At 31.2% G+C, this 58,792-nt stretch overlaps 4 protein-coding genes and 1 long non-coding RNA gene across 5 annotated transcripts; 4 read left to right on the forward strand and 1 right to left on the reverse strand.

The window, feature by feature from the left end:
* The first annotated feature begins 17,217 nt into the window (after window positions 1-17,217).
* LOC7453556 (GDSL esterase/lipase LTL1-like) lies at window positions 17,218-20,512 on the forward strand. The gene is made up of 5 exons (XM_052449343.1): window positions 17,218-17,531; window positions 17,653-17,780; window positions 17,982-18,224; window positions 19,354-19,606; window positions 20,066-20,512. The coding sequence occupies exons 1-5, from the start codon at window positions 17,285-17,287 to the stop codon at window positions 20,296-20,298; spliced, it is 1,104 nt and encodes a 367-aa protein (XP_052305303.1). The 5' UTR covers window positions 17,218-17,284; the 3' UTR covers window positions 20,299-20,512.
* A 2,906-nt stretch (window positions 20,513-23,418) lies between these two features.
* LOC112325273 (uncharacterized) lies at window positions 23,419-24,832 on the reverse strand. Its single transcript, XR_002979330.2, has 2 exons — window positions 24,477-24,832; window positions 23,419-23,666 (listed from the first exon to the last, which is right to left on the reverse strand). It is a non-coding gene; the product is annotated as an uncharacterized LOC112325273 (long non-coding RNA).
* Window positions 24,833-40,259: 15,427 nt separating this feature from the next.
* Window positions 40,260-42,686, forward strand: LOC7487210 (GDSL esterase/lipase At5g33370). The gene is made up of 5 exons (XM_002325324.4): window positions 40,260-40,589; window positions 40,697-40,824; window positions 41,089-41,331; window positions 41,536-41,788; window positions 42,193-42,686. Exons 1-5 carry the CDS (start codon window positions 40,343-40,345, stop codon window positions 42,423-42,425), a joined length of 1,104 nt encoding a protein of 367 aa, XP_002325360.2. The 5' UTR covers window positions 40,260-40,342; the 3' UTR covers window positions 42,426-42,686.
* Window positions 42,687-46,684: 3,998 nt separating this feature from the next.
* On the forward strand, window positions 46,685-48,529 carry LOC7487211 (GDSL esterase/lipase At5g33370). The gene is made up of 5 exons (XM_002325325.4): window positions 46,685-46,994; window positions 47,071-47,198; window positions 47,398-47,640; window positions 47,739-47,991; window positions 48,125-48,529. Exons 1-5 carry the CDS (start codon window positions 46,757-46,759, stop codon window positions 48,355-48,357), a joined length of 1,095 nt encoding a protein of 364 aa, XP_002325361.2. The 5' UTR covers window positions 46,685-46,756; the 3' UTR covers window positions 48,358-48,529.
* Window positions 48,530-51,118: 2,589 nt separating this feature from the next.
* On the forward strand, window positions 51,119-53,093 carry LOC18108194 (GDSL esterase/lipase At5g33370). Its single transcript, XM_006371052.3, has 5 exons — window positions 51,119-51,525; window positions 51,682-51,809; window positions 51,917-52,159; window positions 52,272-52,524; window positions 52,627-53,093. The coding sequence occupies exons 1-5, from the start codon at window positions 51,195-51,197 to the stop codon at window positions 52,857-52,859; spliced, it is 1,188 nt and encodes a 395-aa protein (XP_006371114.2). The 5' UTR covers window positions 51,119-51,194; the 3' UTR covers window positions 52,860-53,093.
* Window positions 53,094-58,792: the final 5,699 nt, after the last annotated feature.

A 58,792-nucleotide genomic window follows, 5' to 3' on the forward strand; every position in this document is an offset into this window, starting at 1 on the left:
TAAACAACCTATTTATGAACCCAACATATTAAGCATCAATATTAATATTATGATTTCTTCATATATTTAGTTTGATATAATAAAAACTCTTTGTAATGTACTCATGATCTATTACCTCCATATAGACTACTCCACCCTAGACCTCTACCTCCTCATTCCTTCAACCTAACGTACTCATGATCTTTGCAACATCGTCATCCTATATGGAACTTGGATGATAATATTATTATTTTTCCATATTCACTTTAGCCTTAAGTGATTATGATCGTGATTACTATCATAACCAAATTTTAGATTTTTCCCATAAATTTTTCCAATCATGACAGAAAACACAAAAGGGTTTTAACCCTTTATGAATGGCCAATTTTGGATCCACTCTAGTGTTTGTCTCCTACCCTTTATGCACAAAAAAACATGCTTGACACTTCCCCTAACATCTCACCTGTAAATTTAGCTAAAACATTTTGCAACCTTAAAGATGTTTTCTAATCATGCCAAAACGACTTGCTAAAAAGAGAAACCAAACCTGGAACCTTAATATTAATACAATTAAAGGGTAGGCTTGGGGGAAGGACTTTTGCATAAAATAATGTGGAAAGTGGGGTAAAAAAAGAGATAAATCGTGTGTGTGTGTGCAAAATGTTAAGGGGGAATTATTTTGTTTGAACAAAAGAAAATCATAGCTTCAATATAACAAAACACCACACTTCACAGTGTCGGTCCTTTATCGTAAAACCCATCTCCAGGCTGCATTCTTCTCTCTATAACAACTTTTTTTCCTCTCTCTCATTGTCACCATTTATCTCCTACTCTTACCCATAATTTCATCACCATCGGTCACTGCTATCATAGGCTGTAGCAGAGGAGTAGTAATGCTCATTTCCTAGTAGCAACATACTTTTGCCGCCACCTACACAAAAAAAGACGAGACTCCCTTTTCTCTTTTTCTTTTTTATTGGTAAATGTTAAGAATTCCCTGTCTTTTCCACCCATATCTATCCTGATAACCCTGATTCGAAAGGATGATCGCTGCGACACCACACACGCGTGACAAAATGACGACTCCACTATGGAATTCTTGTGGGCTAAGCTTTGTTTACTTGTCTGATTGTTGTGTTTTATTTTTGTTAGTTTGTATGTTTTTTTCTTTTTATGCTTTAAATTTTACTGCATTTTGTCCATCATTTTATTAACATGCATTCTTTTATACATATGGCACATGTATTTGTATATTGGATATGGACTAATGCCTCATGCATCACTTACCTTAATTTTTGGAAGCACACACAAACTTTTAGGTTAGGTGGGGGATTATCAATTTGTCTTATGATTATTGGTCTGGGTTCAAATGCACAAAACACCCAACTTATATTTGAATGCCTTTTTTATAATGGTAGGTATATGTGTGTTAACCATTCCCCATAATGACCCAACATTGTCTTTACGAAGACCATCACTGGCAGATTTAAGACCTTTTTGAGACTATGTGGAAAACCTTCTTATGCTCACTTAATGAATAGAACATGTGTTTAGGTTGGATGTGCTATCTTTATTTTGCATCAAGGCATACCTGATCAATAATCCTAAACCCCACAGGATTTACTAAGACCATGATTTTTTTAATATGAGTAAAAATCTGAGACGATGCAACTAGAAAAGATCTTCTCAAATTCGTCAAACTACAAATTTTGCTTGTATTCAAGGAAGTCATGGATTAGATCTTTGAACAAGTTAATCCATATTCGATGTATGTGTATGTACACTTGCATTCATAAGCATACATGTATTAATTCTTTAAAGTTTAAATGTCATGCATACCCAGGTTGAAATATAGGTCCCCATAAAGCTTTAATTCACAAAGTTTACAACAATAAATTGCGACAAAGAAATATAGAAGATAAAGAATGTGCTCACCATGATGCTCACTTCCAAAAAGAGTTAGACTCCATTAGGTTAGCATGGCTAGCATTGCTAGCTTACTCGAGCAGACGCAGAAATACCTCTAGTGAAGGCTCATCTAATCAAGCCGTCATTTTTACTCAAACTCAAACAACAGTTCAACCCGAGAAAAGGATGAGCGAACAAACTCAAAAACCTTTGTGTAACACAGCTTTTCTGTAGTCAACTATACTTGTATCAGCCCTAGCAGCCACTAATACATTCACTAGCAAATCCTAGAAACACAAAGTCTCCTAAGGACATTGACTATAACAAGCAGCATCAGAAGCAAGAGTGAAGGCTATTAAGGGATTAAACTTATATGACCCTGTACAAGCTGTAGAAATGTGTCTAGTCCCAAATGTGATTGTACCAAAGAATTTCCATGTACCTGAGCTCATAAAGTACACCAAAACTCTATGCCCTATCACTCATTTCAAGTCCTATTGCAACAAGATGGTAAAAGTTATGCATGTTGAAAAATTGTTAATACACTTCTTCCAAGATAGCCTTAGTGGGGTAACACTAAACTAATACATGAGGTTAGAAAACACTAAGATCCAAAATTGAAAAAACCAAGTAGATTCTTTTATCAAGTAGTATAAATACAACATAAACATGGCTTCAGATTGATCCAGTTTATTAGCGTGAGAGAAAGGAACTCATGAATAAGTGTGAAAATATGCTCGACCCTTTTTTTTTTGTTCTCCTAATTTCTGCTTCTCCAATCAATTCTTTCTTTGTCTCTTCTATATTTTTTACTTTGGTTTTCTCTTCTTTTTTTTGCTTTATTTTTTTCTTTGCCCTATCTTTGCTCTTTCTTTTCTCCGTCCCCTATTTTTCCTTCTCTCCCCCTTTTATAGAGCAAAACCTTGAGAGGGATTCTTATTCTTATCTTTCTAGGATCGTCATCTTGTATAGAGAGAATTGGCTCTGTGTTTGGGTAGAATGGAAACACCAAAAGTCCTGCCATTGTTGGATTGTTGGTGGTGTTTATCCTCACGTTAAGGGAGAATTTGAGGGTGAGGGAAACCAAACTAAATCCCATGGGTTCCATGGATAGACAATATGGCCTTGAATTTGGCTCAAGTGCAGCGATTGATATTTTCCTTTGCAAGGGATCTCCTCTGCTTCCAGAGGAAGAAGACGATGAATGAAATTGAAAAATGGCGTCGTTTCTAGACTAGAGCAGTCATTTTTCAATTTAGTCCTTAAAGTTTTATCATTTTTTAAACGGGCCTCTTGACTAAATTGTAACTAGACCCCTACATTGCGGTGCCTTTTACACAACGATCATTGGGCTTTAATTTTTGGCAATTTAGACCTAAATCAGCTCTGAATTTTAATATTTCTTTAATTAAGCCTTTGATTTCATTAATTAAACTAATTCTAAGCTTAATTAAATCTCCAAACTTATCAATTCTTTAATTAAACTCCAGATATCATTGATTCAACCAAATCAAATTTAAATTAAGTCCCCAGACTTGTGAATTCTTTCAATTTCTACCAAAATTAACTTTCAAAGTCATATTTCCACCATGATTAATCCCTCAACAGTTTCAATTGGTGTTGTCTTAATCCGATTCTCAAAAAAAAATTCATTCTTTTAATTTTTTTAATTTTATTTTCTTTTTATTTATGAAAAATAAAAATAAAAGAAAAAATAGAAATTTTGGTTATGACACCTACATTTTAGGAAGTAATGGGGAACTTAGTTGGTTGTTTTGACCCATGATCTCATGATCTTACTGTCTTGAGAAGCAACTTCAGTCATGCCCCTATGAAGCCATCATCATAATTACTATAACAATTCACTACATTGTTGTGTAATTGTTATTCTATGTTGCCGAATCTACTGCGTTTGCTACCTGCTTCGGAGTATCCATCATCTAAGTCCAGAGTTGCATCAACCCACTACTCGTATAGGCCAATGTTGTCAATTTTGCCACTGCTGCCAAATTTGCCATTGTACCATAGATTCCCATTATCGTAATCCAATTTTTGACAACATAAATTCACCAAATAAATGAAACTAGTGAAGAAAAATTGAGATTTGGGTTAAGACAACATAAATTGGAAGTCTTAAGGATTTAATCCGGGTGAAATTATAAGTTTGGGAGCCAATTTTGGTAGAAAAGGAAAGATTTGATAAGATTGGGGACTTAATTAAACCTCGAATTAGTTTAATTAATGCAATCATAAGCTTAATTAAAGATTTGAGAAGAATTAGTTTGAGAACTTAGTTTAATTCAAACCTCAAACTTTAAATTAGTTTAATTAATGAAATTATGAGCTTAATTGAAAGAATTGACAAGTCTGAAGTTTCAATTAAACTTTAAATTGGTTTAATTAATGATATCGAGAGTTTAATTAAAAAATTAATAAGTTTGAGGACTTAATTGAGCTTAGAAATAGTTTAATTAATGAAATCAGGGGTACAATTAAAGAAATATTAAATTTATCAACTAATTTAGCTCTAATTTACAAGAGATTAAAGTCCAAGGACCGTTTTGTAAACGGCGCCGCAATACAGGGGTTAAAATACAATTTTGCCCAGGGGCACAATTAAAAAAATGTCAAAACTTGAAGGACCAGAAACGACGTCGTTTTTCATTTATGTTCATCGTCTTCTCCCTCTGAAAACAGAGGAAACTCCCTGTAAAAAAAGGAAAAAACGTCGATCAGACCACCCACACGTGCAATACGATCTCCACGACTACCATCACCACCTTCCCAGACCGTTCCCACCATTGGCAGGTCATGAGGAGAGGAAGAAACCACCATCAAGACCCCTGCAATGGCAGGACTCCAGGGATTCGAGTCCTTGTCAAATACCTACGCCCAACAAAGCCTTATCCTCGTCCTAGGAAAGAAGAGGCGGGCTAAAATACTACCACACAGAGTCCCGCATAAAAAGCCACGAAGCAACCATCAGGGGGGAGGAGAAAAAAGAGAGTGGAATATCATAGACAGAACAAGGGAATAAAAGAACACAGACAGGAGGAAAAGAAAAAAAAACAGAGGACACAATAGAGGAGAGACAAGAAAAATGAACTGCCAAAAGAAAAACATAGAGAACATTGAGGAAGAAAAACTGGAAAAAAAAAAGAACCTAGAAGAGAGGTGCAGAAAAAGAAAGAGAAAAAAAACAGGGAAAAAGTCCAGAGGAGGAGAGAGAGATAGAGAGATAAGGAAACACAGAAAGCCAAACGAACAAGAAAAGGAAAGACAGAGAGCAGAAAAGGGGAACCCAGAACAGAAACTTCATCCAGGTCACGGCTAAACGAAAATCGTCGTCCCAAAGCACTTGTAAACCAAAGTAAGTTTCCTATTTCCCTCCTATAATTCAATTCAACCTTTACTGTAACAGGCGTGTGTGAACAGTTCACGCACGCTTGCAGAGAAAAGTATTCGGCCGTGTTACTAGTCTGACAACTCTTTGACCTAGTGACCGGGCCAGGTTGGCTGGATCTACGCCAAACTGTACGATTGGGCAAGATCCAACCAAGTGTTTAAAAAAAAAGAGTGGGTCGGGTCTGGGCCTCGGGTCCAGCCAGCCCAAATTGTGTTGGCTAAGGGTGTGTTTGGCAAAACACATATTTATGCCTTGTCCATGTGCTTAACTCCCTTTCTATTTTAATATCTAGCCAAACAAGCTCTTTTTTATATCATAAAATTCCCTAAATATTTAGAAATCTTCGCAGATTTATTTGTGGGTCATTCGCGCTTTGTTTTACTTTTTTCTTTTCATTTTGTTTTTTTTCTGATAGATGCTCAATCCATAGACCATTATTGTTAAATGCAAATATCTTACGCAATGTTTTCTTTTATTCTCGTCTAAAATGAGAGAATAAAAAAAAGGTAAACAAAAAAAAAAAGTATAGAAAAATTATTTCCTTTCTATTAAAAATTCAAAATTTTGCGAACTTATTCATTGACGCCAGAGTTAGGAATATCTTTTTTTTTTGTTATATTTACCAACACTAGGGTTCAAAATATTTTTAGGTATTGTTCACTGATGCCAGAGTCAGGAACATGATAGGAAGAACAAAAAAAAAAGAGGGAGAACAAGTTCTTAGCAATTTTAGACAAAACTAGCAATGCAGTCTGCCTCAGGTAGGACGCTTAAGGGGTTATAAATCTTCCATTTCGCGTAACCAGTCTTGTACCATAAAATCTCTGTTGACCAGTTAGGGGTTCTGGTGACCATAATACTAGGTGGCGACTACTTAAACTAGACATTTTCCCCAAAGAACAAGATGTCAGATATCTTTTTTTTCTCCAAGCAAATTTTTACTCGGTTGTCGCGATATCCAGGTGTGACAACCACTGTCCACACTATGTCATTCCAACAATATTTTTTGTTAGCATATTCATGCTGGATTTTGATTTTGTTACAAACCTCCCCCACTAAAAGAAACTAACACCCTTATTAGACATACTTATTATACCCCTACATCATATTTGCCTACTGTCATGAATCTTTGTTCGACACATAAAGCCTCTAGTTTCTTCCCACATTCTATTAGAATTCTGTATATCCAATCTGCGATGCCTAAGAAAACATAACAATCTCATCGTCAACTAGTTTCCAAACCAAGTTGTGACTAAAGTCTTCTCTAGAGTCTTGTTTATTTCCCATAAAGTCAAAAACACACTTTGAGTCCCAACCCAAAGCATTGAGACTAAACCGAAAGGCATTGTGTATGGGAAAGAGATTTGTGATAATGGATAAATATGATGCACGGTTATCATAAGTATAACCTAAGCAGTTATTTCAGAGATTTAAAGAAGAAGATAAACAGTACCAAAGTTCTGATTTTGGCCAAAGTTCATTTCAGTCCTTCCTCTTTCAATTGCTTTCAATTGAACCTTTAATTGACCCTAAACTTTTGCAATTAAGCCCCTGATGAACTTCAATTAGAGCCTCAAAGTTACGCGCCTATTGCGATATGGTCCTTGGTCTCGGATTTCTTCAATTTAGCCCCTAATTGACCCCAAAACTTTAATTTTCTTGTAATGTTGCCCCTAATTTCAATATATTAACATGGTAAAAATTAAATTTAGTCTTTTAAAATTCCAATCTTCTCAATTAAGCCCAAATTAAGATCTCAAACTTAATATTTCACCAATTAAGCCCTAAATAAAATTAATTTGACCCATTTAAAGTATAATTAAGTCCTTGCACTTAATTAAATCCTTCAATTGGACCCAAATTAATTCTTAAACATAATTAAAATTTAATTTGGCCCACGATTAAATCAAATTGGCCTATTAAAAATTTAATTATGTCATTGGACTTAATTTTTATGCAAATTCGTCCAATAATCATTTAATTTGACCTTGAATTTGCATTTTTTTCTCCATTCTTGGGCATAATGGGGTCCAATTAGGCCTTGAATTTCCTTTAAAAATTGCAACTTGATTTCCAGGCTTGCTTTCTCCACGTTGCTAGCCTTTATTTTATTTTTTTGATTTTAAATTTGAAAAAAAAATGAATTTTTTGGGAATAACCCATAATTGGGTTATGACAAGCATATTCATGCTGGATTTTGATTTTGTTACAAACCTCCCCCACTAAAAGAAACTAACACCCTTATTAGACATACTTATTATACCCCTACATCATATTTGCCTACTGTCATGAATCTTTGTTCGACACATAAAGCCTCTAGGTTCTTCCCACATTCTATTAGAATTCTGTACATCCAATCTGCGATGCCTAAGAAAACTTAACAATCTCATCGTTAACTAGTTTACAAACCAAGTTGTGACTAAAGTCTTCTCTAGAGTCTTGTTTATTTCCCATAAAGTCAAAAACACACTTTGAGTCCCAACCCAAAGCATTGAGACTAAACCGAAAGGCATTGTGTATGGGAAAGAGATTCGTGATAATGGATAAATATGATGCACGGTTATCATAAGTATGTCCGACAAGGGCATCAATTTATTTTAATGAGAGAGGTTTATAATGGAATCAAAATTCAACATGAATATGCTGACAAAAACATAACTGGAACGACACAATAGTTAGTGGCACTCTGTGGGATAGTGTTAAATCTTACAATAGTGGTGAAATCAGCATCATTAGCCTATATGAGTAGTGGGATGATGCGAATTTAGACTTAGATGATGGAAAGTTCAAGGCAGGCAACAAACACAGCAGATTCAGCTGTATAGATTGACAATTACACAACAGTGTATTGGGTTGTTCCGAACAGTGTCTAGATCATGGGGGCATGACTGTTGAACATGAGAGCATGATTGAGATTGCTCCTCAAGATACTAAGATCATGAGATCATGGGTTAAAATCGCACACTAAGTTCATGAGAACATGGAGGAGAAAGTGGTGAACAGTGCCTACTACAGTTAAAAACCAACGTGTTTTAGTTTCTTACTTAACTAGATAAATGGCTCATGTTACGTCGCAAGCCAGGTCATTTTTTTCTAATGTAAAAAAAGGATGTTTTGGCAATGCCATTGTTTTTAAATAAACAAGAAAAATATGAGACTTGGGTCATTGACTTGACCGGGATCAATAAGCTCGGTTAAATTAATAATATGATTAAAAAAAAGAATCAAAACTAAATAAAGCGAACAAAAAACAATTAGCAATAATAATAATAATAAATGAGTTGTCAATATCATACTCGAAAAGAGAGAAAAGAATAGCTAGCTGGAGACTCATTATTGCTCCTCCATAGACACCACCCCACCACCTAAAAGAGCTTTGAGATTATTATAAAGTCACTATGAAAAGCTACACGATGACACTGACAAAGGTCGTTTACGCCATCAGAGAACAAACCAGAAAACAAACTAAAAAAATATCATTAAGTGAGCATTTCATAATTATATTTAATCAATTAATTTAATTTAACAAAAAAAATATTTCTTTAAAAAAACGCTAAATTTAACAAAGAACGACAAATAAAAAAACCCGATATAACTTAGGTAATTTTAAAACTAGTAAAAAATCCTTTAGAAAACAAATAAAAAATAATAGAGCCCGATATCGAATTATATAAATGCTAAAAAATAAAACTGAAAAATCAAGAGCTTAAAAAAAGAGCAGAAAAAAAAAACCAAGCAAATCCGACGCGAATATCCTAAACCTGGGTTAATCTCCCTCAAATTCACAACTTGTGTAATCTTAGAACCAGGCTCAATCAAAAAGTTCAATTCCCAACAAATTTAATATTGAAGGAAAAAATTAAAAAAAAATCAAATTAAAAGGATTGCCAAAGTAGTTTTGAAGAATTGATGGTAAATACACTTTTATGATTTGATAAAACAATCAAAGATTAAAGAACGAGACATCCTAAGACATTTTCTTGAAATCCTCAGGAATATAATTTGACTTAGAAATTAATTCAAACACTAACAAGATGATACTAAGTGTTTATTCATTTTTTTATGAATTATTATAACTAAAACTTATCAGTGTTTCACTGTAGCACGTAATACTCTTCATTGTGAGTGAATTCACTGTGGATTGCATTGTTCTGCACTGTAGCGAGCATACTGTAGACTGTGAGTGCTTTCAATGTGGACTGTACTGTTGGTGGGGGCATGATGGGAGGCTGCAGCCTATAGGACCCAAGTGTTAGGCTGGAGGCGCGCCCAGGAGGGCTGCGGACACCTGACGCTTGGCTGTCAGGCCTGGGCGCTGAACAGGCCTCGCCCACTAGCCGCACCCCGGGCTGTAGCCACATAATGCTCGGTCTCCCAGCCTTCGGCGCTTAGGCTGCCGGCCTGTGTGTTGGGCAGACACAGCGTTCATGTGGTGCTTCGGCTCCTGACTCAGTATTGGGCACACCCCTACGCACATGTGGCGCTTGGGCTGCGCTAGGCATGACCCATGCCCGCTCCCCACTCGGAGACACCTGGCACTTGGGTCATGCCGCTGGACCCAAAGGGGATGGGTTCGGCATCAGGACCCACAATGAATGGGTCTAGCATCAGGACCTAATTATTATCGGGTCCTTCTTCAAGACCCAAGGTTCCTGGGTCCTTGGATTCTAAATATTATTATTTGTTTTAAAAATATTATTATTTTTATTATAATTAATATTATTAATAAAATAATTAATAAATTTCAAAGAAAATATTAGTATTAATATAGAAAACATATTATTATTTATATTATAAAATGTTATGGTATTTTTTTATTAAAAAAAACTGAGCCCACGGCGTAGTATTATTTAAAATATCTAACAATTCGAGCTATTAATATAAAAAAATATAATAATTTGCGTTGTAAATATTATTACTTTTCTTATAATACAAAGTATTCATATAAAACATATTATTATTTTTCTTATTATTCAAAGTATTCATATCAAAATATTATTATTTTTATAAGAATTCAAATTTTTAATATAAAAAAATATTATTATTTGCATTCTAAATATTCTTGGAATTAAAAATAGTATTATTTGAGTTATGAATATTATTATTTTTACTATAATCAAAAGTATTAATATTAAAAACATTATCTTTTGTGCTATAAATTTATTATTTTTATAATAATTAATATTGTTAATAAAATTAGTACTAAATTAGAAAAACATTATTCTTAATATTGAAAAATAACATAGATTTGATTTGAAAGTTAAAACTAAAAATTATTATTATTATTATTATTATTATTATTATTAATAAATTTTAAAAAACTGTTATTACTAAAAAAAAACTACGTGGAGATGTGTGGCGCTTGGGCTACTGCCTGGGGGCTAGGCACACCCATTGCGCCCTTGTGGCGCTTCGGTCCTGCCTCAATGTTGACCACACCCCTATGCACGCGTGGTGCTTGGGTCCTGTCTCTGTGCTGAGCACACCCCTGCACACATGTGGCGCTTGGGCACGCCAATACTAAATTATCCTTGGGCTCCGCATGCTGCAGATCTATATATATATATTTGGGAACAAGAAATGAAGATTAAAAAATCATCTCAGTTTGGTTATCTTAAGATTTTTGTGGCGATTAACCTTGATTTCTTGAGATAAATTATTGAATAGCCATAGTAAGAGAGTTTTTGAGAGTATTATAATAATTGTTTTTTAAAGTGTTTTTTGTTTGGAAATATATCAAAATAATATATATTTTTTTATTTTATAAAAATTATTTTTGACATCAACATATCAAAATGATTTAAAAATAAAAATAAAAATTTAAAGAATAGAAAAAAATATTTAAAAAAAAAACAATTTTAAAACATAAAAGAGCCTTAAAAAAATCAACAATAGATTGACAACTCCTGAGAAAATCTTAATTTAAAGAAATTAATTGGCCTATGTTTAATGAGTTTACCAACTTCTTGGGCACCTATTAATTAGCTATCATTCAATGTGGGTACGAACGAACACGGGAAATACACAGCCCACCAAGCCCTTTACATGCTGGTCATGACTCGCATGGCTTCATGATCTCCATCCTTTCATCTGTCCAAGTATAAATACTCAACTATTATGGTGTGATTATAATTATTTTTTATGTTGAAATATATTAAAATAATTTTTTTATTTTTTAAAATTTATTTTTAAAATCAGCGTATCAAAATGATTAAAAGCATATAAAAAAATTAATTTTTAATTAAAAATAATTAAAAATTTTAAAAATACAGGTTAGCAATGCACAGCACAACCAGAGTATCAGCAGAGATGGGGCTTCTCTTTTCCAGGCTGTTCTTTTTCATATTTAATAACTAGTTTGTGGAGGTCTGTTCATATATATAATTAGGCATGTGCTGCTTCTCGAAAAAAGAAAAAAAAAAGGAGATCTTTTATATCATTAATTTTATATTTATTATTATCCATCCAGATAAGATTTGCTTTATGCAAATAGAAGTAAAGTATATATGCTTACTATGGTAGTTTCACGTATAATTTTAAAATCAAAATAATGTTATTTTAATAAAAATAAAAATAAAAATCAATGAATTATAACTGAGTTTTTGACCGGATTTTACTGGGTCAACCCGCCAGGTCAACCCGCCAGGTCAACCGGGTCACACCAGGTTTTTCCTTCTTCTATTTTTTTTTCAACTCAACCTTATTCCAGCTCCAGGTCGACCGGATTCAAGATCAACCCGTCAGACCAGGCCGGGTTTTAAAATTATGGAACATCGGGATGGATATGTTTAAAACGTTGTTAATAGAGAGAGAACAACTCAAAGATGTTGAAATAGTACATTTTGTTGAAATTATTGCTAATAGAAACATTAATCTTCGTACTAAGCAAAGCTTCGTGACACAAACCCAATTATCTAATATATATATATATATAAGTTTCACTCATAGTTTTAAAATTAAATTCATGTTGTTTTATTAAAAAAATAAAAATTAACAACTTGCAATCAGGTTTTTGACCGGATCTTACCGGATCAACTCATCAAGTCAACCAGATTACATCAGGTTTTTTCTTCTTTTATTTTTTCTTAAACTCGATCTGGTTTCAACCCCGAATCGACCGGATTCCAGGTCAACCCGCCAGACCAAACCGTGTTTTAAAATTATAGTTTCACTTCTCTCAAAATTAATTTGATGGGGATGGATATGTTTAAAACGTTGTTCCTAGAGAGAGAACAACTCAAAGATGTTGAAATAGTACATTTTGTTGAAATTATTGCTAATAGAAACATTAATCTTCGTATTAAGCAAAGCTTCGTGACACAAAACCCAATTATCTAATTCATATTTACTCTTGTGTGTGTGTGTGTTCATGGATAGCTAGCTAGTCTCCAAGTCTCCAGCAAGCAATAAGTAGGTTTTGACTCAGAAATCTCAAAATTGTTATAAAGAGAATAGTTGCAACAAAGGAAATAGAAATAATAAATATAATGTTTATTATTTCAAGAACTCTCAATCTTAAGTGAACACAATCCTCCAACCCCTTAGTGGATGGATGTTCTTTGTGTTATAAAAACAAAATACATTAAATAAATTTAATGCATATTAGGTTGAATAACCACAAAATTAAAGCATTTAAATTATTAGGAAAAAAAAAAAAAACCATGCCCGTCTTAGAGGCATAGCTTTGGAATAGGATATATTTTCATATATTATCGAGCAATGTTGAAATCTTAGGAGAGAGCATAATAAAATAGTTATTTCTTTGTGCACCTTATATATGATATAGGTGTAAGCTGGATATCAATAATATAGAAAATACCAAAAATTTAATGAGTAAAAAGAGTTTTAGAACTTTATATTTATAATTTATTTCTCTAAAAATAAGTTAATAAAGTCCGTCTTATTAGCGGTTTACTAGATTGTAAACAAGTTAGAAAACCCTACATCAACTAGAAATTCAAAATCATCAAGAAAATTAAAACAATATCTGAATTAAAATAATAAAATCAGAAAACCTAAGAACAACAACTTATAGGCCCAATTCGGGTGATCCAATGCTATGATAAAATAAGAAAACTAACTGTAGAATTACCTAGACAAATTTAAGCCCAATATAATGGTTGAATTTCCTGTTATAATCATTTTAAGCTGGTATGCTAGTTTTGACGCAATCAGACCTCCTCTTAGACCTAGACATGTCCGGTTCAAAAAAGTATATGTTAGGTCATTCACATAGTTTGTTTGGGATAGATCACTATTTAGTTTTGACTAACATTTTTTTTTTTAAGTTATTATTTTTGTAATTAGCTTATTGTTTTTTAGGAAACATATATCACTTGATTGCAGGAGAGATATAAAGATGATCTTTCAACCCATCCAAAAGTTAATCTGAATTTATGGTTGGAGACTCGATCGTCCGGTAGACTCGATAAAAATTAGGTTTACGGTATCTCAAACACAACAATCGAGGATTTGTTGACGGCCCATGGTTTCTTGACTATTGGATGCTCGCAATCGGTTTTGAGCACTCAATCTCTAGAGTTCTAGGTGATTGTTCACCAACAAGTTGACTCTTGGACGACCCAACATATTAATGCTGAGACATGACGACTTAGTACATAAAGCTGAAATAAAACATCGATGGTACATGTGGTCCACCTCATCACCCCTAGTCTCGACGAATACCTGCCTCCTCCTCCTCCTGCAGCCCCTCTTCTATAGATGAATTCTATTCAAACTGATAAATTTTTAAATCTATAATAATTATTTTTTTTTAATTACATTTATTTTAATTTATTTTCTACTCTATTTATTAGATTTAAAAAAAGATTAAACAAATTACTGATGAAATACCGATGGACTAACTCTGTCGAAAAGTCCTAGAGAGTTGAAAAAACATTACATGAAATGTCACTCATTATTTCAGACAAAATCACCAACATACTGAATCTCTCGGAGAGTTTTAGATAGCTGAAAAAAATTACAGAAAATTCCACTTACAATATATCCTCATCGACGGGTTAATTTTGTCGGTAATATAAAAATAAATCATCTAAGAAATTACAAACGGTATTTTTGTTGGTGATATGCCATACATATCGATGGAAATACTAACGGAGTGATGCTTGTAGTTTTTTTTTGTTTGGCATGTTTTTTGTCTATAAATCCATGCATCAATGATTATATTATCAGTAGAATTACCAACAAAATAGAAATTACTAACGATATATTTTCTCACAAATAATAATCATTCGTGATTCTGTCAGTGAAAGTATTTTCAATAGAATCAATATCTAAATACTAACAAAAGAATCCGTCTATAACATGCAAACTTTAGTAGTGTTTGTTATTGGAATATGATCAACCAAGAACTTTCACTTTCATTAACTGTTTTTAATAATTTTCTTTTTTTTTCTCTCAAATCCAAACACTAAAAAATTAACAAAACAAACTTTTGAACTAAAATAAAAACCCTTAAAGCTTTGAGATTAATTATGCACTTTTTCTGTGTTTTATATCAGAGACATATCACTTAAAATTATATCTTTCTATCACAATTTAAAATCTTATCTAATGGAAATAGGTTAGAAAAGGATGAAATTAAATAAATAAAAAAGTATATTGGACGGAATTGTTTAAAAAAAATCGAAAGTAAATAAGAAAGGAAGAGCTGCTTCAAATACGAATAGTGAAGCGGGTGAAAACCCAGGAATATTTGATAATTAATTTTACAGGTTAAAATTTATTCCTGGCATTTTGTCTAGATCCCAAGACAAACTAGTCGGAAGAAGCCTCCACCATTGAGCCGCGTACCTCCCTATTTAGAAATTCTTACCATATACGTATACATATTCCTCTTTTTTTCTGTTCATGTTGCTGCACATGCCACCGACCGACTACTAGCCAGGGTGGTTCTAACAACGACTGTGGCAGATGATGCACGGCATTCATCATGCTTAGAGGTTTTTTTTTTTTATTTTTTTATGGGGCCTTTCCATTTTAATTAACTCCGGTGGGACAGTGTCGGAGAGTAGGTAAGAGTGATCATCCCCACCTTATTAATGTCTGTCACATGGCTCCTCCAGCTCTGGCTAGCTATCCCTAGTTATTAGTCTCACATGACACTAACATATTGAAACAAAAAATGATGATGGTGGTGATGTTATTTTACAATCATACCTCTTGGAAAAATCTGTTTATGAGGTTTTCTCGATGCTAGAAATTAGTCAATGATTTTGATGTATTTCTACCTACAACCTCTAACCAATACTTCAATTTCCTCGTACGAGAAAGTGATATTTTTTATTTTTAATTGATGTATTTTTTATATTTTTTAATAATTTTAATGTTCAAAATAAATAGAATTTTAAAAAATATCTTAAAATATTTTTTTTATAAAGCATTCCACACCGAAATTTTTTTATTTTTTTCTTTACTTCAAATTAATTAATATTTTTTGGTGTTTTTAGATCATTTTGATGCGCTGATGTCAAAAATAATTTTTTAAAAATAAAAAAAATATTATTTTGATACATTTCCAAGTAAAAAATACTTTAAAAAACAACCGCAATCACACTCACACAGACTGCCCTTATCCCAAAATAAAAATGAAAGAGCTGCATATGGATGGTTTATAGATCAAAATTAGATATTTACTACATCACCATCTGTTTTTTTTTTAAAAAAAAAATAAAATTCCAACACCATCAAATTGCCTTATATTTAAGCTTGTAATTAACACAAAGAGCATACAATCCTGACCGAAAAAGAAAAGAAAAGAAAAAAACTTTCAGAAATAATTAGAAAGGTCACAAATTAAATAAGCTGGGATACCATGAAGTTAATTAATGTCGACGATCCACTTTCTTTTTGTTTTTTTTTTTGCTAGATTTCCTTTGGTTTAATGGTTTTCTAGCTTTATTTATATATCCACTCGATTATCATAAAAGAAATCTCTATCTAGTTACTCCTAGCTAGCTCAACGTACCTCTGTTCATATATATATAGATGTTTTTGGGATTTATTTCTTGTTATTTGATTTTTTATTAGTTTCCAATAATTTTAAGTGATTGATCAAAAAGCATTCATATTTTTTTTTGGGTGTGCATGGAAAAGTATTCTTACTGCTGTACATATTGGAGCATCCATGTCAAAGAACAATCTCAACCCAATAACTTAAGCTGTTAGATGAGGTCTTAGGATATGATTTATATTATTCTCTAACACATCCCCTCAAGTGAAAGTCTTTTAGGCTTGAAACTTGCACAGGTCCACATTACCTTGTGTTTGATTTTTATCAAATAAATGGGGACGGTGAGATTCGAACTCGTGACCGCTTGGTCATCAAGGCTCTAATAACATGTCAAAGAACCATCTCAACTCAATAGCTTAAGCTGTTAGGTGAGATCCTAAAATATGATTTATATTATTCTTTAACAATCCAAACCCTAATTATTACTGCCAGCTCAACTATTACATGAAAATGGACTGTTCATTAATGGCAAGCTGTCAAGCTCAGGAGCAAGGCATGCATGGTGGATGATTTTATATCTCTGCTGCATAACGTCTGTACGTTAAGATATTTTTTGTTTTTGTATTTTAAAAATATTTTTTTAAAAAATTAATTTTATTTTTTATTTTAAATTAATATTTTTTAGTGTTTTTATATCATTTTAATGTGCTGATATCAAAAATAATTTTTAAAAAATAAAAAAATATTATTTTAATACATTTTTAAATAAAAAAATCTTTAAAAAACAACCACAACCATAATTTAAACGCACCATTACCTTCTGTTGTGACAGTAACCCTTATGGCCTTATCTATCAACCCTCTGGTGGTTGAACAAGTCATTAATGTCGCATCGATCGAGGGCTCGTAACAGGAAGTGATGATGAACATTATTTATACCCAGCTTTGTTCACTCATTTACTTGGACATCACAATTGTGTTAGGGCACCCATTGAAGTTGTGCTAGGGTTGCTTGGAAACATGTGTAAGGATAGCTCATCATGTTTCATTTCTTTAATTTTAGGGCTTGTAATAACACTAGCAAGTGTTATTCCGGAAGTTGAGGCTAGGGCTTTCTTTGTTTTTGGTGATTCGTTAGTAGATAATGGCAACAATAATTATCTTGCAACCACTGCCCGAGCTGATGCACCGCCGTATGGGGTCGATTATCCAACTCATCGGGCTACTGGACGTTTCTCTAATGGCTTTAACATCCCTGATCTCATCAGTACGGTTATGTTTTTTTTCAAAAAAAAAAAATCAATATGATTTTTTTTTATTAGATTGCAAATATATCTTTTTTTTTCTTGCACTCTAGATTGATTAATGTCGATCGTGTATATTACTAGGTGAGGCAATTGGCTCGGAACCCACATTGCCATACTTGAGTCCTGAGCTCAGGGGAGAAAATCTACTTGTCGGAGCCAACTTTGCCTCTGCTGGAATCGGAATTCTCAATGATACTGGAATTCAGTTTGTAAGTTCATTTTCAATTCAATTTCTTGACGTGCAATGTAATTTCCAAGCCTTTTCTTCTCATCAAGACTGGGAAGGAAGACCTTGACTAGCTAGTAAACTTAAGTACACTTGAGATTTTACTTTATATTGTACGTAAAAGCAAAAGAACACCATGTTCATCATATATCAATTTTAACTTAATTATATATATACATTGCAGCTCAACATCATCCGAATGGGTCGACAATTGCAATACTTCCAACAATATCAGCAAAGGGTTAGTGCACTTATTGGACCCGAGCAAGCTCAACGATTGGTCAATCAAGCTCTAGTCCTGATGACCCTAGGCGGCAATGACTTTGTTAACAACTACTACTTGGTGCCCTTTTCTGCAAGATCTCGCCAATTCGCCCTCCCTGATTATGTTGTCTATCTCATCTCCGAGTACCGCAAGATTTTAGTGGTAATATACATGTTTTTATATGTTTCTCTGGGCATATTATTCTTCAAGTCTTTCTTTTTATTTCTGTTTTTTTTTTACAAGATTTTGTTGCAAAAAGAGACATTACAAAGGGATTCAGTAGATGATAGCAACATGTTCACATAGAAGTACGTAGGAGCAAAATTAAATTAATTAATGCGATGAAGCTTTCATGCACCATTTAATTTGATAGAAAGTGGTGTCGACTGCAAAGTTACAAGGGTCAAACCAGCCCAACGCTCAGATTGGGTACCGAAATCAATCTAAATTTTGATTTTAAAAAAATAAAATAAAATTGAAACCACATTGTTTTGGTAAAAAGAACCAAGTGAACCGAAGTTGCTCCAGTCAAAATATATTATCAGGTCAACCCACTGACTAGGCAAAATCTTGGAACACAAGTCAAATATACTGAATGAGGCTCAAGAGCTAGCGCTGTAATGAATTAGAGGGTCTCACTTTTGGGTTCTTTGTGTCCTAATTTCACCGATTTTTGCATCACCCTTTTCCTTTAATCAAGCAAGATAAGTTTTCTTTTATAAATGAGAGACTTGAACTCGATTTTTTTTTGAAGAGAAAGAACATTAGCATCAGTTAAGACGTAAGCTCATTGGCAAGCAAGACAAGTTTTTCTTGACTTCGCGAAGCCGACAAAGGAGTTTATTGCTTGGACTGTTCGCTGTTCATGGGGCCAACCAGCATTTGATGTTTTCTGACATGTTATTTAAAACCTTTCAGGTCATTTTCATTGATAGATGATTTTCTCATTAAAACGTTTTGGCCGAATCCATCTACAGAGAATGTATCTCTTCATGCTCTCTCTCCTCTTTGTAAGCCATAGTAAATTATCACTTGCCCTTTTAAAATGACTTGACGTCTTGACCTACTTTCACATTCTTACTGTCCAATTTACTTAGATACACAGAAACTCTGCGCTACGTACGTACTGCATTTAATCTCTCACCAAACGTAGAAAAGTATCGTTGATGCTCTTGTAGCATTACATGAACTCTTTTTCCATATATTTATGTTCAAATAATATTGTCTCGCCGTGTAATCAAACCAGCAATTCATATAATTTAATAAAGTAAATTAATGTTTCACTATGCAGAGTGTATATGAATTGGGTGCACGTAGGGTTTTGGTGACGGGGACCGGACCATTAGGTTGCGTTCCAGCGGAGAGGGCGATGAGGAGCAGAAATGGAGAATGTGCGGCTGAGCTGCAGAGAGCAGCTGCCATGTTCAACCCACAACTTGTGCAAATGTTAATGGAACTCAATAAGGAAATTGGATCGGATGTTTTCATCTCTGCCAATGCTTATGAAGCGAACATGGATTTCGTTACTAATCCTCAGGCATATGGTAAGTCATCGAAGTAAGAATTTATAGGTGCAACAAGCTATTAATTAGTACCTTATTTATTAAAAAAAACCTCACTCACTTAACAGTTTAAGTAATATTTTGGGTCGATTTGGTTTTTTGATATGGTATCAAAGCCTTGATAACCAAGCGGTTACGAATTCAAATCTTATCATCTCTATTTATTTGATAAAAATTAAACACAAGGTAATGCGGGTATGTACAAGTTATAAGTCCAAATGACTTTCACTTAAAGAGTGTGTTAAAAAATAATATAAATTATATTTTGAGATCTCACCTAACCGTTTAAGTTTTTGATTGAATTGATTTTTTAATACAATAGTATGCAAATTATTTAAATAATTCATAGCTAGTTGGATTACTTTCAAAGAATTTTGGATTGCAAGAGTACTATACTAATGAACAATGATCTACTATTCTAATTAAATGGTTTGTATGCAGGATTTGTGACGTCGCAAGTTGCATGCTGTGGACAGGGACGTTTCAATGGGATAGGACTGTGCACTATAGCTTCCAACTTGTGCCCTAACAGAGAAATCTTTGCATTTTGGGATCCATTCCATCCAACTGAGAGAGCTAACAGAATCATTGTTAGCACCATCGTGACTGGCAGCACCAAGTATATGAACCCGATGAATCTCAGCACCATCATCGCCTTGGATTCTATGGTTTAATTATTTAGATAATCACAACTGGTCTAATTCTTATAAATGATCATTATGAGCAATTATATTCTTCTTGATATTGTTTGTATCTTGATTAGGCGAGGTTGGTGAGTTTGTGCACAGTATTAATTAAGGTTTCATATATGTAATTGGCTGATGAGGTCTCTGCATTGGTGCCAGAAACATTTAATGAGACAGTAAAACAAGTATTTATGCGCCTTAATTTCCCTGTGTTCATTGCATTAAAGACAGATAACTACTACCATTGATAACTAGTTTAATTGGCATTAATATCTGCTTCTCTCATAACAGATTTCCTCTTCGGAAAAAAAAAAGTTGGCAAGGATATCCATTAATTTATGTCATTTCCTGCTTTTGGACACTGATATTAAAGGATTTTTCTATAAGAAAAAAAAAACCCAAATGGCTGGAAATTTTCAAGCCAAAATTCCGGTCCAGACCCGGTTTGTTCAATCCTGTCATGACATGTTCTTTTATGTATTTTTTTTGGGTTTATAAGAGTGGTGTACATTAACTTTCATATACACAATTTTATTCTATGTACATATGAGTTTTTTTATACATAGCATGCATTATTTTCTGCGTTAATGACATTACATATCACCAACATCTCCATCAATAACACGTGTGATATAATACATCTGCATCAATGATATTGTCCATCATCAACATCTTCACTAATAATATGAATGGTACGACAATCATAACATAACATATCAATCAACAAGCAATTATGACTAGCAAATAATACTTTTTTTATATACAAAAAGCATGCATAACACTAACAAAGCATCATTTTCTCCTCCTATGAATGACTAGATCTACAACCATGGCTGAGCATCAATTTCTCTACCATTGATATGTCCTCTTTCTCCATTTAGACATGGGTGTATAAATGCATGCAGTCACTGGCAAGCAGCCAAGCCTACAAGCCAAAGTCACTCTAGCCATGCAAGGCATTCACAACCATAAAAGCCAACCAAAGCTACACCATTGAAAGCTAGCTAGGCCAACACGTGTAGATACGCATTTTCTAATTTTTTTTTTCTATATACTCTTTTCATCTTCATATTTCTACTAACTTAAATATCAAAGGATTATTTATTTTTACAAAGAAATGTTTTTTCAAAAACAGCCCAGATCATTACTCCATAAATCCAGAATGTAGCGAGGAAAAATCCATTAATTCTATGGAAAGATTTTTTTAAGATTTCATCAGATAGTTTACATGGATGCTCTCGCACAACTAGCTAGAAGTGTTGTCGATAGGTTTCGTCTTTTTGCAGTCGCTGGAGCACAGCCATGTCATGAATTATTGCCTTGAATTTCTCAATGCAAATTACTACGCATTCAAGTGGAAAATAATTGTATTGACGAGCTTCATTTTTTGACCAAAATCATATATATATTCAGTGTCTGACTTTCTGCTGTGTAGCCTGTAATTAAGGGTTATATATAATATACAAATCTGATCCTAATTATTATGGAGTTACGTAGTTCCAGCCAAGCCCCATTTATTTCGATCACATGGATCAGGAAGTCCCCACATCAATATTTCAGAAAATCGAGAGATACTGCGTTAACTTATTATTTGTTTTGAGGTAGTTTTTGTTATTGTAATTTAAAAAAATAAATTTTTAAAAAATATAGTTATGTGTGGTTAGTTGGATTTAGATATGTATTTGGTAAAAATTGTGGTTGAGATTTATGTGTAATAAAAAACATGTACAAAATGTTCTGTTGTGTTTAGAAGTGTGGTTGTGGTTGCTTTTCAAAGTGTTTTTTACTTGAAAATGCATCAAAATATATTTTTTTATTTTCAAAAAAATTATTTTTAATATCAGTGTATCAAAATAATTGAAAATACAAAAAAATAATATTAATTTGAAGTAAAGAAAAAAATAAAAACAATTTAAATTTTTTCAAAAGCGTTTTTGAAACGCAAAAATAAACAGGATTTTACAAAACTCAGTTAAAAAAATATGTAAAAACTGCTTCATAAAAACTGTGTTTCAAACTCAATTTTTTAGTAGTCTCACAATACAAAACGCAGTTCGATTTGTTACCAAATATTTTGGTGTGTTTGTTGTACTGTAAATACAAAAGCAGTTGCAAAACAAACGTGCGGCTTTGTTTGTTTTTACATTTTAAAAGCGCTTTTGAAAAAATTTGAAATTTTTTTATTTTTTTTTTGTTTCAAATTAATATATATTTTTATATTTTTAGATCATTTGATGCGCTGATTTCAAAAATAATATTTAAAAAATAAAAAAAAATATTATTTTAATATATTTTTAAATAAAAAATATTATATTCTTCCTATCCTTCTTAACTGTGACACGTGGGAGAGTAAAAAAAAACAATAAATGGGATGCTAGTCGCTATCCTTATTGACTATTGACTGTGACATGTGGGAGAGTCAAAAACAATAAATAAACATGTCAAGTGTAATAGAATTATTTGGTTGGCGTCTCTACCTGATAATTTGGAGCCTCTGATTGTTAAGAGGATTGTTTTCCGTGTATTTGCTATTAAGTGTTCTTAACAAAAACAATAAATTAACATGTAAATGTATTTATATTAAAAATATTATAATTTTTATTATAAATATTATTATTTTTATTATAATTCAACATCTTTATATAAAAAATATAATTATTTTTATTATAATTCAAATTATTAATATAAAAAATATTATTATTTGTGCTATAAACATTATTATTTTTATTATAATTCTCTTAGGGGCTCTCATGTAGTATCCATCGGTAGTGGCTCCAGTGTTTAGACCCAATTTCATTGGGTCCGCCGTCAAGATCCAGTGCTCTTGAGTCTTGTATCAAGACTCATTTCGCTTGGATCCTGGATCTGGAGCCAAGTCTCTTGGTCCTGCGTAAAACCCAATCCTCTTGGGCAAGGTTGTCAAAAACGCTTTTTTGACACGACACGGAAAATACACTATAAACTCGAATCGTAAACTCGAATCGTAAAATCGTAAAATCGCAAGTAAAAAATTTTAACTAAAAATCGTAAAATCTCAAGTAAATTTTTTTAACTAAAATCGTAAAATCGCAAGTAAAATATTTTAACTAAATTGCAAGATCAGTCAAGTAGTAAATAATAATATAACACCATTAAAATAAAAATGAAATAAACAATACAAATATCCAAATACCTTAAAATACATAATTCAAATAAAAATTCATACATGTCCATAGACTTTCATTAACTAAAAGTTAACAAACCTAAAACAAATAATCTGTTGATATGTCATGTAAACTAAACACACCCTCGTTGACTTTATCTTCCTCATTATTCCAAAAACCTTCATCAAAATCATTACCATCAATTCTTCACGACTGCACATATAAAGTAAACATAGAAATATGAACTTGCCTAGAGGCAGAGTTTAAGCAAGCAAAACATAAAGGTGCACAATATTTGGACTTACCAGAACAGAAGCAAACCAATTAATAGTAAAAGATAAACACAAAATACCCAGATACTTTACTTAAGATGTAGATTAAGTCAAGAATCAATTCTCTAATCTTAAAATAATTTTTGTCTGTTATCCATTGCTAACAATGTAATTATAATATTGTTTCACAGGCTTATTTAATTTTTTTTTATTCTCAATAGCACAACTAAAAATAAACTGGAAATCAAAATTTATATGTTACTATGTAAGAATATAAACATGCATTTTGATGAAAAAAATATGAAGGGATATATATTTGTGAGTGGAGTACAGTTCGAGCAAACTGCAAAGAACTCATTGAGAAGCTCAGCAAGCAAAAGGAGAGTCGAATCATTATGCGTGTTTTCAGAACAAGGGATGAATAAACACAGAGGATGAAGACATAATTAAAAATAGAGGAACCAACCAAACAAAAACAGAGAGAGCAGAGACAAAAAAAAAAAAAAGACCAAGGAGAACGAAGAAACCTAGAAGAACGAAGGGATGATCGAGACAGTCAAAAATCAAATATGCAGGCTACAGAGAGAGTTATGCAATTTTCCCCCGTTTCATTTTCCATAAATCACAACATCTAGATTCTAGATTATTAACATGCTGCAGGAACCCAACACTAAAACTTTCACCAGAATCACCACCATTATTCACATACCAGACGAGACAGAAAAAACAAAGCTTGGGAATAAATTCTTACCTTCGTCTCGCCAAGAACGCTCCGGATCTCGATAGCAAGCAAAACCAGCTGAGAGAGTGGAGACTGGAGACAGCGCTGCTGGTGAGTGGACTCAGTGGAGAGCGGAACCGAATCAACCGATTTCTTAATCTTAATCTGATGGAGAGTGGAGAGTGGAAAGGGGAAAGGGGAAAGTGAAAGGGGAAGGGATGAAGGGTGGACTGTGGAGTGTCGGGTCACGGGTGGGGAGTGGGGAGTGGGGAGTGGGCACTGGGAATTGGGAGAAGGGAGTGATGAGTCAGCATAGGCACAGCAATCAACAATTCAGCATGACAAGTGACAAACTCTTTTAAATTTCAATTTCACGTGAAATCGTGAAATCGATACGCTTTTAACGTTTTTTACGGGTTGACCCGATTTTATGCGAGTTTGACCGGGTTTGACCGATTTTACTGGTTTTCGAGTTTTAAACCCGATTTTACACGTTTTATGTTTTTTAACTCGTAAAATCGTCGATTTTACGAGTGAAAACTCGTTTTTAACAACCATGCTCTTGGGTCCTATGTCAGGACCCAAGAACCTTGAGTCTTTCTTAATATAATTATTTGTATTATAAATGATATTATTTTTCTTATAATTCAGGATATTCATATAAAAAATATTATAACTTATGTTCTAAATATTATTATTTTTATTATAATTCAAAGTATTCATATAAAAAATATGATAATTTGTGTTCTAAATATTATGATTTTTATTATAATTAATATTACTAATATTAAAAATACCATTATTTTTATTATAAAAATCATTCACCTTGGTTCAGCAGACCCCCTAGGGATTGGAGACCCATGCGGCTGGGTCTGCAGACCCTGCAGAGAAGAAAAATAAAAAAAAATAACAATTGTTATTATTGTTGTTGTTGTTGTCGTCGTCGTCGTTCTTAATAGTTAATAATGTTTTTTTAAAAAATTATTATTATAAAAACTTTGGCCGGACAAGTTTAGTATTATTATTAATATGATAAATATTATTATATATTTGTATTCTAACTATTATTATCTTTATTATAATTAAAAGTATTAATATTAAAAATATTACTATTGTGATATAAATATTAAGATTTTTATTATAATTAATATTATTCATTTAATAATTAATAAATTTATAGAAAATATTATAAATATTGAAAAGAAAAATTAGATTTGATTTGTAGTGTAAAATTAAGAATTAATATTAATATTATTATTGTTGTTATCATCATTAGTAATTTTTTTTAAAAAATTATTATTGCCATCAAAGAAAAACCATAATTTGTTTTGAAAAAAATATAAGAACTTGAACGAATAAGTTAAATATTATTATTATGTTATAAATATTATTAAATTCATTAAAATTATTAAATTTACAATAAATATTATTACTATCGAAAAAAATATTGATTTAATTTTAAGGGTAAAATCAATTGTTATTATTATTATTATTAACTTGAGTCTGACATCCCCTTCCAGACCTAAGAAACTCGGGGCTCGAAAGGTGCATCTGACCCAAGTTGCTTGGGAGGGACAGGAGCGCAGACCCAAGTCCCTTGCGTCTTGCAGCACCACTTGACCCAAGACACTTGGGTCAGGCTTTTGGATCCAAGGCAAGTGGGACCGACGTTCTAACTCAAGTCTAATGGGTTCGGCGTTGCAACCAGACCCACTGCTATTGGGTCTATCATTTAAGATAGGCTCAAAACTCTTGGGTCAGGTGGTGCAGCCAAATCCACTTAAACATGGGTAAGTCTAATATTATTATTAATATTAAAAATATTATTATTTGTATTATAAATATTGGAGCGTCCGGGGAGTGTTGTCTTTACTGTTTGTAAGTAAAAAATTGTGGTTAGCCGTTGGGTCCTACTGCCACCAGGACTCAATGACGTTAGGTCCCGTTGCCAAGAGGACACCATGGCATTGGGTCCTGCTAGACCCATCAACGTTGGGTCCTGCGCTCAGCAACACCCATCAAACAGGATTGCGTCTTGCCCCAAGCAATAACAATAATAACAACAACAACAATAATAAAATATTTATCCAAAGAATTAATATTATATTATACGACAAATATTAAATTAAAAGGGATCAAGATTTTACAATATAATAACAATTTTTTCATTCTCAATTAAAAAATATATTGGCGTGCCCATTGAGAAGCAATACAATCTTTTCACAAGGTCTACTAGTTATTATTAGATTAATGAAGAATAATTTTATCTTTTTGCCTTTTTAAATAACAATAAAATGATTAAATTCCCCTTAAAAGCCAAAATTCTTTAATTTGCATCCATGAGGTTTTTTTTGTCTTTTCATCTTAGTTTTTTTGTTATAATCAAGTTAAACAACTTAGTATTTTAATAAATATAAAATATTATTTAAAAAACAATTGGCATGTAGGTTGTTTTTTCGCTATTCGGACGGCACGTGAAGGGGCTTTTAGGGACCAAACAGTGGCTTTCAGGGTGATATTCGAATCGTCTCGACAACCCCTCCATCCTAGGCGACATGTGTGGCTTGCTGATCTTTGATTTAGTGTCAGTGGTATTTTTGTTTTTTTTTTTCATTACCTTTTTTTCTTTCTCTTCAATTAATGCTCCTAACCCTCCAAGTTTTCAAAACAACCCTTCAATTTTTTTTTTCAGATTTGGTTCATGTTCTTTTGATTATTATTATTTTATTTGAAATAATTTATAAAATTGGATTTTCTTTAATTTTATCATCCTTCAATTTTTTTCATTTGTCAGATTTTGTTCATATTTTTTTTTGTTATTTGTTTTATTGGAGATCATTTTTAAAATTGAATATTTTTTTACGATTTCATCATCCTTCAGTTTTTTCTCCTATAAGATTTGATCCTCATTATTTTTATTGTTATTTTTTCAATTTGGTAAATTTTTTAAATTGATATTTTTTTTTAATTTCATCCTTCAATGTTAAATTGATTGAGAATTGATTTTATTGATTGAGTTTCGGTCTAGGTTTTCTTTCTCCTTTTTCAGTATGATATTGACAACTCATTTTTTATATTTGATTACTGTCAATTTTTTATTCGCTTTTGTAGATGATTTTTTTTTAATAATATTATTAAATTAACTGAGATTATTGAAATCAATCAATTCAACAATTCAGGTCTCAAATTTTTCTTATTTTTTTAAAAACACTAGCGTCGCTTGACAATCTCTTTTTTACATTAGAAATTTTTTTAACCTAACCCGTGGCGTAACGCAAGCCACCTTTCTAGTAATAAATAAAAAGAATATGTTGTTTTACTTTTTTTTACTGTTGCCCAACATACGCAGATGAGTGGCCTTTTTTTTTTTCCATGGTTTGTTATTTGTTTTGGCCCTTATATTGTTTCTTTTTAATTCAATCATTTCACGTTATATTTGGATGAATTAAAGCTTGATAATTCCTTTGGGATCATATGATTCATCACTCTATTTGTGTCCATATACAACTCACTTTTGAATTGATGCTTGGTTTTGTAAAATCAGATTTGATTTTATCGCTTGAAAATTTTAAAATAATAATGATCAAATTTAACATAAAAGCAAGGACCCGACCCTATTTTCTTCTTTTTGTTTGTTTATAGGGCGCAAAAAAGTACACTTTAATCCCTGTATTTTATACCCTTTTCATTTTCCTCTTTTTTATTTGGCTTCTCAATTCTAAATTTTATGTTTTTTACATTTCAATCCCTGAAATTTAAAAAAAAAGAGAAAGTTACAAAAAAATATTAGATGAGAGAGAATGTTGTTGGTTGGACCAAAATGGTTGGTTTTTTTCTATGAAATTTTCTTGATAAAATGAGTGTTATTGAGGTATTTTTAAATTTAATTTCATTGGAAAAGTAGATTGGGTTGAGGATATTTTATTTAATGTTTTGATTTTAAATCAATTTACAGGTACTCCTGTCCCCGTTTGATGGCCTTCATTTTTTTCCGGCTTCTTTCTCCGTTTTTGGGCAGCCTTATTTTTTCAGCCCATTCGAGCTTGGAGGGCAGGCCGTTCGAACCCTATTTTTCTTGAACCGCCATCAGAATTGTTTGAGAATTATTAATGTGTTAAAGGGACATTCGGCATTAAAAGTGGGCCTTATCCCGTGAAGCAACACATGAGAGTTTACATGTTTTTGTTTTCTGTTTTAAAAATATTTTAAAAATAAATTATTTTTTTATTTTAAATTTATATTATCTTTTTTTATTTTTATATCGTTTTCGATATATTGATGTCAAAAATAATTATTTTTTAAAAAATAATATTTTAATATATATATTTTTTTAAAATTACTTTAAAAAATAACCGTCACTATAATGTGAAATTAATTTGAATCAAAATTAATATAATCAAGGTAAAACATACTTTACTTCTGTAGAAAAAAGATTTGAACCAAATTGATCATGTTTTTTACAGTCACCATGCAGCATGATATGATTATATCAACACCCTACAACCGCAAACTCTCGCCAATCAAATGGACAACAGCTGTAAATCATGACTTTGAGTATTTTTGGAAATATGATATACATTTTATTTTCAATTAAGTTTAGTATAATTTTTTATTCCATATAGTCCAAGGCTACTTACGATTAACCAATTAAAAATTCTCAGTAATATTAATATTAACAAGTGCATCAAAGATGTAATTATCAATATTCTCTCAAGAGGCTACAATTACTACGAGCGAACATATAAATTTAATGACGAAGAATATATTTTTGTTATGCTATCTTTCCATACTTTGTATCTAATGTACATTAATTAATTTTATTTTCAGTATTGAGCTTTGGTAGTATTTATCATGCACTTTTTGGACCCGATATTTTTGAAGAATCTTTTCTATTTTTTCATTATGTATGAAAAGATAGAAATAAAGTGATAATAATTTTAGATATTCACTTAATCTTGTTAGGTATAAATGTTTTTCTTCTAGTGTTCAAAGCTCTTTTATTTTGGTGGTGTATATGATACATGGGCTCTGCGAGGAGATGTAAGACAAATTACCAAGTTGACTCTTAGTCAAAGTGTTATTTTTGGTTATTTACTAAAATATCCTTTTGGAGGAGAATGGTGGATTGTTAGTGTGGATGGTTAGGGGGGGGGGGGGGGTTGTTCCTGTGTGATGGATGCGTTTCAAGATGATGTGAATTTTTTTAATCCAAAAAATGTTATTTATGCTTAATAAAATAAATTTTAAAAAAATAAAATAAAAAATAAAAAAGAAGATGCTAATTACAAAAAAAACTAAAGGGAATGAAAAAAGTATTGTTCATTCATTGCACTACAAACTACAATAGTAATCCACAATGTGTTTTTTTTATTAATTTGATCCTTTGGTTTTTTTGTCATTTTGATCCTTTAATTTTTTACAATTTATTCCTTTAAAGTTGTGTTTATTTGAAATTAAGCTTGGTGTTTGCGTGGAATATAAGATCTTAAGGTGTCGAAAAAAGAAATCATTACTCGATGAATGCTTGGTTTGACAAAATCAAATGAAACTTTTTTTATTTGAAGCAACTAGAGCTATGGGGACCAAATTCGAGCAATTGATAAATATTCAATATCTTTTTCTTTAAAGAATCAGAGATTGAAATGCAAGGTCAAGGGAAAGACCAACCCTATATTTTTTGGTAATTAAGTTTTTTTTAATTTAATTCTTTTAAATTGAGTTTATTTGGGATTAAACTTAATAATTTTTTTGGGTTGGCTAGAAATTGAGATCTCGATATGTCGAGGAAATATTCAAACATATAATTAATGTTTAATTTTGCAAATAAAATTCAATTTTATTAATCTAAAAGAATTGAGGCTCAAGGGACCATATTTGAATCTGAAACAAGAACAGGGACTAGGGTAAGTAGTGACAAAGAAATTTTAAAAGTACAGTAATCCATCAAATATTACTTAGCATGGAAGATCACACATGCAGATCCATGTATAGAACCAGACTACTTTAATATTGTAAATGTCCAACAAATTCTTCTGAATTTTTTGGATTTTTCTCTTACGGGAATGATGGGCAGCGGCTTAGAACTATGGCCGAAGAGAAGAGATAATGAAGGTGCAAAGTTCGTAAGCAAAGGCAATACAGTCCAACTCCAACCACTCACCAAAAGACCCAGCCCACGAAATTAAAATAAAACTAAAAGGTTGCAATGCTGAAAGAAAAGGGTAATTGAATTTAAATAATAATAATAATAAAAGAGAGAGGCTACGCAGTGTTAAGGCAACTTCTGTTTTTTGGTGGTTTGATAGAGATTTATGGAGACATGCCATTAATAAAAAAGCTTGGTTTGATCATTTTCCATGCAATGCGCAGCGCACGGTGGTGGATGATTGTCTTTGTCTTTCATTCTCCTTTGATAAAGTTGTCTCCTTGAGTTATCAATCATAATCGCAGTCATTAAGAGAAGGTAGACAGACAACATTGGCGGTATCAAAAATGAAAGATGAAAGCAAGTCCTATGATTTTTTTTTTTTTGAATTTCCACCTTTCAATTTGAGATATTTGTCGTCATTCACTTTTGGGTTATTATTTTAAATAATTGAATGTGTTTATATATATATATATATATATATATATATATATATATATATATATATATATTATCCTTTTTTTTTTTTGACGGATCAATAATTTTTTTTAATGTCAAAAATAATATATAGAGTATAGAAAATATTTTAAGTATCTTGGGTCTGGCGGTCATACCTTGATTCAACACTACAACAACTTTTAAAATGAAAATGAAAAAAACAATGCCCCATACTCCTCTAAACATTTACAATGTGGTTCATAATATAAATACTTTATGTTTATAGTATGGTTTTTTTTTTATTTTTTCTATAAAAAATATTAAAACTATCCTTGAAGTATCTTAAATAATGTTTTATAAAAAACAATTTAAACTACCTTTGAAGTATCCTAAACGAAAATGCTAAAATTGTTTTTTTATAATTTTTTCTATTTTTTTTATAAAAAATTAAACTACTCTTGGACTATTCTAAACAGAAATCTTAATTATTTTTTTTTATTTTTTTTATTTTCTATAAAAAAATATTTAAATTACCCTTCAAGTATCACAAACAGAAATGCTAAATGTTTTTTTTATAATTTGTTTTATGTTTTCTATAAAATAATATTAAAACTATCATAGAAGTATCATAAATAATTTATTTATAAATATTTTTTATTTTTTATAAAAAAACATTTAAACTACCATTGAAGTATCCTAAACAAAAATCCTAATTATTTTTTATAAGAAAATATTTAAACTACACTTGAAGTATCATAAATAGAAATGCTAATTGATTTTTGTTTTATAAGTTTTTATATTTTTTCTATAAAAAATATTAAAACTACCCTTGAAGTATCATAAATAATATTTTTATAATTGTTTTCTATTTTTTATATAAAAAAAACATTTAAATTACCCTTGAAGTATCCTAAATAACTTTTTTTTTATAAATTTTTTTCTATTTTTTATTAAAAAAATATTTAAACTACCCTTGAGGTATTATAAATAAAAATGCTAATTAATTTTTTTATATTGTTTTTATTTTTTCTATAAAAAAACATTAAAACTACCCTTGAATTATCCTAAATAAGTTTTTATATAAATGTTTTCTATTTTTTTTTTATAAAAAAACATTTAAACTACTCTTGAAGTATCCTAAACAGAAATGTTAATTAATTGTTTTTATAGTTTTTTTTATTTTTTTTAAAAATATTTAAACTACACTTGAAGTATTCTAAATAATTGTTTTTATACATTTTTTGTATTTTTTTATATAAAAACATTAAATTATCTTTAAAGTATTCTAAATAGAAATCATAATTAATATTTTTTATAAATTATTTTTACTTTGTTTTCTTAAAAAATAGGTTTGGCGGCCATACAGATACAAGAGCCTTGACTTTAGCTGCCTTACCAGACCCAAAAGCCATGGGCCTGGTGGTCAAGCTAAATCCAATAACGTTTGGTATGGTGGCCATGCCTGACTCAATATGCTTGGTTCAGGTGGTCATGTTGTTACCCAACCCGCTATAGTAGCTTTTGGAATAAAAAAATGAAAAAGACAGAAATGCTAAATAAGTTTTTTTTATAAATTTTTATATAAAAAAATTATCCTTGAAGTATCCTAAACTGAAATTTTAATTAATTGTTTTTTAAATTTTATTATTTTTTATAAAAAAACATTTAAACTACCAATATCAATAACAGAAATGCTAATTAATGTTTTTTATAATTATTTTATTTTTCTACAAAAAAAACATTAAAACTTGAAGTATCCTAAAAAAAACTAATTAATTTTTTTATTTAAATTACATGTACTTAGTAATCAAACAAATAATTTCATTAACTAACATTTCATCAATTATTAGTTAATGTTATAAAATAAAATTAAAAAAAGTAATTAAGTATTTTTATTTATTTGTTGTATTGCATTTAGTTTATGCATTTTTTTTTAATGATGTTCATAATATTTATCAAGATTTAAAAAAAATATGAAAACAATTGTTCTTTTAATTATATCATAATCAATCATTTCATTAAGTAGAATTCAATTTTTTAAAATAACAGTTTTTAAAACAAATGTATATTTGAGAACACGAACAACAACAAAAAAAATCAATAAGTTTTGAAAAAAATATATTGAAATCTCGTGGTTGACAACAAAATTAGATGAAAGGAGTAAAAAGTCTAATCATGAGTTTTACATGTATTTATATCTCATATATTTGTGGATCTATGTTCTTGACTGATACAAATTCAAAAACTATGGTGTCCTAGAAATTCTACTAAAATAGATAAGAAAATCATACAAGAAATCATAATAATACAACTAAAACATGTCCCATAAATTCTCCCTCACAAAAAAAAAACAATTAAGTTTTGAAAATTAAAAAAAAAACGAAAAAAGAAGATGAAGGAGATTGACCTTGAAATCTTCTCCTTGTTGGTGTGGAGGACCTCGCTGAAGTGTTTCTAGAATAGATTGAGAATGAAAAAAAAAACTAATTAACATAACAAAACATGGCAAAAAAATAAAAAAAGAGGAAGAAGAAGGAGACTTACCTATAGCCAATGCTAATCTTATAATCTATTCTTGGTTATCCAACGTGGATACTATTAGCCGAAGTTAATCTCATTATTCATTCTCGGTTATTCAACATGGATACCGTTAGCCAAAGTTAATCTCATCATTCATTCCCGGTTCTTCAACGTGAATACTATTAGCCAAAACTAATCTCATCATTCATTGCAATTCATGAATAATTTAAACAATTGAATTCGGGTAGCAGTATTATGCAAGAATACTTCAAAAAATTAATAAAATTAGATGAAGGTGGAAATTACCTATCTGCTTCTCCTTTAGTATGTCCTCGCCCAGTCGAAGATTCAATGTTGGTTGCACTTCCTGACACACAATGACCATTACTCGGTATATTTTTATCTAGGCATCATCAAAGATCTTTCACAAACATATATATGTACACATATATATTCATACAAACATCTCCTGTGTTTGTGCATTTGCATAGCAATAATGTTATAATAAGACATTCGTTCCTAAATTTAATGAAGGTCATCTACAGAAATTAAGTCATTATAGCATTGAAAATCATCAACGAAAACTAAGTCACTTTGACACTAAAAATCGTCAGTGAAAACTGAGTTGTTTTAACATTGAAAATCACCAACGAAAACTAAGTTATTCTGACACTGAAAATCATCAACGAGAACTGATTCACTTTGACACTGAAAATCGTCAATAAAAATTGAGTCACTCTAACACTGAAAATTATCAACGAAAACTGAGTCATTACGATATTTCTTTTCCCAAGTTCATACATAAAGTCAATACCAAGTTTTCTTCCTAAAGATTATACCTCAACCTAGTTATGCACATAGACCACAACACAATTCACCTCCAAGAGTTTATGAAGCAAGGATAACTTGTAATGTCTCCATTCCATTATAATAATACTCAATCATCAAACATTGTAAAGAAGATCTATTAATCATTATTATCTTCATGAAAGTTTTTCTTTCCTATTTTCTTCTAAGATAGCCGAAGCCTATGTCACTTCCCTATCGAGCATACTTTGTGTTCTTCATATGATATCATCAAATTCTCATCTATTATAACATGACATAAGGTGTTCTATGCATTTCAATTTATGAAGTTTTACCAAACATGTTCAAGAATCATATTCATTTCCATAATCTCATCAAGTTCATTACAATGTTGTCAAGTAATATACAATTAAGTTCAAACATGCACATTTTCAAGGATTTTCCTACCTAAGCTTTCATGGGGCCAAAACGTGGGGCATTGATATCAAGTGTTTATTTTATCATTCTCAATCATATCATTCCAAATAATAAAACACAATCTAATAACTATTTTCACATTATATATGAGTTCAATTTCTACCATTTAGTTTGTTTCTCTAAGGATGTTCATCATATAAAGATTTCCTCTTAACCAAAACACAATATTTTCCTTCCTTCTAGTTTACTCACGTAAATTATTACTTCCATTATAAACATGTTTATGTTATCATGCATTAATCATATATCAATCCTCTAAGTTCATAATCAAGCAAGTTCTACAACTCATGATGCAAAATAAGGGTATTAGCATTTGTTAAAATTCTATTTTAGCCTAAGCATTTTATCCTAAGTGCTTGTCAAGGTTACAATTAAAACATTGTATCATCCCATTCTATCCTCTTTTCATCTATTCAATAAACCGGTCTTAGCTAGGGTTTTTTTTTTAATATGCATCATTTTTTTTTGTTATAGAATCTGAAATTATACTCTTCTCATCCTAATTTTTCAATCTCTTCATTTAATTTTTCGCAATCAAGGGTGCAAGAACCCTAGGTCACCTTATATGTGGTTTCCTTCTCATTTTACCTCATAATCTCAAAACAACAAATATAAAAATAGGGTTACCCTTACCACATGATTTTGGATAGAATTTAAGCCATGTTTTGGTGGTTTTTTTTCTTTCCTCTCGGTTTTCTTCCCTTTCTCTCTTCAATGTTTTCGGTGTCTCTTCAAAGCCAGGAGTGGACATGCATGTCATAGAAGGGACAATGCCCTCTTAATTATTTTTCAAAAATTAATATTAGTTTATGAGTTTACTTAATTTCTACCTTTTTTAGACATATTTTATGCTTCATATTTTTTTGAAATTTGTCCACCAATATCTGACATATTCGCTATGATATAACATCTTCTTCTTGTTTTTATTTTTTTGGTATATTGCATGCAAAATTATTATTTAAATGTACCATTTTCTGACTTGATTTTCAATATGAAAATATCAAAGGTAGTATTTCCTATAATTAATTAATTTGTACCTACCACCTCTTTACCTATGGATCCGGTGTGCAGCCTAGCCTAAAGCAACAAATCATTTGAGATATTAGTATCTGTCTAAGGGAATCAATGGATAGCAAGTCACAACTTGTTTTTGCGCATTAACCTATATTTTTTTAATCGATGTTTTTTAAAAATAATTTCAGATAATCTAAATTATTTTAAAATATTTTTAATTGTAAAATATTTTAAAAAACACATAATTAAAACCCAATCCATCTAGGTGGTGGCCAAGTGTTAAGAGTTTGGGACCAAGAGGTTTGCTCCCTCTGTGGTTTCAGGTTCGAGCCCTATGGTTGCTCATATGATGGCCACTGAAGGCTTACATGATCGTTAACTTCAGGGCCCGTGGGATTAGTTGAGGTGCGCGCAAGCTGGTCCGGACACCTACGTTAAACTAAAGAAAAAAAAAACCCAATCAATCTTTTACACACACACACATATATATATATATATATATATATATATATATATATATATATATATATATATATATATATATATCTTGAAACCTATTTTTTTTAAAAAAAAAACAAATAAAAAACTAAGAATCTAGAAAGTAGAAAGATAAATATACATGGAGACAAATTATTGTACGTGCATGTAGGGACATGAACTTTATGTATGTTTGGCCATACAGAGGAATTAAAGCGCCTAAAAAAACAGGTCGAAAAACAACTGAATTAAATTTCAAACCATAATGTGCAGTAGTTGTTGAACTACCAAGCATATTTAACGTAAGCAACAAGCACAATGTCAGAGCGTATTTAACCTAGCTAGCATCTCATCAACCTTGATTGAAGCTCATACATATGAACATTGGGTAATAGAATTTTCAAACCCTAAACTTCTAAACTATATGTGTTTTTTTTCCTGGCCCTTCCTTCCTTTAAAAGGATGGGGAACTAAAAAAATAAAAATAAAAATAAAAAATTAATGCCCATAGGGTTATTTTGGGTCCAGTACTGTTTCCATATTTATGCCTCCATTTCTGCAATCAATTCCACCGCCACTTCTTGTTATTAATTCTGTATCATAGCTGGAATTTACTCAATCTTTTTCCTTTTGAAAACAATTTGAGAAAAAAATGTTTATTCCCTCTATTTCACTAAAAACAAATATCATCTCTCAAAAAAGCGTTTTTTTTAAAATTAAATTATTTTTTATTTTTTTCTTTACTTCAATTTATTTTTTTATTTTTTTTTAAATTATTGAATTAAAAATAAAAAATTATTTCCATATATTTTTAAACAATAATACTTCAAAAATCAGCTGAAACAACTTTAGATTACAGACAGGAATTTATAAGCCGTTAAGGTAGATAGTGAGGGTAGAATCATAGCCCTTATTGGTCAAAACGAAGATTTATTATTGAACAGAATACAAAATGGAAGAACAAGAGGAGAAGGATTCGAGGACTGTACAATATTTATCAGCACCAGAAAAATGGAGGCTGCAATTATTGCCGTAAAACCTGGTCGTCGCCGTCCATATTCAAGGAATGAAAACACTCGCAATTTATAACCCAAAAATAATAAGAAAATGGTAAAGTCATTCTTGATTAATAAGTAATGATTTACACATAACTTGAATGAAGAAAAAAACGTAGAGAAAGGCTTTATTCTATTTTATGCATAGGTCGGAATTTTTAATAACTTTTATTTTGCCGAAAATTCTGTAAAAAATAACTAATGAAATATATTCTATTAAATATTATCAATAAAATATTTTTTATTAATAATTTCATTGTTATTTATGAATTTTCTAGCAGTGATTACTACTCTTTTGGATGTCATTGATTAAATTTTGATATTTATAAAATATAGTTATGATATTTATAAAATATTTTTTTATTAAATTTTGATATAAGTAGTGGTTCATTGCTAATAAATTATAGTTTAATTGATAGTAATGTTTTTCTTTTTTTTAAAAAAATCTTTAATTTGAATATATTTTGTAAAAAAAATTCCATATTAAATACAGTAACACTCGTCTAAGATATTTTGGATAAAGTGAACAAAAAAAAAATCTTTAATAAATTATTTTTGATATTAGTGCATTAAAATGATCTAAAAACATAAAAAAAATTTAATTTAAAACGAAAAAAAATAAAAAAATTTTAATTTTTTTCAAAAATACTTTTAAATAATTTTACTAGAAAACATAAAAACAAACATGTATACGTTGAGTTAAAAGAAACGGTTGGTTTTAAGTTGAGGCCGAAGTCTTCATTTACAGTTTGAAGCTGTAGATTTTGAACAATTAGTTTAATAACAAGATATCATCTATTATATACAAAAAGCCACTAATTACATCTCAATATTAAATTCATATGCGAAGCTATCATTCTGAATTGAAAATATATTTTTTATTTAAGTGCATACCAGCATAGAGTAATTAGTATATATTACTAGAAAATTGATAAATATAAATAAAAAAATCAACAAAATTTTTTCATTAGAATATTACGATGAACTTTTCTAACTATAAATCTATCAGTGATTTTACTATTGGTAAATTCATTAACAGAACATGAATCACCAACGATAAATTTTCTGAAGAATAGTAATCGTTTGTAAGCCCGTCAGTAAAAAATTGTGCCGACAGATACAATATCTAACTATAAATAAAATATTTTTTCATTAAATTAAAAATTTATGGTAGTGTTAACTTTTGTTTTGATTTGTTGATTTTCTATTCTCTAGATGACCAGCTTAATAAACTTCATCAACTTTCATTAAAAAAATCCATGTAAGATCAAATCATTTATACTATTGTTTTCATAAAAACATATTTCTTGCAATTTTGGAAATTTGTTTTTTTTGAATATATACACTTTATGATCATGAGAAATCAAATCATTCTGACTGCTAACCATGTCTTTTAATTATAGTGATAAAGGGATCATTTTTGTTACCGATTTTTTTTTTAATATAAATATTAAAATTAATTTATGCATATTTCAATTAATTTTACAGGTTTTAAAATTAAAAATCATGTAAGTTTCTAGTGGTTTTAAAATTTATAAAATTTAAATTAATAATTTTTTAAAAATAAATTCAAAGTAATTGAATATTATCCTCTGAACATGTTATTGTCTGCATTCATCGTCTCAAAGGCTTCAAGCAAATAAGATTGGCCTAGTACTAGATATTCCCAGTCATTTCATTGAGATATATTGAGAAATGTGAGAAAGCAGACGAAAGTCATCGGCATTAAGCTGTTTCCACCTAACAAAAAATCAAATGGTAGAAATTAGAATGGAAGTTCTATTTCTAATTATTTGTAGGTGTTTAATTGAAGGAAATGAAATAGAAATGGAAATGAAAAGGGAGAATGTAAATAAAAAATTTAACATAGCATAACCTCAATTAATTAAATAATATCTTTGTTCGATCTGATTTAAATTTGAAGTTTAAATAATATCTTAATTAAATAATATTTAGCTTAATTAATAAATTTTCATGTTCCTAAAAATATTAATTTATAGAAATTTAATTGTAGTTTCATTTTCATTGGGGCAAGTGAAAAACAAAAACAAGAAATATAAATATTTTTTTTAAAATATTATATTATATTTCTTTTCATTGAATATTAACTACTTAATTCTTCCAGCATAATTGTATTAATTATTGCCATCTCTACTACTTTTTGGTTGAGAAAAATATATGTTATTATTATTATTATTATTATTATTATTATTATTATTATTATTATTATTATTATTGTTATTGTATCACCGTTCTTTCAATATCTTCATAACTTTTCTTCTTATATTATCATTAATTACTATTATTTTTAATATTATTATTGTTATTACTATAATATCACCATATATTTCTCTTCTATTTTTATCAATGTCGTCACAATAATAACTTTTATTATTTTCAATTTAACCACTATTTAATCTCCATGCATTTTCATCTTAAAATTAATTAATGAAGTACTAAAATTATTAAATTTTCAGAATTCCGACCTGTGAATTCATTGGAGTGCAGAATCAACTCTTTAATTTATTACAAGGAAGAGTTTACATAATTGGAAAGTTTGTATTCAATATTCTCAGTTATACAAGTTCTGATCACCGCTGCCTTAAGTGCTTCTGGTACGAGCTATAGTAATTTTGCACGGTCTCGTCAAGGAGATCATCTGTGTTATTTCTCATTTGTTTTTTTTTTTTTTATTATTACGGGACACTGAAAATCTCTGCTAAAAGATGGAATTCGGCTTTTGAACTGCGTTGGAGGTAAAGTGTGATCTTGTGGCAAGGCATGCAACACACAACTACCAGTACTGGATTGCTTTACTTACAGTGGGCCTATTTTTAATCCACTGACAGTAACCCTTAGCTATATAAGTGCTTCAATATTCTTCGATCCATGCATCAAGAAATTGTTCTCCCACATTAGCTATCTACCTGGCTACTTGTAAGATTTTCTTCCAAACTATCGCAATGGCTGGCTCAGCAACTATGACCATTTCCACACTGATAGGTCTAGTGGTGGCAATGGCAACTACTTTTGTTCCACAAGCAGAAGCCAGGGCTTTCTTTGTGTTTGGAGATTCACTGGTTGATAATGGCAATAACAATTATCTAGCCACCACGGCACGAGCAGACTCACCACCTTACGGCATCGATTATCCAACCCGTCGACCGACCGGCCGATTCTCTAATGGCTTAAGCATTCCTGATTTTATCAGTTAGGTTTATTTGTCCTATTTTTGCAGACAAGTACCTTTCAATGTTGTGCACATAGTTATGTGACATGTTTTTGGTTAAGCCTAACATCTTACATGTGCTATATAGGTCAACAACTTGGCTCGGAATTCACACTGCCTTACCTAAGTCCCGAGCTAACTGGACAGAGGCTACTTGTTGGTGCCAATTTTGCTTCAGCTGGAATTGGAATCCTCAATGACACTGGAATTCAGTTTGTAAGTGTGATTCTTTTACCATTTCACCTATCCTATCACAATTTAAAATACCGAATTATTATATCGAATAGTTACTTTATCTTATAAAATATGAATATTATCAAATCTAATACGAAACCCAATACAAAATATATATATATTAATCCTCATTTGTATGATATACCAACTTTAACGGGCATGCAGTAATGAATCCTAATAGAAAAAGAACCTACAAATTCCAATATAAGCTGAAAATGGTATGACTTGAAGTGATGCATTTTTCAGCTGAACATAATTAGAATGTACAAACAATTGGAGTACTTCGAGCAATACCAGAGGCGTGTGACAGCTCTCGTCGGAGCTCAGCAAACTCAGCAACTTGTAAATGGAGCACTGACCCTCATTACAGTCGGCGGGAATGATTTCGTTAACAACTACTACTTGGTGCCTTTCTCAGCAAGGTCACGCCAATTCCGGCTCCCTGATTACGTGAGATATCTCATCTCCGAGTACAGGAAGATTCTAATGGTAACTTTCTTCTACATTACTTCACATGTTTCCGTGTCCAGCATGCAAATTTGTCCATCATCTCCGAGTACACGAGACCTAGCCGCCATTGACATTAATTTAAGCATTAAAATATTAGAACACTTTTACACGATTTCACATCAATTAATTTTATTTTATTGCATTTTTTAATTTGATATTATCTTATCTCAAAATATTGTTTAGCGACTGTATGATCTCGGAGCACGTCGAGTTCTCGTAACCGGGACAGGTCCAATGGGTTGTGTGCCGGCAGAACTGGCGCAGAGGAGCCCGAATGGGCAGTGCTCGGCCGAGCTACAGCGAGCAGCTTCCTTGTACAACCCTCAACTCACTCAAATGCTTGGACAACTCAACGATCAATATGGCGCGGATATCTTTATTGCTGCTAACACAAGGCAAATGACAGCTGATTTTGTTTACAATCCTCAAGCATATGGTAAGCTAGTTCAAGTTAATTATTTTTATTTTTTAAAAACCCAACAAATTTATTGGATGCTTGCACTCACTAAGATAATTAGTGCTTATACATATGTTACAATAAAAATAAATAAATAAAAAAGATTATGATGGATTTTGATTTGAGGTTGACGCTACTTGTCTCTAATCATGTCTCTTAGTTACATCACACATGAAAAATGACTTGGGGGATAGCCTACACTCAGAGAGATGATCAAATTGCATTTATTAAGAAAGCTACCCTCTGTGACACTATATATATATATATATATATATATATATATATATTAATGAACTTCTAATATGCACATGAAGCACACAAAAAGCCCAAAATAAAATCAAAAAGTTTTTTCTAACGCAAATATTATTGCTGCTAATATGCAGGATTCGTGACATCAAAGATAGCATGTTGTGGTCAAGGACCATACAATGGTCTAGGGCTATGCACACCAGCTTCAAACTTGTGCCCTAACCGTGACCTCTACGCATTTTGGGACCCATTCCACCCATCGGAAAGGGCAAACGGTATTGTTGTTCAGCAGATTCTCAACGGAGACGCTACCTATATGCACCCCATGAATCTGAGCACCATCCTGGCCTTGGACTCGAGGACCTAGAGAAGAGAATCAAGAGGCACCTCCTTTTCAAAACTTCGTTTCCATTATCCTACCATATTATGTCATAATTTATGTTGTTAATTTGCAGTGGTTTCCAAGGGAAATGTATGGTGTTATATTGTTTTAAGTGTCTTGAAATTGGGATTTTATCAGAATGATTAAATTAATGTTGCCATGTATTTTTTAGACCTTTTTTTTTCTGATGATAATGTATTTTGATTATAAGTAAGCATTTCGGCCTGTTGATGGTGATTTCCTTCATGTCTCTGCGCTTTTTCAATTTTTCATTTATTTTTATGTTTTAAAAGTGTTTTTTTTTTTAAAAAAAATTTTTTTTTATTTTTTTTATGTTTTTTAATATGTTAATATTAAAAATAAATTTAAAAAATAAAAATAAATTATTTTAATATAATTTCAAGTGCAAAATATTATAAAAAAAAACTAAATTTCATAGTACATAAAGCTGTAATTATCTGATCTTCACTGGGCTTTGGGCTTCCTTCATTATATAGCAAGGGTTCATTGACCTATCACTCAACTGAAAAAGTATTGCCCAGAATTCTTTACATTATATGATCAGCCGCATAGATACAGTGATATAGATTTTAAATTAGTTGATGTGCTGCGCTAAACTAAGTGTATGATTTAAATAAATACTAAGATTTAAAAAAAAATTCAGCATTATGGATATGTTTTATGATATTATAAAATTTGTTAATAAAAAAAATAATATATGCGCTTACTATATTTAATAAAAATAATAATTAATGCATGTTCTTAATATATTTAATTATATTAACTGGTAAATTATAACAAACTTATGAATACTAATTAAACTAAAAAGGAAAGTTTATTTTTCTAGCTAAAAGCAAAAGAAAAATAAAAACACAAAAATATTAATAGATTGTCCTTTTCATTTTATACATTTTCCTAGGATTTATCTAGTAAGTTTAGCTTGACTGCTAAGTGCATGTTTTTTTTTTTTGTGCAAAAATGGTGTTTCTAAAAATTTTAAATATATTTTTGCTTGAAATTAATTTTTTATTTTTAGATCATTTTGATATGCTGATATTAAAAATAAATTTTTAAAAAAATATTTTGATGCATTTCCAAGCGAAAAATACTTTTAAAAGCAATTGCTATCACAATGTCAAACAAGCACTAAGTACTAGTTTTATAAATGTATAATACAAATACAACTAATCTATCTAAAATTCAAAAGGAAAAAATATTAATGATAAATTACAAGAATCTCTTTAAGTTATTATGAAATTGTAAAAACCCACAAAAATACTATTACTATGTAAATAATAGTTAAAGTAAACAATTTAAAATTGAGAGAGAATTTATTAATTAAATATTAAATTAAAAAAATAATAATAATAAATAAATCAAAGCCACCCAATTTATTTTGTTGCATTTAATAGATTGAATGGCATGTCATTCACACTATTACTATGTAAATAATAGTTAAAGTAAACAATTTAAAATTAAGAGAGAATTTATTAATTAAATATTAAATTAAACAAATAATAATAATAAATAAATCAAAGCCACCCAATTTATTTTGCTGTATTTAATAGATTCACCTAGATAGGTGGCATTTCATCCACTATTATGGTTTTCATTCACTTCTATTAACAAAAAAAAAAAAGTGGGTCCAAGTTAATTTATGGATTCTAAACATCAAATTTTCACTTATTTTCATCTTAAAACACCTCCAAAATCATCTCAAAATCTCAATTTCATTTCAAAATCCAAAACACCTTTTACTCACTCTAAAAAGCAAAAATCAAATTAAAATAAAGAACTTTGAAGATCTTGATCTATTTTTTTTTGACGTAGTTAAAGGACAACACTACTATATTAAACTCCCCCACACAAAGAATAACCTATTAACATCAATATTGGTTTTTTTGTGGCTAAACAAATCATTTCTCTTTCCTCCCTCGACATTACACTGAAATATAACAAAAAAGAAATTTAGGGTCGAAATGTAAAAATTTAATAGAATAGGGACCAAATAATATAAAGTTAATAACTCGAGGGACCAAAATTCTATATTGTAAGAGTGATACTTAATGTAATGTTGGAATAACCTTTACACATCGCATATGCAAGAGAATATAATCGGCACATGTATAATTGATAGAATATCATTTTTTGATAAAACTAGCATTATTCTAAAAAATAACAAAAAATATTATGAATATGGTAAAGATTATTTTTTAATTTGAAAATAATTTATTCATGATTTTTCAACACAGATAACCACATTATCTCCTCACAAGGCAGCTCGTGAGGCTATGTGAAGAGGAGATTTGTTGCAGTCACCATGGTTTTGACAAGCTCAACAAACCGAGGTGTCTTTAACTAAGTAATGCATCAACAACTATATATTCTGAACACATTTGTAAAAAAAGGGTTTTTTTTGGATATGATGATTTTTTAATTAAAAATAAAAAGATATTGTTGTTATTCTTAATAAAATAAATTTAGAAAATATATAAACCGATAAATAAAAAAGAGTTACTAATTTTAATTAAATACTAAAATGAAAAATTAATCTTTCTAGTAAAAGCATAAGATAGATGCACATGTAAATATTTAATTCTAGTTGTTCTTTTTTATTTTATACATTTTTATTTCTTTTATCCTAGAGATTAATTCTAGTTGCTAAGAACAAAAAATCTTTATTCTTATAAATACATTATGTAAATAAAACTTATTCATATAAAGTATAAATTAAAGAAAAAAAATTAAAGATAAATTACAATAATCTCTTTGAAGTATTATGAAATTAAAAAAAAAACATTAAAAAGATTAAGAGCCTTTTGAGATTGTGGTAGCGATTGCGGTTCAAAGTATTTTTCGCTTAGAAATGCATCAAAATGATGTTTTTTTTTAAAAATCATTTTTGAGATCAGCACATCAAAACAATATGAAAACATAAAAAAAATTAACAAAAAAATTTAAAAATTTAAAAAAACACGGTTTTAACTGCATTCCCAAACTTACTCTAAAAGTTTGTGGAATTTATGTATATATTTAGGGAGAAGGAAATCATCGACATAAAATATCATATTCTTAGAGCATATTTGGTCTATGCTATGTCTATTGTATTGTGTTATGAGATTAAACACATTAAATTATTTAATAAGAATATGTTGTGTTGTTAGTAAAATTATTTAAATTAAGATTATCATTAAAGAATAGTTTATATATAACATATTCCTTATAAAACTAAATAAATCTATTAAGAAATGAATAATTTATTTGAAAAACGTATAAATATCATAAAAAAAATGATATATAGTAAGATAAAGTTGTTGTTTTTTTTTTAATTTTTTTTTGTCTTTTTATTCACACAAAAGAACGAACTACCTTTCACCTTCACCTTTTTATAGCTAATTAACTCCACCAACCAATAAAAAGGATTAGGTTTTTATTTTCAATTTATATATAATAACTTTTTATTACAATTTTACCCCTCATGCAAAAATTAGTGTCAATTTTTTTCAATTTTTTTTAAGTATCTATATAAAAATTTCGTTTAAGTTTATAATCAAGCAAATGTAACATTGTATGAGGTATTTTAGATATTAACGTGCTGTTTAATATCATCATAACAAAACTTGAATAATGTATCCAAATTAAATCATATCCTCAAATGGAATAATTAGTATAGGATAAAAAAGGATAAATATAAAAAAAAATAAAAATAAAAACAAAAACATATTTGCTTAAAGAAATAGAAAAATAACAATATAAAATAAATATATTTTTGAGACACTTTCTTAAATAAATTTGTATATTTTTAAAGTAATTCTATCTTCTTTTTTATTCCACGATAATAACCGAAAGATATCTAAAATAACCATACGTGACGATGAACACTAGTCTAGCATTATTAAAAAAAAAATGAATATAATAATAATTAGGTGGTTATATATATTCATAATCCTACAAATCCTGACTCCTTCAGAATACTGAAAGTCCAAAAATATCAGTTAATGGGGACTAATTTCCGGTTTCTGATGATGAAATGATGTCTGGAGACCATGTTCCTCAGAAAAAATACATGGCATAAAGAAAGACCAGAAAAGATGAAACTAATTATGCCAGCAATTAACTCTCAGCATGGGATTCAATTCGAAAGTGTTAAAGAGTAGTTGCAACACACAACTACCTATCCAAGCTTGCATGAATCTTTTAATTGCAAGGAAGTATAGGCACAAGCTATAAAAACCCATGTTCACTATTGTTTCAAACACATAGCAGAGCTCTTTGGCACTAGGAAAGACCTAAAACTCTAGCTTCGTTGTCCTAGAATGGCATCTTCATCCATTGTTGGGGTGATTTTCAGTCTTGTTTTGGCACTGAAATATGTTGCTCTACAAGCTGAGGCTCGAGCCTTCTTCGTGTTTGGTGATTCACTTGTCGATAGTGGCAACAACAACTATCTTGCAACAACTGCCCGAGCAGACTCGCCTCCTTATGGAATAGATTATCCATCTCATCGTCCCACTGGCCGTTTCTCGAATGGCCTCAACATCCCAGACCTTATCAGTTAGGTTATTGTAGTGTGACTTAACCTGTAATGCAATTTTCTTTCCAATCTCACAGTGCTATGCGTTGTCCTCAGGTAAACGAATTGGATCCGAATCTGTGTTGCCATACCTGAGTCCTGAACTAAGAGGCCAGAGGTTACTTAATGGTGCCAATTTTGCCTCAGCAGGAATTGGAATCCTCAACGATACCGGAGTTCAATTTGTGAGTTAATCTGATGATCATAATGCCTAGTTATTGATACTTATTCTGATAGAATGTGGAACTTGCTTTCCCAGAAATAACCTGAAATGCAAACTTGGGAGCTAAAGATGATACTGGGAAGCAATTATTGTTTTGCCTGCACTAGATGCTTCTGACTTTATACTTGCTGTCAACTTATTAAAACACTGAGATTTTGCAGATAAACATAATCAGAATGTATAGACAACTTGAATACTTCCAAGAATACCAGCGACGAGCTCGAGCACTTGTAGGAGTTGATCAGACTGAGAGACTTGTAAAAGGAGCCCTCGTCCTGATTACTGTTGGTGGCAATGATTTCGTGAACAACTACTACTTGATACCCTATTCTGCAAGGTCTCGCCAATTTTCTGTACCGAATTATGTCAAATATCTCATTTCAGAGTACGAAAAAATACTAATGGTAAGTCCCTACATTAGAAATTTTGAAAAAAGCTTCGAGCAATCCTAAAATGGAAAACGAAACATGATATATCAATCCTGTCTCCATCGTCACTGCAGAAGCTATATAAACTGGGAGCACGTAGAGTTCTCGTGACAGGGACCGGGCCAATGGGTTGTGTTCCAGCAGAGTTAGCTATGAGGAGCACAAATGGGGGTTGTTCAGCCGAACTTCAACGAGCCGCGTCCTTGTTCAATCCACAACTTGTTCAGATGCTAAAAGGACTAAACAAAAAGATTGGAAATACTGTTTTTATTGCTGCAAACACACAACAATCACACTTGGATTTCATTAGTAATCCTCAAGCATATGGTATGCCAACTTATATTGTCAAAAAAGATGGTTTCTTCGCTATGCGATCTAATCCGCCGCAATATAAGCATATAGATGGTACCTGATAGGGACCAGAGATTTTCTTTTTAACATTTGAGATTTTGACTTGCAGGATTTACCACAGCAAAGACAGCGTGTTGTGGACAAGGACCATACAATGGTCTAGGACTATGCACAGCAGCATCCAACTTGTGCCCGAATCGAGACCTCTATGCATTCTGGGATGCATTCCATCCATCTGAAAAGGCAAACCGATTGATCGTGGAACAGATATACTCTGGCACTACCAAGTACATGGACCCCATGAATCTCAGCACAATCATGACCTTGGATGCTAGGGCATGATCTCATCCTCTGCATGGCTTTCTTTTTTAAATAATGTTACTATTTATGTGTTTCATTTCTTGCTCTTTTGGAAATGATGTCAAAAGGAATTTCATTACCCTGCGAAACATTATGTGTAATCTCTTAATAATATCTCTATTCTCATTTATAAAAAGGTAAAGCAGTTGCAGAAGAGAGTCCCATAAGACTAAATGTTAACTGTGTCATAAACAAGGACTGGCTTGATTTGTTGGGAAGCTTGCTTTTGAGGCCCATGAAAAACACAGCGACTCAAACATCAAGTCCTCCAAAGTCATGGACAAATAGAGCAAGAATGAGTATGCTGTCTAGCTAGTTGAAATGATTTGAAATCAATCTCTGAAACATTTAGGTGTTCTTGTCGTTGACCAGCAATGAATCTAGTCTTGTCTATACCTCTATATCTAACTTTGTTGGATCTGTCATCTGCATCACAGAGGAGTCTTGTGATCATAAACAGATTGACAGCTTGTCCGGAAAAAAGCTACATCAACTAAACAAGACCACAAGTAAGCAAATAGGCAAGTTGTTCTGTAGAATAACATCCACTAAAGCAACCAGTATTATTGCAAGTCATGGCCTTGTCCCAACAGGGAGCTTTTCTACAGGAATAGGTGGTTGCATGGCTCTGGTGCCAAATTTTCTACATGAATCATAATTTCATTAGTTTGCAAAGAACCATTATTCGTAATTTGGATCTTAATAACATTAAAAATAGTTATCTCTGTCCAGGAATGAAATTGCCTCACCCCATCTCTCGATTACTCATCCATCACCTACTGCAAGCCTTTTCTGATCTAAGTTTATGCAGCACACGATACTGGGCAAAGAGGATTTTCATCACATGATAATTTGATTGAGAGTACTTGTGTTGTCAGCTTGTCCAATCTCATATATTTCTTGTGAGTATTAAACTTGACAACTAGAAAGAAAAAAGGGAATTTTTTTCTGTGAAGTGGAAGTTGAAGACAGGGTGTAACTTCCATTCTAAAGCACTGTTGAGAAATTAAGAGCCTGAAAAATTAGCTCGCAAGCTATTGAATTTAGGCTCTAATCATGTGGGCTCAATGGTTTTCTGAACTGTTTTTTACTGCTAAACCACTTAGGTGCTGCCAAAGGTGCCAGAGACCAACCAAAACATTAACAAACCATAATTATATTGGTGATTTGCAGTTAGATCTTTGGAGATAGATATAGAAGAGTGCATTATGAGCCACGTTTTAATTCTCTGAGGGCCATGACTCACACTCTAGGTCACTGAAAAGGTGGAATTCCTCGCATATATTCAATGTTCATTAGCAATTTTAAAGAATTGACTTGAAAGTATAAAGTTAAGGCAGAGGTATATTGTACTGGAGGGCTGATAAAATAAATCTGGATTACTTAGGTCACCGAGTAAATTCAACCAACCAGCCATGTTCAACAACTATGATTCAGACGACTTTTATTTGGGGAAATTCTACTGGTTTCAAAGAAGTAAGAAAAGGAAGTTCATTTTACAGGAATATCCATCAATCTTGATGTTGATTTGGATTGACAGTATTTGAAGTTTCAGTAGGCCATGCCACAGAAATAGGTTCAACTTCCCAGTTACTGAAGCATTTAACTACTGAAAAGTGTCTGAAATCTTGGGTAACATAACTCTAGGAAATAGATCATGTAACTTCTAGGTCATTGTACTTTTTTTTCTTTTCTTTTTTGCACAATGAGGCCTGGATTGGGCGGTGGAAGTTAAGAGCAGATCAGGTGCTACTTACTTTAACTGCTACCAATTTATGCATGTCATATGGTATCATAACTATGGTTTCTCCGTTTACGAAGATGCCTCTAATGAAGGGAAACCTAAAAGATGCCTCTTGGGTTGATTCCAGCCTTGAGTTCTGCAGCTTTATTTGTATTGGTCCTCAAGCTTTTACAAGTCGGTTGATTCCAGCTTTGAGTTCTGCAGCTTTATTTGTATTGGTCCTCAAGCTTTTACAAGCCAAAACCTCAAAATTCAAAGCCATAGTCATTGTCTCACCAAAACAAGAAAACTAGGTTTTGAAGACAAAGAAAACCTCGAATTTGTAGCTTCACTTTGTTTTGGATTAATGGATGAGGTTTAAAGAGAATTGTTGTAAGATCAATAACCATGGCAATGTATGCCATGAAAAGAATCATGATCTTAGTGATATGTACTCGAAAGACACTAAAGTCATAAGGTTTGCTTGAACATGATAAAAAAAAAACTTGAAACATTACCCCTTTCCAAGCATTAAGGAGTTTAGATAAGTGTCAAAAAATCATCACAATAGAGTTTGAAACTTGATAAATTCATGTTATTTTATATTATTAAATAATTTTAATTAGAAAAGAGAATGGAAATATTAAGATTTAAACTCGTTTAATCATCAAGACTCTAATACCAAGTTAAAAAATTATACCAATTTAATAATTTAAATTATTAATTCATATTATTAATTGATGGAGATATGAAGATTTATATTATTCTTTACTGTACTAAGTTTTATCCGGAAGAAATTCCAAAATTCTAATGCCTGCAATCATTTCTATGATAATGTGGTTGGTTGAGTGAAAACAACTTGTATCAGAAAGCTAACCACACTATATACAGCACATGCATTATTAAATATTAGGGCATAAAACAGTGGATTTGAATCCAGCTACATATATAAAGGCCTAACAGTTTTTGTGGCAAGGTTTTAATTCATAGCTCGTACAACCTGTTAGCATCCACAACTACCACTACTAATTTGAGTTTAGATTTGCTGGTTGTTTACATCCATGGCGGTAGAGCCAGAAGTTGTATATATAGATACATGTCCATCCTCTATCTTTCATCCACAGGTCTTAATTTTTTAAGTAAAAGTATTCTCTTCTGGGATTCTTTGACCATTTCAATGGCCACGAGCTCATCTGCTTGCAGTTCTTATTGGGTGGTCTTAGGACTGGCAGTGGTGCTAGCAGCCATTGTTCACCGAGCTGACGCAAGGGCTTTCTTCGTGTTCGGTGATTCACTAGTCGACAGTGGCAACAACAACTACCTGGCAACAACTGCTCGAGCCGATTCACCCCCTTATGGAATCGATTATCCAACGCGTCAAGCAACAGGCCGATTCTCGAATGGCCTCAACATTCCTGATATTATCAGTTAAGTTTCCTGTACATGTTGTATGTTTCTTTGTTACCTAGCTAGCTCATGCATCTATACAAATGTCCAAGATCACAACTGCTCGCACGCACTCTAACATGTTCTCAGGATATAATATCTTTGTCTCATCAAGAGTTATAAAATGCATTTGTCAGGTGAGCAAATGGGCTCAGAATCCCCATTGCCTTTCCTGAGTCCGGAGCTTAGAGGACAAAGACTACTTGTTGGTGCCAACTTTGCTTCGGCCGGAATCGGAATCCTTAATGACACTGGAGTTCAGTTTGTAAGTAACCTGTCTGTCTAGTTTCTCAGTGAGCTTTCAGTAACAAGGAGCTGTTTATTGATATCCGAACAGTTGATCTTATGTGGCCTAAAATGCAAAAATTTCAGATAAACATAATAAGAATGTATACACAATTGGAGTATTTCCAACAATACCAGCAACGAGTCGGTGCACTCATCGGAGCAGAGCAGGCCAAGCGACTAGTCAATCAAGCACTTGTCCTGATTACCGTTGGTGGGAATGATTTTGTCAACAACTATTACTTGGTTCCATCTTCTGCAAGGTCTCGCCAATACGATTTACCAGATTATGTTAAGTATCTCATTTCTGAGTACCGAGAACTATTGATGGTAAGCCCTCTTGTATGTTCAACTCAAGCACAAACCTGCTTAAGATTTTATATATAACAGATTGTCATAACATGAGTTATCCCTGATACCTCCCCATTTTTCATCACTGCAGAAGCTGTATAATCTTGGGGCACGCCGAGTTCTGGTGACCGGAACTGGACCTCTGGGCTGTGTTCCAGCAGAGTTAGCCACGAGGAGCACAAATGGTGGTTGCTCAGAAGAACTACAGCGAGCAGCTGCCCTGTATAATCCACAACTCGAGAGCATGATAAATGATGTCAACAGAAAAATCGGCAGCAATGTCTTTATCTCTGCAAATACTCACCAAATGCACACTGATTTTGTCAGCAATCCTCAAGCATATGGTGCGCAATAGCTTCAGATTAGACTCTCCACTTCATTATTAAGGATCATAAATGCTTGTTGTGATTTATCATGAAAAGCCCTTGTTTTGGTTAATTTGGCAGGATTTACTACATCAAAGATAGCATGCTGTGGACAAGGATCATACAATGGCCTAGGACTGTGTACAATATTGTCAAACTTGTGCCCTAACCGCGACGTCTATGCATTTTGGGATCCATTCCATCCATCAGAGAAGGCAAACAGAATTATAGTACAGCAGATCATGACAGGCTCCACCCAATACATGAAACCTATGAACCTCAGCACAATCATGGCCTTGGATTCTAGGTCCTGACGATAATTTTGTCAAGAATCTACCTTCTTAATCGCCATAACTTAATTCAACCCAGTTCCATTTATGTTCTTTCAGTTTTTTTTTGTTGCATTTGTGTTTGCTATCATGGGATTTTATACCTATGAGGCTTGAATTAAATTATGTCTGTAATGTAAGTTGAAATTACAGCTAAACAGCTTCATGAATAATTGAAATTTTCTATACATTTTCGCACATCCATTGTGCTTGTGTTCATCTCTCCGTGCATATTCTTTTTTAAAGTTTCCTCATGCCGACTTTAGTACGCATCGAGAGAATTTCCTTCCTAGCAATCTTAGGGTGGCTGTACATACCACTAACAAAAGATTATTTTATTACTGCTTTCCTTAAGATTGTAACTCTTGAATGATAATAGGGTCACTAATCAGGCGATCCTATACCACCTACTTGATCAGCAAACACAAGAATATAGAAGTTTGTACTGCTCAATCAAGTTCATTAAGTGCAGATGCAGGAAATTCAAAGATTTATTGGAAGGGCAATTCAAGATTAAAGTATTTTTCTCACTATGCTTAGCTTAGAGAGACAAATTCCAGTTTCTTGTCTAAAAAACAAAGCATATCAAGACTGAATTGAACATGTTCAAGGACCACTGTTGTAATTCAAGTACCATGATAAATGTGTCTTATGGTTTCAACTTTTTATTCATCATAATCTTTGCAGAAACACAAAGTTTAACTTGAAGTTGTAGAATCAGAAAGAATAACCCTTTAGGCCAGTTTGCTAGCTCATGTCCTTAGTCTTAAATTAAGTAATATTCTAAGTTTTCAGTAGGAAGAAATCCCAAGACCCAGAGCCAGAATCATTTTTTTTTCTTTTTTTATCATGGATAATCAATTCTATTTAGTAGTTTGGTAACAGCATTGTTTCTAAAAAGGCTCAGGCAGTAAAGGGCAACATTTTCTTCTAAGAACTACTACAAGTAACACCTAAGGCATAATAAACCAGTAGTTTTGAACCAAACTCTGAATAGAACCATGCAAGTGCTATCGACTACCAGCTGATTCGCAACTGCTAGAGTTGATTCACCTCCTTGTGGAATCGATTTTCCAACACATTGGACCACTGGCCGATTCTCTAATGGCCTCAACATAGATTGGATTGGCCCAAATCTAATTTCAGGTAGATTGTGGATTCTTAAGTCATGATCAAACCTGGGAAAAGACGTAAACGATCATTGATATCTGTCTATTTTCATTGTTGCAGAGGCTGTATGACCTCGGAGCAAGCCGGGTTCTTGTGACAGGTACTGGGCCACAGGATTGTATTCCAGCAGAATTAGCCATGAGGAACACAAATGGTGGTTGCTCATCTGAATTGGAACGAGCTGCATCCCTGTAGAGTCCAAAACTTGAAAGAATGTAATTGTACGAAAACCAAAAAAATCTTATCCTTGAAAATTTCTTTACCTTTCTTTTATGTAAAGTTAACACTTAACCCTGTTTTGAGTATAAATTTTAACCTCCTTTAATTATTTTTAACATGAGTAGGCCCCCCTCCCCCACGGATAGGTTGAGAAATTTTCAAGAAGAGTAACATTTAATCTAAGCCCCGATTATTTGCTCAAAAATATTTTTTTTTTAAATGAATTTTAAAGAAAGTTAATTTCGAAAAAGTATTTTCCGATGATTGGTAGTGTAATGAAAAATAAGTTGGAAAATACTTTACAGTGTTTGGTTATGTCATGGAAAATGAGTTAGAAAATAACTTATTAATGTTTTATTTTTCTCAAGTTTATTAAAATAATGAAGAACAAATCTTACAAATTAAAAAGTTGAATAAGAATAAAATTGAAAAAAAATATAATTTCATAAATTATCTTAAATAAAATAAATAATAATCAAAATAATAGAGATCAAATCTAAAAAATTTTAAAAAAATGAAAGATGAAGAAATTAAAATAATAATAATTAACATTTCATAAATTATTTCAAATAAAATAAGTAACAATCAAAAGAATAAGTACCAAATTTAATAGATAAAAAATTTTAATAAAAAAAATAATAAGGAAAAAGCAAATAGCAATTATAAAAATAAGGACCAAAGTTAATATAAAAATTAAATTTTAAGAGATGAAATTGAAAAATAAATATTCAAAACAAATTATATATAGCAATCAAAAGTTTGATGATCAAATTTGATATAATCAGCAAATAATGACATTTCTAAATTTTTCACAAGTTCCGGAAAATGTTTTCCACCCAAATTTTCCAGGAAAACACTTTCCTGAAAACCAAGCCAAATTTTCCTTTGGTTGGAAAGTGTTTTCCGTTGACCAACTTTTCTAATGGCAAACAAACACAGGAAAGTTTGGAAAGTGATTCCCGAAAACCACTTTCTGGAAAACAAACACAGCCAAAAGGGAAAACACTTTCCTGGAAACCAAACCAAATTTTTCTTTGACTGGAAAGTGTTTCCCGTTGACCGGAAAGTGTTTTTCATTGACTGGAAAGTATTTTCTGTTGCCAACTTTTCTAATCGCAAACAAATACAGAAAAGTTTGGAAAGTGATTTCCCGAAAACTACTTTCCAGGAAACAAACATGGCCTAAAAGGGTTAAATATTCAAGAAGAGTAACATTTTATGAGTAGGGGAGAGGTAAATGAATTTTAAAAGGATAAATTTTGTGTTTTGTGTTTTCCCTCAATTGTTTTTAAATCTAATGTCGATTTATTCTTTATTTTCTTACATTTCTCATTTTTTGGACTACAATTATGATATTATATAAATTCTTTAATTTTATTTAATTAAAATGTAAATTTAATTTATATTTGAACCCATTTTTATTTTAAATTTTAAATTTCTACTAAACATCCTTAACACTTCACCATTCTTTCATTATCCCCGCTACTACCGTCACCACTTCTAATTTATATTTAATTTTTTTAAAAATATATTATTATTACTATTACTATTACTGCTACCATCACCTCTATTCCTTTTCATCTTTAAAATGAGGCATTAGAAATTTAAATTTTATTTAAAGTCCTTATATAGTATTGGAATTAAAATGTCATTTTAATTTCTCAACTATCAATTTGATTTTGGACATTACATTCTCAATAACCAAAAAAACACCTTAACACCTTCCCCACCAAACACTTGATCTCTTAATATTCAACCTTTAATTTTTAACCTTGAACAAAAAACAACCCAAAAATAAAGTTAAATGTTAACCTTATAGGCGGAGGGGTAAAGAAACTTGAGTTCCTAGGTCATTCTCTCTCTCTCTCTTTTAATTTATTATTATTATTTTTATCCACTTATATTTTAAACCACAAATATATATTGTTCATAGTTTTAGAATTATATTAATCTAAAACTTTATTTAACAATTATTAGGAGCCATTATTATCCATAATATTTCCAACCTGTGCCAAATCTTTTTAACACTTCACCTTTAAATCTTACTTAATATTTTTTCTTCAGAATTTTTGCTTCATACCAAATGTCGCTACATGCAACGCGAGAGTGACTCTAAAATGGCCATTGAAGAAATTTTGAAAAAAAAATCAGATTCACCTCCTTAAGAAGACTAAAAATTCTAAAGTATTAATTGGTTCTAGAGATTCGAGTAAAATATTGATTAAGAAAAGATAAAAATCATCCTTATCACATCCTTTCAAAGAAAAGGTTACATTAGCTATGAGTTTTTCTAAATTCATTTCATGTATGTCATTAAATATCTTATTATTTTATGAACTTATTCGCAAGTTATTTATTATTGATGGATATATGATCATTGATTTAGCATCATGCCATGGATCAAGAGTCTCACAACTCAACGAATTCTTGTAAATAAGATGAAACTATAGTATTGTATTAAACCTACGTTGGTCCTAGTTTCAGGAAAACTTATCATCTCATTATTGAATTTGTCTTAAGATTGAAAATATCGTGCTAGACCTATTTCAGTTCATAAAAACTAGAAGACATGTAACTCAAGTTTTATCAAAACATGATATTAACTCAATAAAAACTCATCAACTCATTATTGCACTTATTTTAAGGTTAAGAACATTTGCACTAGGCCTATGTCAGTCTCTAAAAACTAGGAGACATGTTGACCTAACTGTTAAAATTCATGCTTAATGAAAATATGGTGCTAACTTAACGAAAACTCGTCAACATTATTTTTATTTTTTAAAAAAATAAGTATTTACACATATTATCATACATAAAATATGAAAACATAATTTTAAAAAATGAGATTAACGTGAATACAAAGTTGATAAAAAGAAAAAAAATGTATGAATTAATAGTGACCATGTATGAATAGTGAAATGTATATTATTTTGCATTTTGAATAATAACCTTCTTTTGAAAATGAATTTTTACACGCATATGCATACGTGAAAAGGCAAAAGCACTGTTTTACAAAACAAAGCTCACGTAGATGTGAAGTTGATAAAAATAAAATAAAATGCATGAATAAGTAGTGACAATGCATTAATAGTAATATGTGCATTGTTTTCATTTTTGGACGGTAAACTTGTGCAACCTGTGGGAAGAAGAAGAAAAGAAGGAAAATAGATTGGATTTGCCTCAAGGGTGGTTACAGGCAAGGAATGGTTACTACAATTGTTAGTGGTGGTTGAGAGGGTGGTGGTGTTAGTGCTGCAGGGTTTTCAAAAAAGCTTGACTAGGTGGCCTGCTTTAGTCTCATTTTACATAAGTTTCATAGGTCTTTTTTTTTTAGTTTAACGTGGGTGTCCGGGCCAGCTTGCGCGCACCTCGACTAATCCCACGGGCCCTGAAGTTAACGACCATGTAAGCCTCCAGTGGCCATCATATGAGCAACCGCAGGGCTCGAACCTGAGACTACAGAGGGAGCAAACATCTTAGTCCCAAGCTCTTACCACTGGGCCACCACCTAGATGGTTAGGTCTTTTTGATATAGGGTGAGGGGTGGTGAGAGAGAAGATGTCAAGTGAGGGTACCGGCGTGTGGTGTTTTTTGTGTGTTAGGAAACATGGACAAGAGGATAAAGTGCAATGCTTTAAAGGTGGTAGAGGGTGGTTTCTATAGAAAAAGATTGAAGAGTATGGCTGGTGGTGCATGCACCAAAACGACATCATTTTGGTGTATTTTATTTATTTTCCAAAACAATATTGTTTCTTTCACTTGTCAAATAGAGTCTTTTTACTTAAAATGATGAGTTTTAGTTATTTTAAATTAATCATCCAAGTTCATTGCCTTTCCTAATTTAGTCTTTGAATTTTTTATTTTCTTGACCAATTGCTCCTATTTCTCAAGTATTGTTTCAATTTAGTCCCTAATTACATATTTTCACATCTCTCTCATTCCTCTACTTCTTTCAGTTCAGTCCTTAGATTTTTATTTTGTCCTTTTTGACCAATCATACCTTTTTTCTCATTATGTCTTTCAATCTCACTCCTATTTGTACATTTCTTATTATTTATTTATTCTGCTTGCTTTCCTAATAAAATATTCAAAAACCGTGAAAAATAATTAAAATTTGAGAAAATTATCGAAATTAGAGTTAAAGAAGGATTTTTTTTAATTTATTTTTTTTCAAGAAAAAAATTATTAGGGGGCATTGGATTATGAAACCAAACACAATCAAAGAATAAAAAAAAAAATTCATGACAAAAACACCTTTCCTTTTGATGAGTCTTATGATTATAACACAAATCTAAATAGATAAACGAACTTTGAAAGAGCACATTAATGTAAACCAAAAAAAGGTACATTTGATATCATAACTCTTTTTCATATTTTTTTAATAATTGTTTTTTGTTTTTTGTTTCTTTTATTTTAAATGGATAGTAGAAAAATAAAATAATTAATTTGTTGACTAGAAATATATACATGCACGCACGCGCACGCGCGCACACACACATGTATATAAAACAATCAATACCTAAAATAAA

Source organism: Populus trichocarpa, chromosome 19, assembly GCF_000002775.5.
Source record: "Populus trichocarpa isolate Nisqually-1 chromosome 19, P.trichocarpa_v4.1, whole genome shotgun sequence".
In the NCBI taxonomy this organism is placed as follows: domain Eukaryota; kingdom Viridiplantae; phylum Streptophyta; class Magnoliopsida; order Malpighiales; family Salicaceae; genus Populus; species Populus trichocarpa.

Bases quoted from the DNA above. Each gene is read 5' to 3' on its own strand.
- LOC7453556 (XM_052449343.1), top strand. From the start codon at position 17,285: ATGTGTAAGGATAGCTCATCATGTTTCATTTCTTTAATTTTAGGGCTT. The intron at 18,225-19,353 runs GTAATATACATG...TTCACTATGCAG, and splicing joins AGTACCGCAAGATTTTAGTG to AGTGTATATGAATTGGGTGC. The intron at 19,607-20,065 runs GTAAGTCATCGA...GTTTGTATGCAG, and splicing joins TACTAATCCTCAGGCATATG to GATTTGTGACGTCGCAAGTT.
- LOC7487210 (XM_002325324.4), top strand. From the start codon at position 40,343: ATGGCTGGCTCAGCAACTATGACCATTTCCACACTGATAGGTCTAGTG. The intron at 40,590-40,696 runs GTTAGGTTTATT...TGTGCTATATAG, and splicing joins AAGCATTCCTGATTTTATCA to GTCAACAACTTGGCTCGGAA. The intron at 40,825-41,088 runs GTAAGTGTGATT...TGCATTTTTCAG, and splicing joins ATGACACTGGAATTCAGTTT to CTGAACATAATTAGAATGTA.
- LOC7487211 (XM_002325325.4), top strand. From the start codon at position 46,757: ATGGCATCTTCATCCATTGTTGGGGTGATTTTCAGTCTTGTTTTGGCA. The intron at 46,995-47,070 runs GTTAGGTTATTG...CGTTGTCCTCAG, and splicing joins CAACATCCCAGACCTTATCA to GTAAACGAATTGGATCCGAA. The intron at 47,641-47,738 runs GTAAGTCCCTAC...TCGTCACTGCAG, and splicing joins AGTACGAAAAAATACTAATG to AAGCTATATAAACTGGGAGC.
- LOC18108194 (XM_006371052.3), top strand. From the start codon at position 51,195: ATGTCCATCCTCTATCTTTCATCCACAGGTCTTAATTTTTTAAGTAAA. The intron at 52,160-52,271 runs GTAAGCCCTCTT...TCATCACTGCAG, and splicing joins AGTACCGAGAACTATTGATG to AAGCTGTATAATCTTGGGGC. The intron at 52,525-52,626 runs GTGCGCAATAGC...TTAATTTGGCAG, and splicing joins CAGCAATCCTCAAGCATATG to GATTTACTACATCAAAGATA.